We start from the raw sequence: 71,830 nt of genomic DNA, 5'->3' as shown, positions 1-71,830 counted from the left end.
GGACTACAATTCCCAGAAGCCCCCTGCCAGCATTTGCTGGCAGGGGCTCCTGGGAATTGTGGTCCATGGACATCTGGGGGGCCGCAGTTTGACTACCCCTGGTCTTTGGTCCCTACTGGTGTTGAAAGAAGTCTGGAGGAACCTGTCCTATGAGAGAAATGGCATTGGGGAGACCGTTAAACCTTCTTTTGCTTCTTCTCCAGCCTCTAGCAATATCCTCTCCTCAAGCCCACCTGTTTCCGAGGTCCAAGTGAGACCGAGGCTGCAATCCTGGGAGAAAGCCCTATAGAATAAAATGAGAGTTACCTCCAGGCATGCTTGTTCAGACCAGTTCCTTGGAAGTTGCAGTGATTGAATGCCAGCACTGGGCATGGATTCATCCTCAAAACGAATGGCTTATGATGGGATGTAAATCCAACAGGTTTGTAAATTGCAGCCTTCCTACTCACCGGAGTCAAGTGAAAGCTGCTTCCGGATGAACAGAAAAAGGAGATTTTTGTTGTCTGATCCAGGCCATTGATCGGAGTGATCTGCATGCAGGTGGGCTGCATTTAGGTTTGTGGGCTGTTAACTTTTGTGGATCAGCGATGATGAAAAAAGTTTTTACATCATTAGGTAAATGGCTGCAGCTTTTGGTTCTAACCTTGAAAAAACACTCTAGAATTATGAAATTACAATATGGATTTGCAGACCGGTTTGATGGTTGTTTATCAACGAGCTAAATATATAATAACCATTTGTGGCAAGGTGCCCTTTACAGTTCTAATAAGAAATATATAATTGCCATTTTTCTCTACATTTTCTGCATGGCTGTCTTTAGCTCTTATAAAGTAGAAGGGGTTAGCCATAACAATTATAATATTAAAGTTAGCCCGAACTGAAGCAAAAGTGTGCACACTGACCAGAGCTGACAAATGCCATTAAAATGCCCCTAAATTTAGCAATAGGAAAGAGCAAGAATCTAGTAGCACCTTAAAGACTAACAAAAGTTGGGGCAGGGTCTGAGCTTGCATGAGTCATTGCTCACTTCTTCAAATATTCCTAACCTGCCCCCAAATTTTGCTCGTGCTTAAGGCGCTTCTGGACTCTTGTGGTTCTCTGCTGCTACAGACAGATTAACATGGCTGCCTATCTTGACCTAAATTTAGTGGGGACTTATATCAGACTAGACTCAAAGCCCGTTCATAAGAACGGGCTTTGAAAGTCCGCCCCCTTGTGGGGAGCACACCCAGCGGCCCAGGGAGGGAGCGGGTGTGTTCTGGGGCTGCGAGAAAGCCATCCCTGGCCCCCTCCCTGCCCAGCCCCCATCCCCCCTCCCCCTCCCCCCTCCCCCTCCCCCTCACCCCTCCCCCTCCCCCCCTCCCCGTGGCAGCCCAGCCTTCCTCCCAGGCAAGAAGCACACCTGCAGTCTCTTCGAGTTCCAGGGCCAGGGGGAAGGCCTCCTTTCCCCCCTTCCCCCCATGTCAGCCCGGCCTTTCCCTCAGCCCTGGAAGCACACCCATGGGTGTGCCTCTGGGGCTGGGTGCGCTTCTGGGGCCGGGTGGAAGGCCTTCTTTACTCACGGTGTCCCGCCACTTCCCTGCCGCTTTCTAGCCTGTCCTGGTGAGGGCCCAATCGGAAGGCGCTGCACACCTTCTGATTTGGCCCTCACCTGACTGGTTAGAACTCTTGTCCATCCAGGTGAGGGGCCCCACACCCAGACCAGCCCTGCCCACTCTCCTCCCACTTACTACTTAACGAAATATGATAGTGGAAAGATAAACGGCATAGCTAGATCAGCATGAATTGTCAGCGGTTCTATCAGTCTGTCTAGTATTCCATTCCATCCTTGTTGCAAGGAGCTGTGGGTTACAAACATAAGCACGCTTTCCTTAGAGTAAGCCCCATTGGGTAAAAAGGGAGTTTCTTCCAAGTAGATCTGTTTAGAATTGCTCTTCTGCACCGTGTATCTGTTTCTTCCCTCCTCAGTTCTAGACTCACAACAACCCTGTAAGGTATGTTAGGCCCAGAACATCTGTCTGGCCCAGGATCACCCAGAAAATCTAATGGTTGAGAAGGGATCCGTTCCACTGGAGGAAGTGGATGCTTTGGAGGCTGGAACCCCTCTTGAATTCATCCCCTGGAATTACATTTCAACTCTAAAATCAGAATCCAGTAGCAACTTTAAGACCAACAAAGATTTATTCAAGGCATGAGCTTTTGAGTACAAGCACTCTTCCTCAGAAGAAGTTTGTATTTGAAAGCTCACGCCTTGAAGAAATCTTTGTTGGTCTTAAAGGTACTAGTGCATTCTGATTTTATTGTGTTACTTCAGACAGCTACTCATTTGAATCTAATTTCTTACAGGGATCCAAAAAGAACTCTTGCAGTTGCAATTTTTTAAAAATCAATCTATTGGGTAAGTGATTAAAAACAACTACCTCCTGCTCAAGATAAATATATCAAAGAGCTTTTATTTTATAAAAGGAAAAGGAAAGGATAGCCTGTGGAAGTAAAACAACACAGGATTCCAGCGGACCAAATTTATTCTAGCCTACAGCTTTGAAAGCACTCACTTCATCAGAGGAGAGAAGCGAACTCTGGTGTAAGCTTAGGCTGAAATAAATCCCATTAGTCTCTAAATGTCATTTGACTGTTTATTAAGTTTAAATACCTTTTGAAGGGTAAAGCACCGCCTAGTCATATTAACTTCAATTAAATCTGGAGAAAACATACTGGGAATGAAGTCTTCTTTATCTGACTGGAATGCAGCTCTGACTTGGTTTGCTTAGGATTACCGCCTCAAAACCTAACCTGTGCTGGACACATAGGCCTGAAAAACAGCTGGGGCCTAGATCTGTGCCTGAAGTTACAGGAAGTTAGCCAACTCTGGGTTGGGAAATTCCTGCAGGTTTCGGGATGGAGGGCAGGATTTGGGGAGGGGAGGAGCCACAGGAGGAAAATTGCTTTGGCAGAGAAGGCGGTCTATAAATTCAAAGACATAAATAAAATACATAAGATGGTGCCATGGAGTCCAGCCCCCGAAGCAGCCATTTTCCCCAGGGGAACTGGCCTCTGCAATCTGGAGATCTCCAGATCCTATTTGGAGGCTGGCAGCTGGGGAATATATGGCCGAGAAGGAGAGTCTTCCCACCACCACAATACATGAATTGCACATAGCTGATGAAGAAAGATTTTAGCCCTAGCATCCATACTAGTGAGACTTTGGTCACTATACCTGATGTTAACCACAGAGTTGGAGTTACTTACAAAGCTGCTATAGGCTGATCCAGAATCTTGGTCTATTGACGTTAATGTTGTCTTTTCTGGCTGGTAGCTGCTCTCCAGGGTCCTCAGTGGAGATTTTCCACGTCACCCCCCAGCATTGAAGCAATTTGATGCTAAAGAGATGTTTAAAAGCACCAAGTCATATCTGACTTGGTGACGCCCTCTAGCGTTTTCATGGCATACTCAATACGGGGTGGTTTGCCAGTGCCTTCACCAGTCATTACCCTTTACCCCCCAGCAAGCTGGGTACTCATTTCACCGACCTCGGAAGGATGGAAGGCTGAGTCAACCTTGAGCCGGCTGCTGGGATCGAACTCCCAGCCTCATGAGCAGAGCTTTCAGATTGCATGTCTGCTGCCTTACCACTCTGTGCCACAAGAGGCTCTAAAGAGATGTTAAGGAGACCTATATTCAATTACCTGACCATTAAAATATAACTGTATCCAAATTCTAAAGTCGTTGTGTGGTTTCTTTTTTGGTAAGCCAGTCCAAGCCACACACAGAGGTATTAAGTGGTTGTGCAGATGGGATGCTAATTGGACGCTGAAACATCAGTAAACAGAGGTGTGATGGAATCTTGCAAAAATGAACATTGGCTTCCATCCAGAAACAAATCATTTCAATGAAACAAAGGCAGGAGAACAGAAAGGAAAAACCCCCCAGAGCTCAGTATTCAAATAAGGAATTAAGCTTTGAAGTCTGACCTCAGGCCTGCTTCTGACAAATTTTAACTAGGCAGCAATACTTTTGCTGTCCAATAGCCTCCATGCAATTAGTTGTGTTCAAAGCCAATAACGCAGATTAGAAGCTCTGCTTACTTTTGCCATTCACTGGAAGAATGGGGGAAAGAAAGCACACGCTTCTAGCAGGGACGCTTGATCCTCAAGAATGTTTTCCCCCCAAATGTTCAAAATGAATTAAAAAATATTCTAGACATGTCTGCTCATACCTGGTTTTCCCCATCCGTCTTCATTTTTTTGTGGAAAATTTATTTTTAAAGAAAGAGATGCTTCAGTCTTTCTGTGGGAGAGGCTTGCTTCTCTACGGCCTGTTTTGCTTTGGTCAGGATCATGAATATTCAAGCGCGTGTCGACCCCCGGCTGGGTCTAGTTGCACATGGTTTGCAATAGCTGTTTGCCTCCCGCATTTGTTTTGCCCACCACAGCTAACCATAGCAGCTCTGTCAACTTCATGGTGCGCATTTGGCAGGGAAACATGCGGTTTCCGACAGCTGTGACCACTTTGAATTGCCTCGTCTTGCTGCTGGCCAGCTGGGGGAACAGACAAAGTGTTTGCTACTGCATTGTGGCCACTTTTGCACTCATGTGGGAGGGGAAATCAATTCCCCAGCAGTGGGGAATATGGTGGAATCAGGTAATTAACTGATAACAGCTTCCATAAGGTTGTGTGAAAACTGGGATCTGCTAAATAATGCCAATTATTTTTAATTGTTATGGGGCAGCATTAGGGTCCACCGGCACCTGGAAGACCAAAGATTTATTCTGGGTACAAGCTTTCATATGCATGCACACTTCTTCAGGTGCTAAAGCTCAGTAGCAGAGCAGCTGTTCGGCATGCAGAAGGACCCAAGTTCCCTCCCTGGCATCTCCAGTTAAAAGGATCCGGTAATAGGTGATGGGAAGGACTTGAGACCAATTGCCAAGGAGGTTGTTTGAGAATTCACGTGCAGGATATGCTGCTGACTGCACTAGACTGTGAAATGCATGGGGAGTAAGTGTCAGGAACCAAGCAGTTGAGACCCAGCGAGCTCACACCAGAGATATCACTCTCAGGCTCCAGGTTGAAACTTTTAAATAAAAGTCTTTATTTAGAAAGTCAGCATCCAGTGTCTGCACTTTGCCTATGCTCACAGACAGAATCTTTGACAGGGGAGTGGGTGGCAAGACCTATATAGCTGTGGCATGGGAAATGGGGCAAGACCAGGGATTGGCATTGGATGAGCACTGGGCATTCACACAGGAAAGTAGGATCAGGGGGCTCTTTGAAATGGATAGTTGTACAAACAGTTCACACATCTGTTGTTTTGGGTAAATGGGAGAAGACAGCCTTGAAGGAAGAAGCAGGATGAGTGAGATGCAAGCGAGGAGCAAAGGGAGGGGTGATGCTCCTGAGCCCAGCCGAGATGCCAGAGCCGGGTGGGAGTTCCGGGAACGATTGGGGAAATAAACACACACATGTAGTAATTGGGGCAGGAACCAAGGTCTCATGACTGTAAACCGTCCAACAGACTTAAGCTGCTCATGAACCGCAGCCGAACAGCCTGATGAAAATTTGGAACCGTGCTTTCTGTGCACTTGCCTTCTGTGCACTTGCCCCAAAAAAATTGGGCAAGTGTACAGAAGGCAAACCACCAAATGTTGGAGCATGTCTACCCAACTAACATGATATAAGAACATGGATCCGGTCAATGTCCCACCCAGTCCAACACTCTGGGTCACACAGTGGCCAAAACTCAGGTGCCATCAGGAGGTCCACCTGCAGGCCAGAATGCCAGAAGGCCTCCTGATGTTGCCAAGCGCCAAGAATAGAGCATCACTGCCTCGGACAGAGCATTCCATCTATACCTTGTATCTCATGACCACTGATGGATCCCAGCACCATATGTTTATGTATAACTCTTATTAGTTTTTAACAATGAAAATCTTGGATGATCCTTTCAATAGATCACCCGTATCATGCCCTGTTGGACTTTGTTGTTGTTGTTGTTATGTGCGAAGTCATGTCCGACCCATCGCGACCCCATGGACAATGATCCTCCAGGCCTTCCTGTCCTCTACCATTCCCTGGAGTCCTTTTAAGTTTGCACCTACTGCTTCAGTTGCTGGATTTAAGCAGCATATTATGGCTACTTCTACATGGACGTGTTTCTTGTTTTCCTTAGCACAACGGTTTGGGGGAGCATCTACATGACATTGACTTCCTACTTCCATGCTTAACTGTGATCTTTCACATTCCCATTTTGGTGTGGTCTTTTGACAAAAGGCCTTTGCATGCCGCATGGATTTCTTGAAGCCCTCTGCTGAGACAGGGAGGGGAATCGTAGAATCATAGAATCATAGAGTTGGAAGGGGCCACACAGGCCATCTAGTCCAACCCCCTGCTCAACGCAGGATCAGCCCAAAGCATCCTGAAGGATCCAAGAAAAGTGTGTATCCAACCTTTGCTTGAAGACTGCCAGTGAGGGGGAGCTCACCACCTCCTTAGGCAGCCTATTCCACTGCTGAACTACTCTGACTGTGAAATTTTTTTTTCTGATATCTAGCCTATATCGTTGTACTTGAAGTTTAAACCCATTACTGCATGTCCTCTCCTCTGCAGCCAAATGATAGCTAGAAAAGTACTGAGAATCCATGGTGTGGGTGCAGGGCTGACATCAGCCGACCAAAACACACATTTGCCTTCTTTCTGTCTGCCTCATCCATAACGGATCTAAGACTGCAACCATAACCACACAGGAAAGCACACTTACCTTAGAGCAAGCTCTAGTGAACAGAGTAGGGGCTTTCTTCTGAGAAGGAATGCATAGAATTGGCCTAGAAGATGAGTGTCTTTCTGTTCCAGGCAGCTGGAAAAAAAATGTGTATTTAATATGACACACACTAGCACCTTTTTTATATTCCAAGATTCAGCTATGACTTCATGATGGGATTTAAGTTCCAATAAAAATGTAAAAGTGAATGCCGAGTTGATTTGTCAGGCGCACGTATTTTTGTTCCCCTTCATTTTTTTTTTTTAAAGGCTGATGACTGAGAAAATAATGCACAACCCTAAAACGGAGCCCGCATAAAATATTGAATTTCTTCCCCAAAGTCAAAACGATACGTTGAGCATATTAAGGGGAATGTTTCATCTTGCTATTTTTCAACAGCTTTCGGTGCGTGGAGCTGACATTCTGCCATGGTTTTCAGCTGCTACATTATAAATGTCGCTATTTAAGCATAATAATGCAGAATCGAAAACCTCCCCAAAAGTCTTTGAAGAAATCACTAGACTGTGACCTGATATCGAAAGTGATTCGAAACAAGGAACTGTCTTCTGTGCAAACATTTAGCTGGCTGCTTTAAGTATGAGAAAAATCAGTTTCTGCTGCCTTTTGCTTTCCTTCCAGTGCTTCCAGTGCATCTGGGTCTCCCCACATTTTTCTCCTCTTCTTAATAAACTCCCCAAATCCCCTTCCTATTTCTCTATAGCAGGGGTAGTCAAACCGCAGCCCTCCAGATGTCCATGGACTACAATTCCCATGAGCCCCTGCCAGCAAATGCTGGCAGGGGCTCATGGGAATTGTAGTCCATGGACATCTGGAGGGCCACAGTTGGCCTGCCCCTGCTCTATAGCATGCAAATATGGGCCTGAAACCCAGGACTATGCCTCTAGGCTTGCTGGCTCTGGGTTGGAAAATTTCTAGAGATATAAAGGTGGGGTCAGGGGAGGGTGGGGCTTGAAGGAAGGACGGGAAATTAGTGGGGCTCAATACCATATAGTTCATCCTCCAAGCCTTGACCTGGATGACTCAGGCTAGCTCAGTCTTGGCAGGTCTCAGAAGCTAAGTAGGGTCAGCCCTGGCTAGTCCTTGGGTGGGAGACCTCCTAAGATGTCCAGGGTTACTGTGCAGAGGGAGGCATTGGCAGACCACCTCCGAAGGTCTCTTGCCTTGAAAATCCTATGAGGTCTGTTGTGTTCGGAGTCCTGCTGAGGGCTAAGCTTGAGGTCTGTAAGCCTGCATGTTAATTGGCCAATCCCATCTGCTGGATCCAGTCAGTTTAAAGTGAAACTGACCAATAGCATGCACAGGCTGGAAGATCTATTGTGAGGCTTTTGTATTTACGTTGGGGTTGATTGTGGGTTTCTTTGGTTCAGTTGTGACTCTTGTGGGGTCACAATAAAGAGGTGATTGAGCTCCAAGTGTCCTGGCTTCCTTGAACCCATGGATCTAACAAGGTCACCATAAGAAGAAAAGCTGGTTCTTTGTACTCTACTTTTCACTACTCAAAGGAGTCTCAAGGCAGCTTACAATTGCCTTCCCTTCCTCTCCCCACAACAGATACCCTGTGAGGGAGGTGGGGCTGAGTGAGAAACTGTGACTGGCCCAAGGTTACCCAGATGGAGAAATGGAGAACCTGATAAGACTTTCCACCACCACCCCACAAGGCTGTTATTTTCTTCAGGGAAACTGATCTCTTTAGTTTGGAATTTAGTTGTAATTCTGGAAGATCTCCAGCCCCTACATGGGGCTGGCATCCCCAACCCATGTACTCCCTATGAGCTACCAATCTCTCACACCTGGCTTCCCTTCAGTATGCTGCCCATTGTGTGGGTGTAGGATCCAAGCTGCTTTAAACAGGAGATGCATAGGTTCAAAGTGTTTCATGATCATCACCTTGCTCCTCAGCACTCAGGAATGCTCCTCAGTGTTCAAACACACAAGAACCTAAGATGCCCAACAAAGGTGGGCTCCAAATGAGGAGCTTTGAGAACAGCATTCACATCCAGGGAAGATTGACTTAAGGCACAACTCAAAAGAGTTAGTTGAGGTAGAAACTGCTCTTGATTGGAACTAACCAGGCCAACCTGAGGAAATGACACCATCAGATCCTCTCCCATGACTCTCCACCATTGAGTTCTGGGGGAACCTGCAAATACTAAACACAAGGATTTTAATCATTATATATATATCTGGCTGCTGGAAGGCCAGTTTAGTTCCTCCTCAGCCTCCAAAATCAGGAGCCATTACTCCTCATAGCTGGGTGCACAAAGGACCCCTTATCTACCCAACCTGTTGCAGTTACAGAAAAGGTCCATAGGAAGAGACCTTCCTCCATTTTCTCTCATTGAGATCAGTTTCCAAGGCTACAGAAGCTGTCTGGAATAGATCTGGGAGGCAATTAAGGATGTTCATCAGGTTTACTGAGAAAGGCTGCACCAGGAGGTTGGAGTTGAAGGGGAGTACCAGATGCAGGGTGGGACATGTAATGCCCTTCATGGATTCCCCCCCTCCCATACCTGAAGAGTTTAGGAAGTACTCTCTCTTACTCCTCTTGAATTCCCATTTTACTCCAAAAGTTGCAGTTAGCTAAGCGCTCCATTTATTTAAATCTTGTCTCCTTCTACATTACCAATGTGCTTACACACATCGATAAAATGCTGCAAAAACCTATCATGGTATGATTGCAAATGATGGATTGCATCAGGATCCCTTTGTGCAGTGTTTACTGATCTGCGTGCAAACTGAATCTTAATGCAATTGTACACAAGGCCACATCATGACATACAGGGGGGCAGTTTTATAAATGCGCACATGTACATCAGTAAGGCTGAGGAATTTAAGATAGGAAAAACAGAATGCCTAGATTTTGAACAACTTGAGTCAGTGGAATCTCCAAATGCAGTGGTGCTTCTTTCCAAAAACTAGGGCCATTTCCGCCACTTGGTGGCTTGCTGTGATTGACAAGCCTAGGAGTGGAGGGAGAAGTTTGTGTTCCTTTCCCCTTGCAGCCTCGTCAGGAGGCAAAAAGCTGTGATGGGGCAGAGGGAAAACGCGAGAGGGGTCTCCCCGTGAGGAGGGCTGCAAACATGAGATTTACCATCCCACCACTTGTGTTTTACCTGTGCAGGAATGGCCTAGATAAATCGTAATTCCGAAATCCAAGGAGAAATTTGGAGAAGGCAAATTTTAGAAACATCCCTACTTAGAGACCAAAGATGTTAGCCAAACAGGTCTTTATGTCCAGCCCATAATGTGTATTCTTTTCCCCTTGGGGTGGGGGTCAAACAATTGGGCATATACCTGAGGTAGCAAGGAGGGGTGTGTGTGTGTGTGAGAGAGAGAAAGAGAGGGAGAGGGAGATTTACCCAACAAGATACAAGATTAGGAAGATACAATGCAAGGGAAAGCAAAACACTAAACAACCATGCAATGCAATAACACATTTCTGCCAATGGTACCTTTGTTTGTTGCTCAATTAGGGGTATAATGGACGAAAATAAAAGCCAAAAAAAAACATGTTGCCCTTGTCCTGCAGAGTTTGTGAGGCTGTGATCAGGTACAGGGAAGAAGGGAAACTGGCCTGGGACAAAGCGAAAATCTGCACTGCAACCATCAATGAAGTTGGGGGTCCAAAATGAGAGACCTGGTGATTCCACAAAAGGGCAAAGGTCTGGAGAGCCAACCAACCCCAAAATTGTGGAAGAAGGCTCAGGTACAAAACCAGCTACAGACCTGGCAATCCAAGGAAGGAATAAAGGCCCTGGAAGCCAAGCAGGTGGGGTCAGCAATTCAGCACAAAGGGGAAACCAACTGCAAAGCCAGGGCAGAAAGCTCTGGTGTAAACTCAACCACAATCCTGGAGGGGCTGTTAGTGGGATTTAAAGTTGCTACACTTCAACAGGGAATTCTGTGATATGCTCAGTTGGGTGCAGAGTTTAAGAACCACCGCAGGACTGGATTGAAGGTGCAGTGCCTGGTTTCCCACTGGCGTATGTGAAGCTTGAAAGCTGAACTTTGAAAGCTGAACCGAACACAAAATGGCGGTGTGCAGAAGTCCCAATAGGGCTATGCTGGCTGAAGCAATGGGAGACAGCAGGGTGACCTGTGTGGGATAATTGAGTTTCCAGATTGGCTGGTTGGCTGAGGCCTGCTTGATAACTGCTGATGAGTGGCCTGATGGTGGTTTCCTCAGGGCCAATGACTGAGCTATCAGGTAAGGCTGCTATGTGAGCGAGGCTCTCAGCTCTAAGGTTATTCTCCAGCGAACTTTGTGTCAATCATTCCTGGCCAGAGGTGTGCAGGAGCTCCAGAGGCTTCAGCCAAAATGCCATTAATCAACAAGCTCCATTGAGCATTCGAGCCATTCGGGTGGCTTCACGTGGGATCGCCCAAAGAAACTCCCTTCGGCTCAGGGACTTCATCTTCGGTCCTGAACGGGATCACTTTATCTTAGCCTCTGGCAGTCAAATCGTAAGATCTTTTGCATTGCACAAATATCGAGTCCCTACGGGGAGGGCAGCCTTGCTAGCTACGCGGAACGGCATCCATCATGAAGACAAAACAGGAAAGGGCTCGTAATATGAATCGAAAACGATATAGGCTGAACATTGAGTGGAACGTTTTGAATAATAGCATCGCCTTGGAAATGGCAAAACCTCCTTTTCAAGAACAGGTTAGACAAGCATCTGTTTGGATACACCGATTCAATCCCAAAGATGGACTAATGGGCCCTGGACCTTACCTGCCTCCGTCTGTGTGCATCCAGTTATTCAAGGCGTGACAACAAATGGCTCCAGAAGGGGATATGCATCCCAAGTCAGATCGCAAGCAATTTCCAGTCAGGTAGCTCAATAGGGCCCAAGGGAACCCCGCAGTGTAGATTGGGATCTCCAGCCAGATGTGCATTTGCATCAACACAAGCTGTGAAAGCTCAATCTAGCTTTGGCATATCGATCTGTTTTGCTAAATGGGAGCATATGTGCATAAGGGTGTCCATAAATGGACATGATTGTACATTGGAGGGAGGAGGAATGAGTTGGAAGGAACAGAATGGAGAGTTTTCCTCCCTACACAGGCAACAACATCTGCATACTACTAGTCAAGAACATCTTAGCACTTTACTCCCCCTTCCTCCCACTGCAGAGAAGGTAGGAGCTCCCTGCTTTTAAAATGTAAACTGCATTTTAATTTTTAAATGTTTTAACTTGGTTTTATGGTACTGACATGTTGTAAGCCTCCGAGTCTTTGAGGGGAACAGTCGCATAAAAATTTGAAAGTAAATATATATATATTAAAAATATGCCATTTTGCACTGACAGAGGTTGGTGCAATCAGCAGAACAATTATTCTGTTAATAATCAAAGTGAAATTCTCTCCCTCCACTTGGTTGTAGTGTCAGACTGGCTTGAGATGACGTAGGTGAGGTACATTTCAGACTAGGGAAGGAAGAGCATAAACTGAAGCTGTGGAAAGTCACCAGGAAAAAAAGAAAACTGGTATCTCAGAGTCTACTTTTTATTAATGGCACACAAATATGCCTCAAATAATTAAATACAGCCCCCAAAACATTAAAAATACACAAATTTATCAAAATATTTGTATTTCCAAAGATTATATACATATTTTACATTTTACAGTTGGATGTGTAAACAGGGACATCTTTCTCCCCCCACCCCAGATCAATTTTAATTATGGAAGTTAGAAAACCCAAAATAAACATCGATACACACAGTCCTATGAAACGGAACAATGTTTCAGTCCAGTGGCCCCTTTAAGACCAAAAAATAATCCTGGGCTTAAGCTTGCAGGTTCACGCAAGCTCATACCCGCAGTTATATTTTGTTTTTCACTGGAATCAAACCTTGTTTTATTGCCTCAGGCCAACATGGCTACCCAGCTGAATCTAGTCCTATGAAATGTTAAGGACAGCTTTTACATAGTAAACCGTATAAGAAATCATTTCTGAAAATCTACAAAACCAGAATCTCATCAGGCTATTACAAAATTAATTATACTACAGTCATATATATAAAGAATACTGAAGTAACAGAAATCTTCAGTTATGAATGACATGAGGCTTCTTAAAGGAGGCCGGGAGATGCTGTCCAACAGCTAGTAAGTCTTCACGGCTAAACTGTCTCCTCAGTTGGAATGAGTACATTTTTCTACCTGAGGGAGGAGAATTTTGTGCCCCTGAGGGCTGGAGGTTCCATGACTGGCTTGTACATACACAGTTCTCTAAATCAGTGGTCCTCAACCCCTGGTCCGGAGACCGGTACCGGTCCATGGATCAGTCGGCACCGGGCTGCGGCTCGTCCTCCTCCCCGGCTGCTGCCTCGGGGGCTGCCCTGCCACTCTGCCACTGGCTCACCTTTGGTGCTCTCCAGCAGCCGCCATGGCTGGGGCTCCCCCTCGGCATGGCACTGTGCAGCTGCTGCGGGCAGCGGGAAGTCAGGGGCGGCAGCGGGAAAGCAAGTGGAACAGGGGCTCAGGCGGCAACAGCGACGTTCCTCGGCAAAAGACTACCCCCCCCCCCGGGCCTCAGTAAAATTGTCAAGCATTGACTGGTCCCTGGTGATAAAAAGGTTGGGGACCACTGCTCTAAATGATACTGAACAGCCACAGGAATTCTAGACTTCCCCACCATTTTGGTAACCCCTTCTCACACAGATCTGTCTGCCTCAAAAGCTTTGTGTATTTGGCTGGTGAAATCTAATCCCTGCTGAAAATAGTTCTCAAATGCTTTCAAATTGCATACGGGTAAGTGTGTTGCACTTAGCAGCTCTCCTGCCCTTTTTCAGAATCAAAAATCATCTTTGGACAACGTACCTCTAACATTTCAAGGGACAGGGTGGTGAGGAAGAGGTAACAGGCGGCCATGGCTTGTCTGCAGATACAACCTCAGGACCAGCTGTAGATCTTGCCCAAGGGTGGACCCTTGAAGAGTCACACACAAAAATCACAGGCAGGATGCTGCTGAAAGCATGCCAAGACGCACATTACAGCATCCACAAGCATGAGACACAGCTGAGGACAATGGCCAGCCCACCAGTGGACACAATTTGGAACTCCACAACATAACAGAATGGGAAAGGGACTGAACGAATTAAACCAGGATCATGAAGGCCATAAGTTCCAGAGCTTTTCTGGAAGGGGCTTCCGGCACCTGATGCTACTGGCGGTAGCCCCTGTCTTTTCCTATCGTACCACATAATGCGCGAACATGGCCAGTATCCTGAGGCAACATATCAACTAGTGCCCTTCTGGTCACAATTATTCTTCTGGGAGAAATGATCACGGCCATGAAAGCACAGAGGGTGGAATTCTTTCACTCTGGCCCTTTCCAGTTTTTTCAACGAGGGCAGGAGAGGATGAAATCACAAAAAATCACAAGCAACAATTCCCAATTCCAGCAAGTCTGATTAACTTCAGGCTGTACCCGTTTGTAAACTAAGCGTGGGTTATCAAGTGCACTAAACTAGGGATAGAAACCACATACCTCCATGGTGGTTACAACACAGGGGCAGCATTCGGATCGTGGGTCTGCAACTTTCAAAGGAGCTCTGTAGAATTCAGCCAGAAATAGTGTCCATCACAAGGGAAACCGGACCTAACCTGGATAGCCCAGGCTGGCCCAGTCTCATCAGATTTCAGAAGTTAAGGAGGGTTGGCCCTGGTTAGTATTTGGGTAGGTGACCACCAAGGAAGTTGCTGCGCTGCGCCAGGTAACAGCAAAACACTTTTGCATGTCTTGTCTTAAAAATTCCAGGAGTTTGCTGCAAGCAACAACAGCTTTCACCCTTGTCAAAAGCACAACAAAAAAGTAGCCTGTGAGGAGGGTGAGTGGGAGTATTATGTCTGGGCTGGCCAGATTTCACACGCCAAGGGACCTCTGATGTATATTAAAAACACTGACCTGGACAAAGTAGGCAGAGCTGACAGGTTGCTACTACAACTTGCTTCTGTCGCTAAACAATAATACTAAAGCGGGTTTCAGGCAATCTCTTGTCACTGACTTCCATTCACAGTTGTCAGAAGAACTTTTCACATTGGTACACGTAGGAGAGGGCTCACGTGATGACCGCTCTTCTGTAAAAAGCTAGCGTGGCATGGTCGGAATAAAGCTACAGTACCCGTCCCTTGTATGCTCTTTTTCTGTATGCAGAGAATGTTTTCGTCTGGAGAAGCCTTGATTCGGGTGAGCTTTCAGTTGTAGCATGATGCAGCCCAGCCCAGAGACAATTAGACCATCTCCGTGAAAGCTCGATAAACTAAGATCTGGAACTTTTGGGATCTAAAATCGGAGGCCAATGTAGATACAAAGGAGAGGTATTTGTGAAACCAACTGGGAAACAATGGAAGGTTGATCTGGAAAACGGTGAACTCATGAAGCTGCCTTAAACCAAGGGTGGCCAAACTTAGGCTCTCCAGATGTCCATGGACTACAATTCCCATGAGGCCCTGCTAGCATGTTGGCAGGGGCTCATGGGAATTGTAGTCCATGGACATCTGGAGAGTCACAGTTTGGTCACCCCTGCCCTAAACCTTGATCAGAAAATCAGCGCTGCCCATCAAAATCAGCGCTGTCTATTCTCACTGGCAGCTGTTCTCCAAGGGCTCCAGCAGAATCTTCCACCACATCCTGATCCTTTTGACTGAAGATGCCGGGGACTGAACCTGGGGTCTTCTACCTGCCGAGCTGAGGCTCTCTGGCCATCATGGGTAAGGATATGTGGGAAGAGGGTTTTCCCCCCTTGAACCATTTCCCTGATGCAAACCGATTTTCAGAGTCAAATGATAGGACAGTATAAGCTAACTACTGAAGTGTAACGTTTATAAACATGCCAGATTGTGCTCTTTAAAACCTTTTGGATTGCATCCCTATATTTAAAAAATTAAGACACCATTAAGTAAGGTCTCAGCTTGGCACCCACTTTGGTGCAGCACGCAGCCTGAATGATAAATATGAAGAATTGGTTTTTATACCCCACTTTTCACTGCCCGAAGGAGTCTCAAGGCAGCTTAGAGTTGCCTTCCCTTCCTCTCTGCACAATAGACACCCTGTGAGGTAGGTGAGGTTGAGAGAGCTCTGATGGAGCTGCTGTGAGAACATCTTCTAAAAGGGCTGTGACAAGCCCAAGGTCACCCAGCTGGCTGCATGTGGAGGCACAGGGAATCAAACCCGGCTGGCCAGATTAGAAGGTACCACTCTCCGAACATACAAAAGCACCTTCTACTGAGTCAGGCCACTGGTCAGTTTAGCTCAGTACTGTCTACTCTGACTGACAGCAGCTCTCTAGGGTTCCAGGCAGAGAAAGGTCTTCCTCAACACCTGCAATTTACGATCCCTTCATTGGAGAAGCCATTTTGAATCCAGGGACTACACGCTTCTGTGACAGGTGTTGGGGGGTGGAGGGCAACCACACATGGCTGGGAACCCCACTGCTCAAATCTTCCCATTCACCCCTCCCACTAGAAGCCAGGGCAATGATTGTATGGGGGAAAAGACCCACATGACTGGTCCCATTCATGGCACTGCAGGGCTTGCACATATACTACTACCATGTTGGAACTCAGCAAGGAGGAGGCAGTTCCGAGGTAGCATTGAGTGTATGTGCAAAGGGCAGTGGATATTTGAAACACTGTCACTTCTGGCATGCTACCTCAGGGGCTACACCAAATGCCAGGTATAATTTAAATAGTTACTGCAGATAAGACTCTGGTCCAATTCCTATTAACTGGAGATTGCTGTCCACTAAGGCAGGGGTAGTCAACCTGTGGTCCTCCAGATGCCCATGGACTACAATTCCCATGAGCCCCTGCCAGCAAACGCTGGCAGTGGCTCATGGGAATTGTAGTCCATGGGCATCTGGAGGACAACAGGTTGACTACCCCTGAACTAAGGCACTACGCGGGCCAAGCCTGTCTAGCTGTGCGTGTGTGAAGGCTTTGACAGAGAGATGGGTGGAGTCCACCCCCAGCTTTTCAATAAGCGTAGGCACTAGGGTGGCCCCCCCACCCCCCACCCCATAACGCATCAGGAACAAAACATCAGGTGCTATTCGGACAATGCCAACGAATGTTGATTTAAAGACATGCCCAAACTTTTAAAAAATATTAGAAAACTGAAGGGGGGGGAATAAAAGAAAACCCTTTGTATATTGTTTCTTTTCACATACAAAACGATATAAAAGAAACGTTAATCTAACAAAATACTGCATTTATAGAAACGGCACAAGAACATCCGATTAAAAAAAACAAAACACTGAAAACATATATAAGAAGGTAAGTCCTATTTTTCTCCAGCACCTATATTTCCCCCCCTCCCAAGCAGATACCAATCTGTCCCGTGACTCTTTGCGGGGTCACCCAGCCTCACATCTCCCCTCGTCTGTGGGCTTTGTCTGCCTCCTCCTCCTCCTCCTCTTCTTCCTCCTCGTAGTTTTCATCGCGGCCTTCTTTGGGGTTGGCTTCTTCTTGAACGTCTTGATCCGCACCTTCGCTCATTTTCTCTTCAGCCTGAATGGGCAGGGTGGGAGAACCTCAGAACATTGCCAACCAATTATTCAGCATTTTGAAAAGGGGACAAAAATAGGCCTCTGGAGCTCCTGCGTCATCGACAGCAGGGGTGGCCAAACGGTGGCTCTCCAGATATCCGTGGACTACAACTCCCATGACTGCCTGCCAGCATAACATACAATACACATGAGGAAGCCAGAGGGCTGCAGCAGAGAACAAAGCAGAATCACGGCGTAAACGCAGATGCTCGAACGCAGGAAGTTGTGAACTTCAGAATCTCAACCCAGTTCTACTCTGCAGGAGTATATTTGCCACAGAGTTACAAGCCTAGGGCGGCGACAACATTCAACCTGCAGTGTCAAATGTGCCCAGCAACCAGTGCAGTGATAAGGGTCTGACTCTTATCAGAACAGCATCACAGTAAGTAGGGATGAGATTCAGGTCCTGATCCAACCTTCTCACCATGATGCCACGTCAGCCCTTCAATCTGACTAGGAGCTGGGACACCCTGGGGCCGGTCACACTCTCTCAGCTAAAATATCACAGAACTTTTTTGAGGATAAAATGGGGGAGGAAGGAACTATATAAGCATCGCTCAGCAACTTGAAGTAAAGGCGAGTCCTTGTGTCTTCTGGCTAGAATAATCTGGACTGAGATGTTGGGTCAGCTGACTACTCAAACAGTAGCAACTGAATGCCTATTATTGTTGTTGTTGTTATTATTATTCTAATGACTAGGGGCCAAGCCCGTTACCTTCAGGAATACAACAGGCGCTAGATTAGGGAGAAGGGTTGGAAGAACTCTGTGGATGGCCTCCCCCTCCCCTCAGGACTTGGAAAGGCTGCAGGCAGCTATTAGGGAACTCACCAGCAGGGGCAGCTCTCATGCAGCAGGGATCTGCAGCCGCCAAGCCTCAGAGGGAAGTGGAAGGAGGAGGGGGTGGTCAGGGGTGGGAGACAGAAGGTGATTGGCTGGTCCCTGGATGGACTGGCAAGCTGGCTTGAGGAGAAGGCACTCAGGGGTGGGACAGCCACCAGGAGTGGGTGGCTGAGTAGCACTTAAGCCATGAGACATGCTCCTCCTCCAAACCTTTACCAGAAATATATAGGGGAACAGATAACATCATCATCACTATCATCAACATCATTATCATCTAATTAAAATAACAGAATTGATTGGGGGCTTCATCCTTTGAAGTGTGTAGCTGCTGTTTGGCAGCAAACATCTCTGTTGATGCTGCATTTACTGAGACACATCTACTTATTGGTCAGTTTGCACTCCGGGGCACTGCAAAGGGTCACTTGGACAGTGGGGACCCAAAGCAGCTTGCAACTTAGTTCTCTTCCTCTCTCTTCTCAGAACAGCATCACAGTAAGTAGGGATGAGACCCAGGTCCTGATCCAACCTTCTCACCATGATGCCACGTCAGCCCTTCAATCCTTCTGAACCAGGCCTTCCTCCCGTAATAGTAACCCTTCTTCTTTGCCAAATCTCATTTCTCCACCACATTTATTAAACATTTTGTCTACCTACATTTTCATCATTTTCACCATAAGGTTCTTCACCGTTGTGTTCTAGATCCCTCTTCTTCTCTTCCGTCAGATCTCCCTGGGCCTGTGAGAAACACATACACTCAGCTGGGAAGAAAGCAAGAATCCCCTATATCAGTCGTCCCCAATCTTTTTGAGGCTGGGGACCAGCAGGGCAACTGCCCGCCCGTGCATGTCGCGCATGAGCGCCCATGCATCGTGCATGTGCGGCCGAAATTGCGCATGCACGAAAGTGCCACGCATGCACGATTTCGGCCGCGTATGGTGCATGTGCGCATGCACGGCCCGGCCGCACATGCGCAGTCCGCAAGCTTGCGGCCTGGGAAGTTTTTTACTGCAGGGGGGGGGCGGGGAGAGGGAGCCACGGCCCGGCACCGGGCAGCGGCCCGCGGGTTGGGGACCACTGCCCTATATGACACCTGCATCTTACATGCACCTTTAGAGAGATGCCTTCCCCAGGCAAGGCACAGGAGGAGAATTCTGACCTTTTGTGCTTTAATGAGGACCACGGAAAGGAATGGTAATTTTCTCCTGTTTATACATAATGTAACGTGGCTTCTACTGTTCTTGGACATGTGCTTCTGGTAGATAGACGGGCTCAACTTTTATTCCAAGAATGAAGACTCTCAAAAGGAGAGTACATGAATGGATTATGCATCATATCCAAAGGCTCATGCTACATGCAGACTCTATATGCAGACTCACTAGCAGTCTTCAAGCAGCTGGTGGACAGATATTTATCATGGATGCTTTAGGCTGATCCTGCCTTGAGCAGGGGGTTGGACTAGATGGTCCCTTCCAAAACTATGATATCCTCAGCCCTCAGTATGCCTCCCTGCCCCACGGTTTCTTACCTCTTCTTCTCCCTCCTCCTGGTACTGCTCGTCCACATTATCTTCTTCTTGATCAGGGTTCCCCACCATCTATAGACAATTGAAAGAATCGATTTCGGGCTTCATCATGTGAAGTCTGTAGCTGCTGCCTGTTTGGCAGTAAATATCATTGTTGGGGCCGTATTTACCAGGACGCATCTACTTATTGGTCAGTTTGCACTCCTGGTTACTGCAAATGACTGCTTTGGAATTCTAAGGCATGATACCCCACTGAAGTCCCTCACATCCCCAACCCACACCCCTTCAGGTTCTCCCTCCTAAATCTCCAGGTATTGTATTTTCCAGCCTGGACCTGGCAACCCCAAGTATCTAAAAGACTGTCCTGGCCCCTACCTGGTGGAATGAGCTCCCAGAAGAGCTGCGGGCCCTGTTGGAATTCTCTGGGTTCCGCAGAGCCTGCATGACAGAGCTCTGCCGCCAGGTGTTTGATTGAGGCTGGTGCAATGAGTACCGGGGATTAAAAGTCTGGCATCTCTCCCCCACCCACCCCGGACATAAGCCAAGGTATTAGACCAACTGTTTGTTCTACCCCTTCCTTTCTTTTCTCCTATCATTCCCAGTTTTCCAGCCCATACTGGTTACAGCTGCAGCAAAGGGATTTTGACTGCCATCTTGATTTTATTGGGTTCTTTTTTTTGGGGGGGGGGTCATTGTTTTATTGTGATGTTAGATGTTTTACATGGTTTTATGACTGAAGTTTTATTTTCTTATGTCGTGAACCACCACGAGCCTGCTTTTTCAGGGAGCAGCGGTATATAAATGTAATTGTAAATAAATAAGGAAGGTTTGCACTCCCTTGAGTAGTTGCAGAAGAGTGGATGGCTGCTTTTGAATACTACTATGTGGGAGCTGTGACGGTTCTTTCCCGAAGTTATCACTTCTTGTTGGAGCAACAAAGTAACAAACAGGGCTGGCTAAGGGCCTCCTCAGAGAGTTCTCTTTCTGCACACACTTACCACTAAATGTTCTTCCACCTCAGGATTCCCTTGTTTCTGGTCATGTGGCTTCAGGGGCTTATCCTCCTCGGGGAGTGTCTCCTCCCTCTCTTGCTCTGCCTCCTCAAACTCATCTTCTCCCTGATTGTTGGGATCATCAGCCGGGTTGACGTCATCCACAGCTGCCTTCCGCTGCTGGGGGAAAAAGCCAAAAATAATTTCAAATTCCTGCCTGTCCAGCGCATTTTAATCCCACACTTTCTCAAAGGAGCTCAGAGTGGTACACATAGTTCTCCTTTCTCTGTCCTCCAAAATCTGTGTCTTACTATAACTTTACTACTATTTTTGCTTTTATGGGTCAACTCAGATTTCAGGTTCAGAAAAAACTTTACTGGCATAAAATTACGTGTCAACTCAAAAGCCCCCTGCTTTAGAACAGGGCCCCCCAAACATTTTGAGCCTGTGGGCACTTCAGGAATTCTGACAGGGGTCATGAGCACAACCACAAAATGGCTGCCATGGGAGATGGAGTCAACAACACGCATTCTGAGGAAATTTAAAGCGCAGACAAGAAGTGGAGTAATTTTTAAAATACACTGGAAAAGAGAAGGGAGAGAAGAACGGCAACACTGTGAAAAGCAGAAAATGAATGCAGCAGAGCTAGAACCTCCTTCTCCCCCCGCTGTCTCCCATGCGGAATTTTTTTTTAAACTTGTATTTAGATATGTATGATTAATCTTTAAAAGGTGCCTTCCACTTGCAGCCGGAAGCATTACAGTCCATTCTTCCAGCTCAGTTCATTGCATGTCTATCCAGACCTAAGAAACTAAGCTGTGAACTTCCTGAATCAAATCAACTGCACATTCATAAGGTGGCCTTGGGCAAGCCACCCACCCATACCATAACAATACTGCCCTGCTTAATACGATAATCAAAGTTAAGTGCTTTGAACACACCGAAGTGCTAAATGTTATTACTGATGTTTCCTGACGGTCCTCGTTCCCTGCAGAAATAGCTATGACCTCGTTCCTTCACTAGTTCAGGAAACGTAAAATAATTTTTCTCCCTGTGTTTTTAATTTTTTTTAAATGAAATGCTTGCAGCAATTTACATACATCGATACATCTTTGTTTGTAACCACCTGTTGGGTACTTTGTGTCTCCTTCCTTTTCTCTCTGTTGTGCTGCCCATCCTTCCTTTCAGCCTGTGCCAGGATGTAAATCACTTTTAATATGGTGACTACTAGAAAGAATAATGACCCAGATAATGCCAGTTCGAGGTTCAAGTTGTGTATTTGCTAAATATTAAAAGTCTCTCCCTGCCCACCACCCAAAAAGCCAAAAACAAAACTCACTGTTTCTTTGCTCGGCTCGCTTTCTGCTTGGTGGTCCAGGTCCTGATCCCGCTGCTCATTGGCGTTGTTTGGATCTTCCTCCTCTGCATCTTGGGGATGCTGGTTGTGCCGCTCATAATCTGATAAGAACAATCCAAATCATTCATTCATTCATTCATCTGGCCTGTACTTCAACAACTCAACTGGCTTCCAATTGAATTTTGGATCAGGCTTAAGGTGTTGGTTCTTACCTTCAAGGCCATACACGGTCTGGGCCCAATATACCTTAGAGACCGTCTCTCTGCCTATACCCCTAAAAGAGCATTACGCTCCGCCACTGCCAACTGGCTAGTGATCCAAGGCCCCCAAAAAGCACGTTGGTCTTCAACAAGGGCCAGAACTTTTTCTGTCCTGGCCGTGTCCAAACTCCCAGAATTCCCTAGGGCAGTAGTCCCCAACCTGCGGGCCGCGGCCCGGTGCCGGGCCGCGAAGGCCATGGCGGCGGGCCGCGGCTCCCTCTCCCCGCCCCCCTGCAGTAAAAAACTTCCCAGGCCACAAGCTTGCGGCCCGGGAAGCTTCTTACTGCGGGAGGGCAGGGAGAGGGAATCAGGGTCGCGCCCACGCATGCGCAAATGCACCATGTGCGGCTGAAATCGCGCATACGCTGCACTTTCGCGCATGCGGCCACGCACGACGCATTTGGCCGCGCATGCCGCATTCGCGCATGCACGATGCGCGTGTGCGGCCCGCTGCCATGCCGGTCCCTAGCCTCAGAAAGGTTGGGGACCGCTGCCCTAGGGCCTGCAAAAGGGAGCTCCTCCACCAGGCATTTGCCTGAGACCATCAACAGGTCCCCCGTCAGACATCCCTCCATGGCCTGAACCAGTCTGTCCTCTCTGGGGGCCTTGGCTGGGTTCCGTTCCTGTTGTATTGTTTATGTCCACTGAAATTGTGTTATTGGATTGTTGTTGTTGTATTTGTTTATGTTATGTATTAATTCGTTCCATGTATCCCCCATGTTGCATAAAAACCGCCCTGAGCCATATGGAAGGGCAGTATAGAAATCAAATTAATCATCATCATTCATTCATTCATTCATTCATTCATTCATTCATTCATTCATTCATTCATTCATTCATTCATTCATTCATTCATTCATTCATTCATTCAAAAACACCATCATAAAACTGAGCACCAGATTTGTAAGCCACTAAAAAAGACAATAAGCCTACAGCTTGAATTCAATACATTTCCAAGAACAGCAAGAGTTCCACACACAGAACACCTCACCTTTCCCCTCCCACTGCAGCCCAACCTCCCTTCTCCCCCAATGCTGCTCCTGAATTGTATCCACTGCAAGATAGAGGATGTAAGCAAGCCATGCTCTGTGGAAGGACTAAGTCTGAAGGTGGGAACATTTCATTGGATCCAACACTGTGCCTGGATGCCAAGTGAAATCTAGGACCACCTGCACAGAATTAAAGATGCAAGTGGAATACAGGCAGAGCAAATAAATTGCCCCAAAACAGCCACTTCCACAGCATGGAGGCATGAAACCCACTTTCACGCCAAATGCAGCCCGTTACTTTGCAGAAGGAACAGCTGTTTTCTCTAGCCTGGCTATGATCCCCTTGCTGGAAAAAAAAAGTTATTTAAGCACTGGAAGTTGCATACAAGGAAATAAGTCGTGTGCCATAGGATCGCCATTGAAAGCTCCACCCCATGGAGTTTTCACGGCAAGAAATGAGCAGAGTGCTTGGCCATTGCCTTCCTCTGTATGGCAGCCCGACATCCAAGTACCCTCTGATGACATCAGGTTAGTCTGGACAATTAGAACTGCTACAAAGGAATGACCTGTCCCATTTTTGGAGAAATTCACACATTTGGTTATTAAAGAAACAGAAATGTGTCTTATTTGTTAAAAAGGGACATTGGTTATAGCATTGGGCACAAACTGGAAAATTCTGGTTCAGGATTCAAAGCCCCAAGGCCAAAGGATCCAGACGCCCTGAAATAGGCAGATTTGGGACAGTCTGTTTCACTCTCCTAACTGGAGGTAAGCGAAAGAGAGGCTTGGAAGCAGAAGGGAACAAAATCCATTCCTGAAATGGCTTGGAGCTGTGAGGCTGAAATGGCTGGCAGCCATTTAAAGCCTCCATTTGGAGGGGAGAGGGTTTAATGGAGGATTTAAATGACCCAACCCTCAAACTCAATTGGACAAAAGGTCTGGGAAACATTCTGAACCTGGGTTGTGGGGGGAACCAGCCAAATTCATAACGGATTTAAGGTTGTGAACCAATTTGTGACCATCCTTGAATGGTTACAAATTACTGGAACATGGATCATCATCATAATAATATTAGAATCTTCTGCGTACTTATATGACTGTTTGATTTTTTTAAAGGCTTTTAATTGATATTCAGTCAAAAGTTAGTGCTATTTAAAGATCATTCAGAGAACGAGAGAAAAGCAGTCTATAAATCTACAAAGCCAGGGGAGGGGGGAGACCACTCACTTTCATCTTCTTCCTGGGCTCCCTGCTCCTCTCCTTGCACGATATCCTGATCTAGATTGTCATAATGAGACTGTTGGCTGAAAAGATGACACAGACAGGTCAGTTCAAGTGGCTGAGTAGAAAGCGATAGACGGAGGGTAAGAGAAGATACAAGCTAATTATACCATTCTCTGAGGCTGACAGTGACTAGCAGGGGCTCATGATAATTGAAATCCATGGACAACTGGAGGGCCACTGTTTGGCCACCTCTGAACTAGACCTTAATTCAGGGGTAGTCAAAGTGTGGCCCTCCAGATGTCCATGGACTACAATTCCTCATGAGCCCCTGCCACCATTTGCTGGCAGGGGCTCATGGGAATTGTAGTCCATGGACATCTGGAGGGCCGTACTTTGACTACTGCTGCCTTAATTCCTCCACTGGTTCCAATTATATAAATAAAGGGGGAAAGAAAGGCCTTGCTCCTCCCCCCATCCCCATCCGTAAGTAGGCTGTCTGCTTCTACACAAGAAACCTGGCCCACACTCAACCAGTCACTCATTCCAAATTAATATTAAAAATACATTCTCACTTCACACAGCACGACAAGGAGGCCCATGAGGGCTTGCCCGCTCTCTGGGTGAACCTGTGTACTTCCTACAACACTCCCCCACTTTTGGGAATCTTCTGCAACTACGTAAAAATTAGACATGTTGAAGAGGGGGTCCAATTGTTTACTTCAGTTTAAGAGACAAGGATTAGGGGTTCAAATGACAGGAAAGGAGATTCCACTTCAATATTAGAAAGCATTTACTAATGGTGAGAGGTGTTTGCAGATGGAATATGTTGCCTCAGAGGGTTGTGGAGTCTCCTTCATTTGAAGCTTTTAGGAAGGGACTGGATGAGCACCTGATCAGGACTGTGTGTTTTCGAAGTCCCTTAGAAGATGGGGCGGCTGGACTGGTTTGCCCTTTGTGGTATCGTCCATCTCTGTGTGATTGTGATGACAAAGTGGCCAATTAATTAATGTGGAAAAGGTTCTTTGAAGGCAGAAATGGAATAACTACTGTGGTAGGGGCAGGCACTGAGAATACCTTTTTAACATGGTATTGTTATGAGAATTAGTGGGGTACAGCGTGTCATACTAGGATCTGAGAGACCTGGGTTCAAATCCCACAAAACTCACTGGGCAACCTTTCCCTCTGTCTGCCTAACCTACCTTACAGGACTCTGGTGGGGATAAAACAGAAAATGAAGAGCTGCACCAATCACAGGTATGGAAAAGCAAGGCCAATGGTGCAAACTAGGTAATATTATTTTTATTGCTTAAAAACCCATAACCCTACACTCATATATTTGCCAACCTTTTACTCTTTTTTTGTTGAATCGTTAGAAGACAAGCTGATCCCCCTGAAGAAGCCCTCTACGGCAAAACCCGTTGGAAATTCCTTTTAGTATTCTCGTTTAAAAACCTGAGTCATAAAGTAACTCGCCTCCATTGCCCTGAGGCCCCTGAAGAAAGGACAAAATCATATATATTTGCGCCAAACGAACCCAACAGGACTTCTTAGGTTTGGCTCATACATCCTGGCACCTGGCACCCATCACACGGAACATCCCCGGCCACACAGAGCAAAAATTCTAGGAACGGAAGGCATTTGGAAACACTCAACGCCCCTCTCCAGGGGATGGCAGGGACTGAAGTTCATTTGAAAAGATAACCTTAGGTGGTGTTTAAATTGCTCCTCATCCTGTTCGGCCTGTCTCCGGAAGGACAGCTCTTTCTCTTGGAGCTGCTGTTGCCGCAGCAACTGCTCCTGGAGTCTCCCCTGATGCAGGGACTCCTGATGCTCCCTCAGGCGACTGGCTTCTTCGGCTCTTTGGGCGGCCAACCGCTGCTGCTCCAGCTGCTCTTCGTAGGCCGATTTGTACCTTGTTATAGTCTTCGCTGTAGCTGGTTCCTGGCAGGAGACACCAAGTGACACGGATTTGAAGACTCAGACAGGGTACCAGATTCTGAACCGAACAGAGCTGCTGACTGCAAATGGCAGAGAAAGTCCAGGTGGGTGGTGGTCCCGGCACCAGGCTGCGGCTCCCTCTCCCCGCCCCCTCTCCCCTCTCCCCGCGGCCCGGCAAGCTTCTTACTGTGGGAGGGGGGAGAGAGGGAAGCAGGGTCGCACACGTGCAATGCGCCATGCGCGGCCGAAAACACGCATGCGCGGCACTTTCACCGGACAATCGTCCTCCCTGCTGCCGCTGGTCCCCAGCCTGTAAAAGGTTGGGGACCACTGCAGGTGGGCACTTAAAAAAAATTATATACTGCTTCTCTGGAAGACTGCTTGAGACAGATTGTAATGTAAAAATGATGCAGAAAAACCATAAAACGACATAAAACCCATCACGTAATAAAGAACGCATAAAACAGCCTAAAAAAATGTTCACAGAAGCCCTCAGGCTGGAAGAAAAAACAGAAAGACAGCTAAAAAACATGGAGCTCCCAAGTTTAAAGCCTGGGTAAAGAATGAGTATACACAACAAAGGAAATTTGAGGAGCTGTGGACCAAGGAACCTCAAGAAAGCAGGCAGGGGCTGAAGGGAGAAGAATTTCAAGAACCTTGAAAGGTCAACACAATGGAAATGAATTTAAGCCAATGCAGGGTGGAACACAATTCTTAAAAAAATATATATAATACCAGTATTTATTAATCAAGTTAACAACCCAAGGCTTTTCGCATACAGCCAGCTTGGTGTAAGGTTAAGAATACGGACTTCTAATCTGGCAAGCTGGGTTTGATTCTGCACTCCCCCACATGCAACCAGCTGAGTGATCTTGGTCTCTTCACAGCACTGATAAAGCTGTTCTGACCGAGCAAGAATCTCAGGGCTCTCTCAGCCTCACCCACCCCACAGGGTGTCTGTTGTGGGAAGAGGAAAGGGAAGGCGACTGTAAGCCACTTTGAGACTCCTTTGGGAAGAGAAAAGAGACATATAAGAATGAAACCATAGTCCAGCAGCACCTTTAAGACCAACAAAGATTTATTCAAGGCGTGAGCTTTCAAGTGCAAGCACTCTGATTTCATTGTGCTACTTCAGACCAACACAGCTACTCATTTGAATCTAAGAACCAACTCTTCTTCTTTTTCATAGCCTCAATAAAATCAATACCTATGTACATACTAATGCAGGGGTAGTCAAACTGCGGCCCTCCAGATGTCCATGGACTACAATTCCCAGGAGCCCCTGCCAGCATTTGCTGGCAGGGGCTCCTGGGAATTGTAGTCCATGGACATCTGGACGGCCGCAGTTTGACTACCCCTGTACTAATGCCTCCACTGACCAGATACATTTTGGCATTACTGTCTTTATCATTGGTCAGGCATCAAATAAAATCTGCATGACTAAAATTTACAAGAGTGTGCTCCGCATAATAAGACTGACTGGACACTGAGGGCCCGGTTTTGAAATATTAGAGGCCTCAAATAGTTTTATCCGGCTTTCTGGCCCACAGAATCGACGATAGGTCGATAGTGTTCTGAATGTATCTTTTTTCTGTAAAGGAGCCAACTGGCTATAATAATTATGGTATTTATTGTATATTTTTAGGTTCTTTACTTTTGTTTGGGTCAGAAGATTTCTCCCTTTTTGTTTCTGGGAAGAAGAATTTCACACATCACTTATAACAGCTGCCAGATCTCTGGGCACAGGTCACAAGCAAGATCTAACGGCGTCTGAAATATGGGAGGAATTTGTTAGCTGGATGAAGATAAGTGGGCAGCACTAGGCCAAAACCAAACAAGCAGTTTTGTGTCCCAGAGGCATGATTAAGAAGGCAGAGCTTCTGTTCCCAGATTCTATTTACTGTGAAAACTAAGCAGGCCCTCCTATATTTCTCTTTCTGCCTGGCCCTTGAGACTCCTCAGATCCTTGAGGCACATTTCGGAGGTAAAATGGCCTCTCAGGATGTTTGAACAGATCTCAATGAAGGGAAGGGAGCCCTCAAGTTACAAAAGTCTCTGACAGTGAGCCTCACTCCAAGAGCTGTGGAGTACCACACTGGCAAATTTCCCCCCACCAAGTCACAGCTGACATTTCTTATTTATTTATTACATTTATACCCCACCCTTCTGTAGAGGCTCGGGGAGGCTTACAAAGGATTAAAATAAAATACGTAAATATTAATGAAGAAGATTCTTATATTGATTCTTATATGCCACTTTTCTCTACCCGAAGGAGTCTCAAAGCGGCTTACAGTTGCCTTCCCTTTCCTCTCCCCACAACAGACACCCTGTGAGGTGAGTGAGGCTGAGAGAGCCCTGATATTCCTGCTCGGTCAGAACAGCTTCATCAGTGCTGTGAAGAGACCAAGATCACTCAGCTGGTTGCATGTGGGGGAGTGCAGAATCAAACGCAGCATGTCGGATTAGAAGTCCACACTCCTAGCCACTACACCAAGCTGGCTTGACCATCATCTGGGCATGGAATTGTGGTCACTGTGGGGGGCGCATGAGTTTCCTGAATTATGCAGGGGGTGGACTAAATGACCCTGGAGGTCCCTTCCAACTCTATGATTCTATGAAATATAAATTCACTAAGCCAGTTTCCCTCCGCCTGCTTCCTCAAATGAAAAGAGGGAGGAATAATACATTTGTTTAGATGACATTGAATTGGATGGGTTGTTAAGGGGTGGTTTGCCATTGCCTGCTCCTGTGTCCAAGTACTAGCCAGGGCTAACCCTGCTTAGGTTCCGAGACCTGACGGACTTAATCTTGCCTGGGCCATCCAGGTCGGTTTAAGAACAAAGTGCAAAATGAAGAAAGATTAAAAAAATGAAAGGAGGAAGAGATGCAAGGAGCCAAGGCAACAAGAGAGAAAAATAACTCCCAGGGGATTCCTTTTTGCTGCAGGGAATGACTGATTGGATCAAAACAACAAAAGTAGTATTAAAAGACCTATTCTACATTAATAAGCTGGGGTGCTTTCCCTTCTACGTATCAAAACAGGACGCCCAGAGATGCCGGTTTCTGCACCTACATGAGAACAACACCAGGTATACAGAAAAAAAAATATTTTTCTTAAAAAGCCTGTTTTAAAAGATCCACATGCATGCTCATTTTCGTCGCAACTAGGGACAGAAAGAAAGAAAGAAAGAAAGAAAGAAAGAAAGAAAGAAAGAAAGAAAGAAAGAAAGAAAGAAAGAAAGAAAGAAAGAAAGAAAGAAAGAAAGGCTCTCCCCAACTAATGACTGTAAGAGCAAACCACTCACCTCCAAGTGAGCATGTTCATGGAGCACGTTGTTTTCTTCTTCCTTCTCCTTCCACTCACGCTCCTCCGGTGCTTGGTCCAGATCCTCCGCTAAGTGTTCAGGCTGACCTGCCTGCTCCATTTCTTCTTCTTCAAGTTCCTTTTTGTGCTCCTCTTCCACCTGTTCCAGGTGCTGCTCCTCCTCTTCTCCCGCTTCTTGCTTCTGCTGAATGTTTAATTCCTGGCGAGCGTGGCCTTCCACCGCTTTCCCACCAGGATGAAATGCTACAGCTCTATGTCCTCTTCCTTCTGCATGGATGCCTTCTCCTTCTTGAGGATGTTCACCATCCACGGTCACCTGAAACCATACAAAATATTCGGTGTGGGCTGTTCGTTTCTAATGCTTAAGGGCCACAAGTCAATACACCAGTACAACACGGACCCATAACATTTACAAGTTGCTTAGGGATGATCACAGAATCATAGAGTAATAGAGTTGGAAGGGACCTCCTGGGTCATCTAGTCCAACCCCCTGCACTATGCAGGACACTCACAACCCTCTCGCTCACCCACTGTAACCTGCCACCCCCTTGAACCTTCACAGGATGAGCCTCTCCGTCAGATGGCTATCCAGCCTCTGCTTAAAAATCTCCAAAGATGAAGCCCCCCCCCCCCCCTTGGAAGCCTGTTCCACTGAGGAACCGCTTTTACTGTCAGGAACTTCTTCCAGATATTTAGAAAGAAGTTCTTTTGAATTAATTTCATCCCATTGGTTCTGGTCCGTCCCTCTGGGGCAAGAGAGAACAACTCTGCTCCATCCTCTACAAGGCAGCCTTTTAAATTCTTGAAGATGGTTATCTCCTCTTAGTCGTCGCCTCTCCAGGCTAAACAGACCAAGCTCCCCCAGCCTTTCCTCATACATCTTGGTCTCCAAACCCCTTACCATCTTTGTTGCCCTCCTCTGGACATGCTCCAATTTGTCTACATCCCTCTTCAACTGTTGTGCCCAAAAGTGAACGCAGTACTCCAAGTGAGGCCGAACCAGAGTAAAGCGGTACCATCACCTCCTATGATCTGAACATGATACTCCATTGGATACAGTCCAGACTGTCAGGCTGCAGTTCTACCAAGCATGAGGTACAATGGGATTCCAACTCGTCCCAGGATAACAGAAACCGTAACAGCTGGCAGCAATATAATTCAAGCACGGGAAGTAAGTTTCAATTCACAGATGCAAGTCTACGAGAGCTTACAGTCTATTATTATTAAACGGGCAAATACTATATCAATTAGGGAAGAATTGGGCCATTAAGCTGAAAGGCTAAGGGGCTCAAGACAAAAGCCAATACTCTGGTTTCTCTTAAGATGGTATAAATCTTTCGCCTTATATACAAGACAAAAGACGGAACATATTTCAACATGCTCCAAAATAAAAACGAAACTTTAAAAAGCAAAATAATATACACGGAAAGGGCATGAAGCCTAAAAAGCAACATTGAAAGTTAAACCAGCAGCTCGCAGCAGCCTGTACTTTGAAGGCAAATATCAGCATGACCTTACAGGCGGTTGTGATCTCAGTTCTACCTCTGAGTCCTCTTTCTTTCCTGTTTGATTTTTCAGCAAGAAAGTTGGAATCTTATTACTGCCACGTCCTTCTGTGCTGCCAGAGAGGTGCTGGATTGATGTTATGGTAGCCAGTGGCTGTTTGAAGGGGATAATGGTTTTGCTTCCTTAACTCCTCTCATCTTATACCTTCTTCTGATTTTTAAAAATCTTTTCTAATTACTTGGAATTCTTGCCTTGAAAACCTTACGGGGTCGCCTTAAGTCAGCCGTGCCCTGATGGCAAAACAAACAAACAAGCAAAAACTAAAATTCCTGATTTCCAGATGCTAGGACCAAACTGCATTTTGTGACCTGCGATTAACATCTCAACAGAGCCAGGGTCACCCCTGTCAGAAACCAATACAGTGCCTGAGACAGATCTCGATCTGATTCAATGAAACAATTTTTTCTCAAGTGCTGTTGAATACCTAAGAGCATGTCCATGCACCCTGGCTTGGGACCAGAACCTTGAATCTTATTCAGTCTCCTGTCTGGAGCCGTATGGGTACTAAATATGGATATGAAACTTGGTCAATGAGGAAAGCTAACAGAAAGAATGTTCACTTAATTGTAATGAGGTATTGGGCGAGAATTTGTTTGATACCATCTAACCACCAAAAGACAAATACAGTATTTGCTGGCATATAAGACTACTTTTTCCTCCTGAAAAACATGCCTCCAAGTGGGGGGTCGTCCTATATGCCGGGTGCACTTCAGTTGGGATAGACATAGCTGCCCATAGTACTGTAATGTAATGTAACAAACTCTATATTTTGAGTGGAAATGTTGGGGGGTCGTCTTATACGCCCAGTCATCTTATACGCCGGCAAATACGGGTAATTGGGTTCTAGATCAAACTGAGCTTGAATTCTCCCTGGAAGCTACAATGACTAATCCAAGCAGTTCATACTTTGGTCACATTAGAAGATAACAGTCTCTGGACAAGACAATGATGTTACAAAAAGTTGAAGGCAGATGGAAAAGGAGACAAAACATGAGACGGATTGACTCAGGACAGAAAACCATGACACCGCAAAAGTTGAATGCCGATTGCGTGTTCCACCGTGAATCCTAACAGGAAACAATCATTTCTGGGGCATCCATCCATATGAAAAATGTTTTAAAAGAGAGACGGAACAGCAAAAAGCTCATCTGCCTGTGCAAACTCTCTGTGTTTGAATTGTGCACAGCTCTCGCCGCAAACAAACTGCCTCCTGTCAGCCACATTTATGGAACTGTTTCCCTTCCAACCCACCAGCCACGTTTACTGCCAAAAGCTCGTTTGACAGATATGGGACAGCCTGTTGTTGAGCTTTATTCTTTCTGTATTTTATTCCTTTGTTACGGGGATAATCTGGGTTTTTTTTTAAGTTCTCCCTATGCAATCAAAAGTGGAATTGCCTAGGCAAATAAGACAACCCTGGGCTCTAAGTGACTTTCTGTTAGTTAACTACAGCCACATGATCTTTGGAAAGAACTGAAGGACCACTGGGACAAGCGTCCCCTGTTTCCGCAGCCATAGAATGTCAGTGTCCACACACCTAAGGCAGCAAGGTATATAATAAAACCTTTCCCTTCAGGTCCTCCAAGCCTGTGCAGAAACAAATGGAGCCAGCCTTAAAGCAGGTACTGGGGATGGCTGCCCTGGTTTTCTTGTTTTCTCCAGATAGACACTTAAAAAAAAATGGCATGTCAAAGGCCTCCCAAGCAGCCCCTCAAATGACACTCAGCTCCTTCCGATGCAGTTGTGAAGACAAAGCAGAATCGCTACAGGTCTGTTTAACTGCTGAGGCACTTGAAGGGGAGGGTGGACCAAGACGGGCAGCTGTGTTTGGAGTCCAGAAGCATATTTTGGTATTTGGAGCTGCTTGGTTATAGAATCATAGAATCATAGAATCATAGAGTTGGAAGGGGCCATACAGGCTATCTAGTCCAACCCCCTGCTCAACGCAGGATCAGCCCTAAGGTTGTGGAGAGGGAATGACTGTAAAGGGAAGGTAGACTGTTGATGTCTAGGAGGTGTTTCCATCAGCCAGCATGTGAAGTTTCTTGAAGTTTCCTGCATAGAGCAGGGGGTTGGACTAGATGGCCTGTATGACCCCCTTCCAACTCTATGATTCTGTGATTCTATGATTCTTAGGGGACCCAGTGGTGTCCTAAAGACTCAAGTCCGAGCTCAGCCAGTATTCTCTGATTCTCATTTCTCTTCTCCGCCCCTATTGTCTTTTTCGTAATGTATTTATTTACTCCATTTATAGGATTCCTTCCTATGGGGACCCAATGAGGATGACATAATTTCCCTGTCCTCCATTTTACCCTCACAACCACAACAGCCTTGTGAGGTAGGCCAGACCGAGAGAGTAAGTGGCCCAAGGTGACCAAGGGAACGTCCATGGCAGAGTGAGAATTCAAATCTGGGGTTCCTGGACCCTAGCCTGATTCTCCAGTCACTATACCACACTGATTGTGTGTCATTGTGAGTCTGGAAGTCTGTGGTAACATTGGCTGATTTCGAGCTCTGTTTGTGTCTAATCGGGCAAGTATGATTGGCTTTTATTATACAAAGGATGTATACACACACACACACACACACACACACACACAAATCCTTAATTCATGCTTTCTCAACCAGAGTGTTGTGAACCGCTGGTGTTTATTGACTGCCCTAGAAGGGTTTCCCAAAGGGGTGGGTTAATTAGTTTATATATATATATATTTAATTTGGTAAACATTTATTGGGTGATATAACCATCTGTGGTCCTGTTGACCCTCTTCCCCTCAGTGGCCAATGATGGGCCTGAAGGGGATGGGAAGGAACCCCCCTGGGCATGTATGCAGCTATGCTTCCAACCATATCCTGCATGATTGAGCCATTTCTGGGGTTTCTCGAAGCCTGAAGAATGTTTCAGGGGCATCTCAATGGTAAAACAAATTGAGAAAGGCCACCTTAATTGGTTATTTCTGGGAAATGTTGAGTAAAGTTTTGCTCTGTCAGCTTTTCTTCAGGCAGTGTAATGAAGACAACCTGAACACTTGTAGAATTGCCTTCCCGCATTGCCATCACAAATGTACAGCTTGAAGGGGAAAGGAGAGGCACTAATGGGGAACAGGAGAGGCACTAATCAGCAGTGTACGCACGTCATAGAATAACAGAGTTGGAAGGGACCTCCCTGGGTTATCCAGTCCAACCCCCTGCACTATGCAGGACACTCACAGCCCTATAGCTCATCCACTGTAACCCGCCACTCCCTTGGGCCAGCTTGGTGTAGTGGTAAGGAATGCGGACTTCTAATCTGGCGAGCCGGGTTTGAATCTGCGCTCCCCCACATGCAGCCAGCTGGGTGACCTTGGGCTTGCCATAGCACTAAGAAAACTGCTCTGACCGAGCAGGAATATCAGCACTCTCTCAGCCTCACCTACCTCACAGGGTGTCTGTTGTGGGGAGAGGAAAGGGAAGGTGACTATAAGCCGCTTTGAGACTCCTTCGGGTAGAGAAAAGCGGCATATAAGAACCAACCCCCCCTCCCCCTCCCCCTCCTCCTCCGGATGTTTAGGCAGAATTTCTTTTGAATTAATTTCATCCCTTTGGTTTGGTTCTGTTTAGACGGAATTTCTTCTGAATTAATTTCATCGCATTCGTTCTGGTCTGTCCCTCGGGGGCGAGAGAGAACAACTCTGCTTCATCCTCCATATGGCACCCTTTCAAATACTTCCAAAAATCAAAGTAGAATGAGAAGCAAAATTTTATCTTCAATACTAAAGTAAAAGACACACCAATCCTTGTTCGTGCCCTACCTTACCGGGTCACAGTCAACACATTTTCCAAGATCACCTGGGTGCATTTTGTCACATGCACACAGACAAAACCAATCTAAAATGTTCGTTATTATTGCTTAAAAGCGGGCTATTCCTACCTCCTGTTGCTGTTCAGCCATGTTTGAGTCATGCGCTTTGGGGTCCCTTGAGGAAGAAGGCGCTTGCGTCACTTGCACAACATGTGGCTGGTGGAAACTTTCAGGCTTCTGGAAACTCGGCATCCTTTTAAGGGTGTCCTTCAGCTGTCGGTATTCCTCCACCTGCGACTGGAATCCAAACAGAGCCCTTAGAAATCTCCGTCCAACAAGCTGCTTTTTAATAAAAACGGCAGTGAAAGCAGCAACTCTAATCCCACAAGTTTAAGGGAAAGCACCAAACAGCCCCCAAACGTGCATGTGCTACAGCTAGATGTCTGTAGGCCTCAGCATGTGCCAAATTAATACATTGCAGCGGACATGCAAAATGTAGCGTAAAATCCCCGCAGAAGAGGAACGGGGATTAGTATTTCATGCCACGCAGAAGAAGAACAGACAGTCAGGAGTGAATTATTACGTTTCCTTTCAACCTTTAAAAATACACACAGAGAGGCGACACCGTGGGTTCCTGAGATAACAACAAGAGGACAGAGTTAATCTCATGCACTCCTTCAAATGCTTGTAAGAAAACTGGTTTCCCTTCATTAATGCAACCGTTCCTCTTTGCAGCAGGTTATGAAATACAAATCGTCTACCAAAAGAACAGGAGCAGCACAGAAGACGCCCAGGCTCAGCCCAGGATGTAACATACACTGTGCAGGAGAGATGCCACGCCGATAATTTTCATCTCAGTTTGAAGGAATGTCTGACAAAGGCTCTCTGTCCAAAAGCTATTTGCACAATTCTACTCTCTCAGAAAACCTCGTTGCTCAAATGCAGGTGTCCCCAATCCTTCGAAAAGACTGAAAGGGGGTACATGAAGTGCATCTCAGGTAGGGAGGCCAGACAGCTGGTGGTCTTTCTAGGCCTCAAATGTAGAGCTGGTGGAACAGCTGTGCCTTACAGCAGTGGTCCCCAACCCCCGGTCCGGAGACCGGTACCAGCCCATGGATCATTTGGTACCGGGCCACGGCTCCTCGGCTGCTGCCTTGGGGGCTGCTCTGCTACTCTGCTGCCGGCTCACCTTTGGTGCTCTCCAGCGGCTGCCATGGCTGGGGCTCCCCCTCGGCGTGGCACTGCGCACTGGGGCTAGGGTGGCGGGAAGTCAGGGGCGTGGTGGGAAAGCAAGTGGAGCAGGGCCTCGGCAAAAGACTACTCTCCCCCCTCGGGCCTCAGTAAAATTGTCAAGCGTTGTCCAGTTCCCAATGATAAAAAGGTTGGGGACCACTGCCTTACAGGCCCCGTGGAACTGTCCAAGGTCCTGATCTCATTAGGCAGAGCATTCACCAGACCGGGGCCAGAGACAAAAAGGCCCTGGCCCTGGCTGAGACCAGTTGAACTTCTTTGGGGCTGGAGACAGCTGTCTAAGACAGTCTTACAGTTATAGTCCTGCCCTGAAGTATTGCATGAATACATGAAACTGCCTGCCACCAAATCAGGCCCCTAGTCCAGGGGTAGTCAAACTGTAGCCCTCCAGATGTCCATGGACTACAATTCCCAGGAACCCCTGCCAGCATTAGGCATAATGGCATAATGTGGATACTCTAAAAAACGCCACCCCAGTTTGGTCACGATCTCCAAGCAAAACTCCATCTGGAAGCAACCTGTGAATCTCATGTGTTCCATGTTGGGACTTAAGCACTCGCTTAGCAGAAAATTCCTCTCCTGGAATTCCCTCAAGCAATGGAAGACCAAAGTTAGAGAGAACTTGGAGAAAACCCACGGAAGGTTTAGACTGCAGCCTCTGAGACGTGAAAGAAAGATCCCTCTTTTATCCACACATTCATGCCAGCCCATAATAGAGTTGTCAAGAAACAAAAAGAATTCATGGCGCTATAATTTTGCCTTAGCAGAAATTTCTCCAGGCATGCATTCTCTCTCCCCAAGAGCACACACAGGTTGTTAACCGGAGATCCTTACGTGGAGAAGGTTTGCATGCATAAAAAGTCCCTGTCAGCAGAAATAAAGAGGGAGGAAATTTTAGGAAGAACTGCCATTCGTTCAAAGCAGAGTGAATGCACAAAAAAAAACCCCCATTCTCCTGGCTGACCTGTGCAGCTTCTAGCGCACTCTTGTGCTCTTCCAATGTCACTACAAGCTGGTCATGTTGGGACAGTAAATTCTTATGCTGCAGCTACATGAGAGAAACATAAACAAAAACTGGTGGCTGGTGTGCTTCCGTGGACACCGAGGCAAAGGCCTTTCCTTCTTTGAACCCCCCAAAAAATCTTTACAGCTGTCAGCTCACTAAAAACAGTCTGGTCTCTTGCCTCTTCATCAGTTAATTGAATCAAATTCAATATATTTATTTACATATTGACGACGTCTATCTTAAGGGCCTTTTTGTTGGCTTGCTAGGGCAGGGCTGGGCAAACTGTGGCCCTCCAGAGGTTCATAGGCTACAATTCCCATGAGCCCCTGCCAGCAAGTTCTGGCAGGGGCTCATGGGAATTGTAGTCCATGGACCTCTGGAGGGCCACAGTTTTCCCACCCCTGTTCTAGCGGTTGGTTGTGCTGACTCCCACAAGTCACTGGGTCTTCTCCACTTTTCCCGTCCCTTGGCAAAAGCTGATTTCTGGAGTCACAGAACCTCGTAGGAGGAATAAAAGCCAGGAGGGTCACGGGAACTGCAATTAACAGGGAGGAAGGGGATGAAACCCTTCTTTTCTTTTCTCCATTTCCATCAGTGCCGATCCACTGATCATGTCCCCTCTCAACCTCTTCTTCTCCAGGCTGAACATCCCCAAGTCCCTAAGCCTTTCCTCATAGGGCTTGATCCCCAGGCCCTGGATCATCTCCACCTCTCTCCCCTGCAGCCTCTCAATGATTTTCAGCTCTTTAGAATTGCGGTACTGTATGGTTTGATCCAAATTCATTACTAAACATTTATTGGTGGACAGCTAGTGGTTAATCTGGCTAGTTGTACTTTTGGAGATTTTGCCAAGAGAAACGGGATATGCGCCTGAAAATGTGTTGGGGGGGGGGGCTTGATTTTTTTTTTTAATGCTGTATTTTGATGTTCTGACTTCCAAAGGTTACCCTGGGCAACTCAGTAAAAGATTGGTATAGTGTCATCAATCACATAAAAAAGCAACTGACTAAAAAGTCTCGAAGACTGAACAAAGTATGCAAACTGTGCTGAGCAGAAGGGAGATCCCATAGATGCAGAAACCCCACAGGGACATCCCAGATGGTAAAGAAATCCCTGGACTGAGGGTTCTCAATCGACACCACCTTCCTCTATTCTTTCACAGCATGGAAGGGAGACTTAAGTCTTCCACCCAGGCTCCATCCAGATCGAATGCCCCCCCCCCCAGCCTGGGATTCATGTTTCTTCCAGTGCATACCTCCCAGTGCATACCTCCTAGACTGCCCCTGGGGCAGACCCAGGAAAGGGTCCAAGAATCATGTACCATGTACTTTGGGCCTTCAAATACAATTTTATTTTCCAGTTACTATTTTTCCTCCCAAATTCCCTTTTGCAAATGAGGAGGGATTTTCCTCCCTTCCTCACTTTGGAAGGTCGGAATCTTACCTTCACATCTTGAAGCTGCGTGTGAATATCCTGGTGGGCTTTTCTCAGCTGCCTGTTCTCTTCCCGCAGATTATACAGGGATTCTATTAAAAATCCAATACAAATACAGAAATTGATCCTACGGCCCTAAGGAGGGGGAGGGGAGAATGAGCTTCACGCTCCAGGGGAATTCTAATTATGTTCCTAAATACTTGCTCTCTGGCAGGGCTGAAAATTGGTTCTGTGCCATACAGGTGGGCAAGGTCAAGGAACCGGGCCGCCTCCCGCCTGCCCAATTGAATTAAGGAACACAACGTGATACCCTTCAGCTTGGAGAGCTCTTGCCCCTTCTCCTGCTGCATCTCCATGTATCTCTGCTTGTGATCATTAACTGCTCGGCTGAAGTCTTCGGCCTGTTTCCGGTGATCCTCCTCAAGGTCTGTGTGCAGCTTCTTGAGCTCTTCATGTTGGCTCTTGCAAAGGGGGATGGGGGGGGGAGAGAAAGGGATACACCATCACAAAGGAGTTCTGCACCTGATGCCCTGTTAGCTCTATGAACAAAGTTTGAGTCCCACGGCAACTTTAAGATCAACCAAGTTTTATTCAAGGCATAAGCTTGTGTGCGCCTGCAGACTTCTTCAGATGCCAGTGTGCAGGCACACGAAAGCTTATGCCTTGAATAAAACTTGGTTGGTCTTAAAGGTGCCACAGGACTCAGACTTCGTTCTGCTGGCTACCCACCTGAATCTATGTTAGCTGTATGCAGTTGGGCTTCCAGAACAAACTTGGTCCTTGGATCAATCTAGGCTGGACACAGGGATAAGAGATGACTTGGGCTACTTGCATGGAGACGCTTTGGTCTACCTTGTCTCCCTCTTTCTTGAGGGATGGTGTATTAGCACCACAGATGTTTTCCCCTGCTCCACTTTTTCCCAAACATCCTTGAGTATGCATTTGGGAAAGATGGCAGTCAAAGAGGGTTTGCCCATTATGGGGGAGGGAAGATGCAGATGTTCAGACCTCCCTGCCTGTATCACCACCATTTATGCACGGCATCCCCTTGAGCCTGTCGTTCTCCCTCCCCATCAACAATCTTTTCGGGGGATGGAATTAGCAGTTGATCCCGGTTCAAGTTTCCCATGGTAGGGAAGGGGAGAGGAGGGGAGGTGGGCCCATTTCAATGTTCTGTTCCTTGTTTCGGCCTCAACCATATGCCTAGCAGAAGAGCATCCTCTTGCAGGCCCTTTGGAACGTTGATTTGGGTCAATCTTTTAACACCATTTCAGAATGTGCTTTTAGTATGAAAACTATAATTTCAAGCTGCTCAGTGACCTGAGCAGGTTACAGTAGATGAGCGATTGGGATGTGAGTGTCCTGCATAGTGCAGGGGGTTGGACTAGATGACCCATGAGGTCCCTCCCAACTCTATGATTCTATGATCCATTTTTTAATGCTATGGCTGGAGATTTTTTAAAATTTTTCGGTTTTCATTAACAGCTTTTAATGATGTTGTATGTTTTTATTGCATTTTATTTGGTCAGCCACCTTTGGGAAGTTCTCTGGATTGGCAGCATAATTTTTTTCTAAGACAGACAAAGAAGGCAAGAAAATTTTGTACCAGAAAACATAGGAAAGAACTGGGGGTAGATGGGAGGGAGTAATTCATGTGATCACATCCTGCTTCCACTCTGTTGAACTAGGGTACAGCCAGCAATTCCACAGGGTAGCCATTTGTATAGGATAATTGTGAAAATTTTTTGCAGAATTAGGCTTTCTTCCCTGAAGTCAAAAACGGTATTCTAACTGCAAATCTTCAACAAATGTCAAATAAGAGTTAAAACTAAATGTCATCATCATTAAAGAATTTTTTTTTTTAATTTGAAGAGCTGGAACTTTTTACTACCCAAAGAAGTCACAGTTTACAATGACACGGCTTAAAATCTGGATTGGATTTTCACAAGAATTCATACTTACCTTCAGCATCTGGTGCTGCACATTCAGGGAGCTGTACCTGTTATTGGAATCTTGCTGTGAAACGGGAAAGAGAACAGTATATAGTTAGCTGACATTATTGGCAACTTCCCAAACAGCTGGTTTGAAAGATGGCCCCCATATCGCTTGTGATGCTTCTATCTTGCCACTGAGATTAACTTCCTTCTACTTTAGCAAGGACTCACTGGACCTCACAGTGAACCAGCACAAGAAGCAGGGCCACATCTAATTCCTCACAGTAACCAGACCCAAAAAGACATCCCAGGGAATCTCTGGCAAAAATCTAACCTCTTCCAGAGCTTGACGTTCAGACGCCGGGCACTTAATCAGCTAGGGGCACAAGTTGTTCCCGTGAGCGTTTCCTTTACCTAACACCGAATCCGGGCCCATGTTTGGTTGAGCCCCTGTTTTGTTCCACTGCCGGTTCACAGCTGAACCTCAAGAAGACAAAGAGACTACTGTGGAATTAGCTTTAAGGCTATTGATGAAGAAACTGAAATTGGTAAAAGATTTGGTATTGAAGAAGAAGAAGAAGAAGAAGAAGAAGAAGAAGAAGAAGAAGAAGAAGAAGAAGAAGAAGAAGAAGAAGAAGAAGAAGAAGAAGAAGAAGAAGTAGTTTTATTGTAGTGATTGTCCATTTTAGTGGGTTTTTAATGGGTTTTAGTTGGGCTTTTGTGAACCGCCACCAGCCTCATGGGAGTGGCAGTTAATAAATTTACAGTTGCCTTCTCTTTCCTCTCCCCACATCAGACATCCTGTGAGGGAGGTGAGGCTGAGAGAGCCCTGATATTATTGAAGAAGAAGAAGAAGAGTTGGTTCTTATATGCCACTTTTCTCTACCCGAAGGAGGCTCAAAGCAGCTTACAGTCACTTTGCCTTTCCTCTCCCCACAACGGACACACTGTGAGGTGGGTGAGGCTGAGAGAGCCCTGATATCACTGCTCGGTCAGAACAGCTTTATCAATGCCGTGGTGAGCCCAAGGTCACCCAGCTGGCTGCATGTGGAAGAGTGCAGAAAGACAGTTGATTGTTACAGATTTTCACCATCAAAAAGAAAGGCCACAATCCAGAAATGAGAAGGCAATTAAGACTGGGAAGGGCAGCCAAGAAGGAGCTAGAAAAGATCCTTAAGGGTAAGAATGTATCAGTGGCGAGTAATTCATGTCTTAGCATTCCCCACTATTTATTTATGTATTAATTAGTTAAACTTTTATTCTTCCGTCTCTCAGTAGACACGCGGCGGATCACAGCATAATTAAAATTACATACAATTCGAAAATACCATTAAAACTCCAATTCAGATTAACATTTTCAGCATAAATCAAGCTCTAATACTGCCCATAAAATTATTACAATTGAATCTGGGGGTGGGGGTGGGGGGTGGAGGCTCAACCATGGGTCTGACAGAATAGCTCTGTCTTGCAAGGCCTGTGGAACTGTCTAAGGTCCTGCAGGGCTCTGGTTTCATTTGGCAGAGCATTCCACCATGCTGAAGCCAGGGCTGAAAAGGTGGAATGCTCTGGTTAAGGCCAATCTGATCTCTTTAGGGCCAGGGATCCTTAGATTTTGGTAACTAGACCTTAATGCCCTTGGTGGGGAGGTCATAACAGAAGAGGTGGTCCTGAAGATATGAGGGTCTCAGGCCATTTAGGGGTTTGAAAGTAAGAACCAGAACCTTGAATCTGATTCAGTCTCCTACCCAGAGCCAGTATGGGTACTAAATTGGTCAATCAGGAAAGCTAACAGAAAGAATGTTCACTTAATTGTAATGAGGTATTGGGGGAGAATTTGTTTGATACCATCTAACCCCTAAAAGACAAATAATTGGGTTCTAGATCAAACTGAGCTTGAATTCTCCCTGGAAGCTACAATGACTAAACCAAGCAGTTCATATTTTGGTCACATTAGAAGATAACAGTCACTGGAAAAGAAAATGATGTTACAAAAAGTTGAAAGCAGACGGAAAAGAAGGAGACACAACATGAGGTGGATTGACTCAAGACAGAAAACCATGGCCCTCAATTTGCAAGGTCTGAGCAAGTTTGTTAGCAATAGGATATCTTGGAGGTCATTATTCCATGGGGACACCATAAGTTGTAAATGACAGCATTTCACACACACACACACACACACTGAGTTTTGCTTCCCACCTTTGAATGAATTACCCAGCAGTATCAATCTGCACAGTATGAAATGTCCACCAAACTCTTGGCTAAAGCTGACCCAGAACAGAGTCCCTCCTTCCCTGGAACCCTCTTACCTGGAATTGCTCCACAACCCGAGAGCCACTCTCCCTCATCCCCTCATGATACGTACAACTGACCCTCCCCCTTGCTCCCCTCCCTGCTTCACAGGCCATGAGAACAAAAAGAGTCTCACCTCAACCTGTCCTATAACAGGTGACAAAACTGCTCACCAAAGTGTTCTTTTAACTGGCTCCAAACTCCACATTTGTGCGCCTGCAGAGTTCCCATACATAAGGACACACAATCCTGTTTATTTCCCCCATTTGGATTACTTCATGCCCAGATGTCTGGACCTGTGCCTCAATGCTGGATTCCAAGCATTTCAAGATTATCTCACTGTTATCATCTCACTGATCATTCTGGCTTCCCAGCCTGTGTGGAGTAACTTGCTAGTAGGAACCTTTCTAAGCTCTTACTAACTGTGTTTGCTCACTTACCCTTCCTTTATTTAGCGTCTCTTGTGCTTCCAGTTTATAAACAAGAAAATCTGAAAAATAAAAGGGGTTGGAGAGTAGAGGTTTTTTTTTTTTAAGTGGCATATTTACCTCCAAACAGAGGATGCTACAATTTGTGGAAGAAGTTTGAATGCAAACAAAATGTTGGCTATAATCTATTTTTCTGTTGTAGCTGTTATAAACTGCCTTGAGCTGCCGGGGAAGAGTGGCATATAAACCAGATTATAAATACACTTTAAAAATCAATTTACAGCCACGAGGTATTCGGCCATAAGTTTCTACACCCATCTCAATAACTTTACCATTGCGACACATCTGGGAATTGGTAGTGGAGTCTGTGAACCAGCCTCACCCTTGATTCTGAGGTGATGGGAGGAATTTTGAACATTCGGTGATGGCCCATGCCTGCACACTTCATGTGGCGGTTAACAAGCAATGTACACATATGCATGTGAGCTGGTCATCAGGGTCCGCTTCAGTGAGAGATGCACAGTGGAACAAGACTGGATGGAGAACGGTATACTGCCTTTGATAGACTAGGGGGTCTGCTTTGGTCAAAGGCGGCTTCTAAGAAAGCACATACGCCCATCCCAAATTGACTGGGAAAAGGGGTTATAAGAATAGATCAGAAAATATGGGTCTTTTAGAGCAGGGGTAGTCAACCTGTGGTCCTCCGGATGTCCATGGACTACAATTCCCATGAGCCCCTGCCAGCGTTTGCTGGCAGGGGCTCATGGGAATTGTAGTCCATGGACATCCGGAGGACCACAGGTTGACTACCCCTGTTTTAGAGTACAAGAGTAAAAATGTGTCTTCAATTTAGTACACACCATGGTAGACAATATGAAGTTTATTGTGTACACCACTAGATGGCACCACAAAACCATTAAACTGCCTAAGAAAATTCATCTACTCCCTGGAGTAAAAGTGTTTGAAACAGATAACTTTTTTGTTTTAGCACCATAAGTGGTTTTGGGTTGAAAATTAAAACCCTACTTAACACTTGCTGTAAGAACTATGGGAAATTGTTCTCTATGCAAAGTGCTCACTAAATTCCAGGAAGCTCTGAATTCTATAAGCGATAGAAGTTAACAGATATGCAAAGCATCTACTGCATCCATATTTAACCAAGCAAAAAGCCTTGAAAAGCCAACTAAAATTTAAGACATTACCTTCTTTTGCTTTCTTGTGTTCAAGCCTCTCCTTTTGTAGAGACTTTTCTAATCTTGACCGATGCTCGTATACAACTGAAAAGTCAGAAAATACAAATTGTCAATGCAATATATCGCTATTGCAAATTGTGGATACTTAAATCCAGAGATTGAGGCAACAGACAAAACAGATCTTTCTACACACTGAGACTTTTCTCAAGTTTGCTGAAAAATCTGAAATAAAAAATACACTGATGAGTTAATCCCCTGCAACAATAAAAGCAACACATGTAGCTTTAAGAAATGAATGTTCTTAGTGACTGTTGCCAGGCTAACACATTACTGCCAGCCTGCAAGCCTTTGTTTCTATCAATAAAAAAGAAGGGGGAGGGGAAACATTGTTTTGATCTCTCATTGGGGTCAGGTCTGGCAGCAACGCTGGACAACTTACTACTACATGATTTGCATGATCTTCTCAGGCTCAGCTGCTCACTATTGTTCAACAGCAAATATCCCACAAAAGCTAGTGAACTGTATTGGTGAGATCTTTGACCTAGGATCTGGAAAACCCAGGTTTGGATTCTCAATCTGCTATGAAAGCTGGGTGTACATGGGCTACTCTAACATATCTCACAGGGTTATTGTCATAATGATAGTGTCAGAGATGGAGGTTGGGTAGAACCATGCCAGGAAGAAAAGAAATGTTAACAAAATAGCCAGAATTTTGCTTTGTAACAGTGATGGGGGGAGGGAACTAACTCTCGAAATACTATTTCACAATTAGATAGATCTACGAGCAGATTAACAAGCAACCTCTCCAAGATGCAGTTCCTGTGGCTGGGTAGGAAGGAGACAGGACAGGAAGCACATTTGCCCATTCTGGCCAGGACGCAACTGACCACAAAGTCCCGAGCCAGAAATCTGGGGGTGACTCTGGATGTCTCAATGTCCATGGAAGCGCAAGTCACAAAGGTAGCCCACCAGGCATTTTATCATCTTTGTCAGGCGAGGCTACTAGTGCTCTACCTGTCCCCGTAAAACCTGACCACAGCGATCCATGCAATGGTCACCTCCAGAATTGACTGCTGTAACTCGCTCTATGAGGGCCTGCCCTTGTCCCTGATCCTGAAATTGCGGCTGGTCCTCTCCAGAACATCTTGGAGGGCCCATATCTACCCAATGCTGAGGCAGCTGCATTGGTTGCCAGTTGCGGCCTGGATCTGATTCAAGGTTTTGGTTTTAAACTTTAAGGCCCTTCATGTTCTGGGATCCACACATCTGAGGGACAACCTATCATTCTATGCCCCCCGCAGGGTTTTACGCTCTGTAGGTAGTAACTTGCTGGTGATTCCTGGCCCCAGGGAAGTTTGTTTGGCCTCAACCAGGGTCAGGGCCTTTTTGTTCCTGACGCAGACCTGGTGGAATGAGCCCCTGGAAGAGCTGAGGGCCCTGCGGGAGATTCCAGAATTCCGCAGGGCTTGAAAGACGGAGCTCTTCCGCCAGGTCTATGGTTGAGGCCAGATCTGGAAGACCTGACGGTCCCCCTGACAGATGGGCAAATGAAAAGACCAGCCAACTATCACTGTGTGCAGTGAACCGGCACTCAGAGCCCTCCTGGCACCTGGATAAGAGCTAGTTTTCTCACTGCCATTTGGGGGGGGGGGTTAATTGTTCTTTAATGGGATAACTAATTGTATGTTTTATTGGGGGTTTTATATGCAACCCGCCGCGAGACAGCTTGTTGAGAGAGGCAGGATATAAATTAAATAAATAATAATAATAATTATGATTGTATAGTTTCAAAAACTAACCATAACAGTTCAAGGTGGCTGTCCCCCCCCTCCCCCAAATTGCAAGCCAATGCAATCTTTTAAAGGAACTTTATGGGGTCTTTATTCTGAATGAATAAAATCTAACTATTGGAAGCCCCCCCCCCAATAAATGTACATAACACAAGGTAAAACAGCCACAGACGTATAAAGTATAAACAGGCAAACTGGTTCACAAGACTACAGCTGTGACCCAAAGGGACAATAAACTTTGACAGACATCCCAAACCAGTCAATATGCGCCAAGTGAAATAGTAATACATCAAGAAGTGTCAGAAATATTTGCAATCTCATTACTCTATTTTTTCTTGCTATCATTGATTGGGATTTGAGGGGAAGGGGAGTGACCACAGCAGAACAGAATATTAAAATCATTTGCATTCTTTCTCTCCTATATAAAAATGTCTTAGGCGGGTCTACAGACGACCATGTGACAAGCACAATTCACACTGTCACTGTAGGAAATTCATGCCATAACCAATATGAGAAGAGCATCACTGTGAATTTGTATACCGTGTACAGTTGCCAGGTCTGAGTTAGAAAATACTTGGAGACTTTGGGGGTGGAGCCAGGAGTGGGCAGGACCTCAGTGGAGTATAATGCTATGGAGTCCACCCTCCAGGGCTGCCATCTTCTCCAGGGGAACTGATGTCGGTTGTCTGGAGATGAGCTGTAATTCCAGGGGATCCACAGGTCCCACCTAGGGACTGGCATCCCTATACCATGGACCACCAAAATACAAATGGGGATCCTAGAGCAAATCAGGCCTAAACTCTCCCCAGAAGCTAAAATGGCCAACTGAGGCTATTGTAATTTGGTCACATTATGAGAATACAAGAGTCACTGGAAAAGACAATGACACTAGGAAAAGCTGAAGGCAGTAGGTAGCGAGGAAGACTTAGAATCATAGAATAATAGAGTTGGAAGGGACCTCATGGGTCATCTAGTTCAACCCCCTGGACTATGCAGGACACTCACATCCCAATCGCTCATCTACTGTAACCTGCCACCCGTTTGCCTTCACAGAATCAGCCTCTCTGTCAGATGGCTATCTAGCCTCTGTTTAAAAACCTTCAAAGATGGAGAACCCACCACCTCCCGAGGAAGCCTGTTCCACTGAGAAACCGCTCTGTCAGGAACATCTTCCAGATATGTAGATGGAATTTCTTTTGCATTAATTTCATTCCATTGGTTCTGGTCCGTCTCTCTGGGGCAAGAGAGAACAATTCTGCTCCATCCTCCCTATGGCACCCTTTAAAATACTTGAACAAGACTATTGCCAACAGGACATTTTGGAGGTCATTCATGCAGATGGACACTATGATTCAGAAGCTACTAAATGGCACTTTGCACACACAAAGAGACCTTATGATTTGGCATAAAGGGTGCCAAAATCTCACAGGAATGCTCTACAGACTTTTCAGAACTAAATAGGAGGGTAGAGCTTAATCTACAGAAGAAGTGGAAGCCACAGTTTGGAGATTTAGCCAACCCCGGCTCCCTTTGGAAAAGAAAGGAGCATGTGGTCCATAGATCTTTCAGACTTGTTCACAGAGCAGCAAACTAACATTTCTGGCTGAAGCCAATGCCGTCAATGGAATTTAAGCCATTTATCTGTTGGCAAATTCTCATCCACCATGCCATAAAAACCCCTCCTTAATGAAGGCGATTAATTTCACAGATGATTCCTCTCTAATCCAGACAGCTGCTCAGCTTGTCCTGAGCCCACAAATCATTTCTATCTTTGCCAGCATAAATGAGGATTGAAATGATCCGATGACCCTTCATGAAGCAATCATCAGACATTCAATGTTCATTCAAGAGCCGCTGTCCTGCACCAGAACATGCAATCTGGCCCAGTGTTATGTCCCATGGAAGCAGCTTCCAAGATCCCACGTAGAAATTCACAAATAAAGCATGCCGACAGTAGCTGTAGTTGTAAGGAAACAATGTGCTCAGAGAATTGACAGGAAGATACCTCTGGTGCTTGTAAGCTGCTTTGGGACTCCTTTGAGTAGTGCAAAGTGGGATATAAAAAAGCAGCACTTCTTGTAAATAAAAAGGTGAACAATATTTTTGAACTTCTCTTTTGCTTTGGAACTTGCGGTTGTTTCTCCCATGTTTTTCATGGTCCTATTATGAAACTAATAATGATTTACTCATCTGAATACAGGGCTACATGCCTGGGGGGGGGGGGGAGATCTGATTTCACCAACAGCAGGTTTGGTGTTTGTGATATGCCACTGATATGCCAATTTTTTGCTGCTAAACTTCACAGCAAATTCTTCTTTGGGTTTTTACCCCAAAAATGGCAAGGGGGAATTAAACCCCTAGAAATTATTATCTGGATTAGAAATTAATTTTTCCAGTTTAGAGACATCAGTACATAGTGTTGACTGGGTGTTGGTAAGCAGCCCATAAACAACCTGGAATAAGCAGTATCTCTGTTCTCCCAAAATTTTCCACTTGGCATCTGAAGCCCTTGAAAACCAAGAGCTTATTCATCCCTTCTGCATTCTTCCTTTTTCATTCAAGAAGGGGTAGCCAAGTGGCTCAGCCCAGAGGACACTGGAGTGTTTTAGCTTTATGTAATTAAATGTCATTTCTATATCAAATAACAAACTACGGTGGGAAGACAGACATATTGATTTATTTAAAACATTTATGAGCTGCCTTTCGACCTTACAGGAACTCACGGCAGCTTACAGTATAAATAATAACATCAATAATAATAATAATATCATGACAAATCTGCATGAATTTTAAAATTGTGGAAGAAAGATATCTTGACAGCTGGAAGATTAGCTTGGAGGAATTTATTCTAAGGCAGCATATCTGCCCAGTATGAAGACAAACAAGTACTTCTTTGCACAATGTATAATTAACTTGTGGAATTCACTGAGCCAAGATGCAGTTATCATGATTTAAAAGGTGATCTCAAAATGTATAGAGGATCAATCCATCGATGGCTATTAGCTATGATGGATCAATGGAACCTCCATAGTCACAGGCAGTATATCTCAGAATATCAATTGCTGAGACAACGTTCGCCTCAGCCCCCTTGTTTGTGGACCTTCTAGGCAGTGGTCCCCAACCTTTTTATCACTGGGGACTGGTCAATTCTACTGAGGCCCGGGGGGGGGTAGTCTTTTGCCGAGGGACGTTGCCGCTGCCGCCTGAGCCCCTGATCCATTTGCTTTCCCGCCGGCGCCCCTGACTTCCCCCCGCCCGCTGGGGGGCGCTGCCAGCAGCAGCTGTGCAGTGCCACGTCGAGGGGGAGCCCCAGCCATGGCGGCCGCTGGAGAACACCAAAGGTGAGTTGGCGGCAGAGTAGCAGGGCAGCCACCAAGGCAGCAGCCAGGGAGGAGGACGAGGAGGAGCTGCGGCCCGGTACCGGTCCCCAGACCGGGGGTTGGGGGCCACTGTTCTAGGGCACTGGTTCCCAAAGTAGGTGGTACCACCCCCTGGCGGCAGAGGGATTACCTAGAAGAAACAAGGAGGCAAAGGGGAAGCAGGGGGGCTATAGAGGTGGGTCTCTTCAACCACACTGTTCCATTATTACAATTGCCCAGGCTATGGTACCATGCTGGCAAATCATACACCACATTTCCGCCTCTGCATAGTGCTGAAATCTAGTGGAAATAGCTGGAATTTTAAGTAAACAGGCCGCCAGAGCTTTTGTGAGACCAGTATACCATGTTCGGAGCAACTGTTATCACTGCATGTGTTTTTGTTCCTTTTGTCATTTTTCAAGTTTGTGCTTTTTCAAGCCCCCACAGCACATGTATGCAGACGTGTCAACACCTATTACTGAATTATGCCTGATTTCCCTGGTGAAGATCTGTATCAGTATAAAAAGGAACACTGTTTAACCAAGGCAAGCCTTGTTTGTAAAGATACTTTTCTGAACAATTTGATTCAAGTGACTTCTTCCCTTGACATAGCACCAATACTGCTTCCCTTAAAGCAGTGGTCCCCAACCTTTTTATCACTGGGGACTGGTCAACGCTTGACAATTTTACTGAGGCCTGGGGGGGGGTAGTCTTTTGCCGATGGATGTCGCCACTGCCTGAGCTCCTGCTCCGCTTGCTTTCCACCAGCACCCCTGAATTCCCGCCACCCTCTGGGGGGGAGCTGCCAGCAGCAGCTGCACAGTGCCATACCGAGGGGGGGGCCCAGCCATGGCGGCCGCTGGAGAGCACCAAAGGTGAGCTGGCAGCAGAGTGGCAGGGCAGCCCCCAGGGCAGCAGCCAGGGAAGAGGATGAGGAGGAGCCGTGGCTCGGTACCGACTGATCTATGGACCGGTCCCAGTCCCTGGACTGGGGGTTGGGGACCACTGACTTAAGATATAAGGAAATTACTTAATCCGAACATTCAACATGCAATTATTAAATGGTCTCGGATTGCACCTATTTTTCTTGCCTCTTCTGTTTTCTCCAACAGTCAAAGAGCAAACCTCAAACGGAGCTGTGGTTAGTATGGTCTCAAAACTGTTAAACCACTTCTCCAAAGTTCTACAGTTCTACAATTGGAAGTGGGGGGGGGGGGAGAGAAATCGTTTAAACCAGTTTATCCAGGCTGTTGAGTTGGTTTTTATACTCCACTTTTCACGACCTGAAGTAGTCTCAAAGCACCTTACAATCTCCTTCCTCTCCCCACAACAGACACCCTGTGAGGTAGGTGGGGCTGAGAAAGCTCTGACAGGAGTGCTCTGTGAGAACAGCACTATCAGGACTGTGACCTAGCTGGCTGCCAAGCCTGAAGAGCCTGAGAACAAATTAAAATTCTGAAGCTTCAGAATGAGTCCAGATTCCCAATAACCCTAATGATGTGAGGCAGGGGTAGTCAAACTGCAGCCCTCCAGATGTCCATGGACTACAATTCCCAGAAGTCCCTGCCAGCGAATGCTGGCAGGGGGCTTCTGGGAATTGCAGTCCATGGACATCTGGAGGGCTGCAGTTTGACTACCCGTGATGTGAGGTTTCTGGTTACTCCAGTGCAGCATCCCCCCTCCAAAAAAAAAACAGAAGTCATGCAATAGGACTCCAAGTTGCAACAAATGGTTCTCCAGCCTGCATTATGTAATTCTCCCGCAGGACTCTCAAAAGCCACCCTTCCCTTCACATCATATCCTCCACACTCAGATTAAAACTACCAGTCTCTGAATTATTGCACTGTTAATTGCTGGCACGTACATTAATAGAGCAGTCCTTAAGAGGAGAGTTTCTTTCCCATACAGCCATTCCAAGCAAAATATGAATGACATAAAACCGATATAGCCCCTTTCTATCTTCTACGAATGACACAAGTCAGATGAGTCTTCATTTCCAGAACTGGAAAAGGGAGATGGATGAGAACAGCAGATGATGATGAGGTCAGTAAATAAATGAAGACATTATTGATGGCTCTCCAGGAACAGCTATCTAAGTTCTTTGAGCCTCCCATGAGATGCCCAAAGTTCCATATCTGAAGCCATACACTCCTTCATGCAATCTATTTCTTGTCAAGAATATATGATGTAATGCAAGAAAATAAACATGATAGGCGCTGGGTAATATGTTTATTTAATTGTCAAATTTATAGTTTGTTCGGAGAGGCTACCAGCATTTCAAATAAACCAAAACAATACAGAGTTACCATAATAATCTTTAAAATATAAACGATTAAACATCTATCCCCATTAAAACCTATCCATTATCAAGCAGGGACGGATGCATGGATTGTGAAGACACAACTGAAGCATACCAGCTGCCTGGTGGATCACAATCACCGAGAGGCCTTGCAGAACCTTAGGGAGGATCCATGAGGCTTCCACCTTTTCAGCCAGGTGGTTCCATAGGGTGGGGGCTACTACTGAGAAGGCCCTTGTTGACACAAGGTAGGCAGCTTGTAGACTGGGGACCTTCAATAAATTCTGAGATGAAGATCAGAAAAGACAGTGAGGATCACGTCAGGAGAAGTGGTCCCAAAGGTATGAGGATCCCAGGCCACTTAGGGCTGTGCAGGTAAATTATGCTTTTGTCTTTTTGTTCTCAGAGAATGTGCTTGTCTGATCACTTCAAGTGGGGAGTCCTGTTGGTATGAAGCAGTAGAACAGATTTTGTGGGTCTTAAAGGTTCCCCTCTCTTGTGGCGCAGAGTGGTAAGGCAGCCAACATGCTGCCTGAAGCTGTCTGCCCTTGAGGTTGGGAGTTCGATCCCAGCAGCCGGTTCAAGGTTGACTCAGCCTTCCATCCTTCCGAGGTCGGTAAAATGAATACCCAGCTTGCTTGCTGGGGGGTAAATGGTAATGACTGGGGAAGGCCCTGGCAAACCACCCCGTATTGAGTCTGCCATGAAAACGCTGGAGGGCATCACCCCAAGGGTCAGATATGACCCGGTGCTTGCACAGGGGATACCTTCACCTTCAAAAGTGCCCCTGGATTCAAAATTTGTTAGTCTGATCACGTAGATGCACCTCTGTACCTCTTCCACTCTTCGGACTGTAGAAGTATCAGCTTTTCTACAGTGCTTGGCATGAAAAAGTGTACTGTTTTGTTAAGGGTTTTTTCTCTCATTAGTTTTGCATGTACTGTACAAGTATTAAGGGATCAAGGAGTACCCAAGGGTATAATTCTCTTAATAGTTATATTTACATTAAACCAAAGAGTCTTACACGTGCGTGTAATCACCATTGTTAGAAAACCACCTTTATCTTATTTGCATTCCCATCATAAAGCACTGCAATTACCTGTAATTCTATGTAATCTTGGAAGTGTTATATACAATGGGGTCACAACCTCCTAACGGTTCTCGTTCAATTTGATACAAACACAAAAAGTTTATCACCGGAGAGCTTCATTTCTGAACAGCCATACTCCTCGACCCTTGAGCTCTCCTGCAATAAATCCAGGGCAGAAGGAAAGGCGTCCTTTTCCTACACAACTTCTAAACACTTGCGTCGTTTCAAAGATAGGGAGGACACCCTCCGGAGAAGTTCCTCTCCATCGAGGCCTGTTCTTAAAAAAAACACGCAGCAAAAAAAAACACAAAACCAACAACTGGGGCGGGAGAGTAGTGTAGGCTACAGTGCCGAAAATTATTCAGAGCCACGTCACTAAACTAGGGCACCTAATTCACAGTATTAGTCAAACATTGACAATTGCCTGCCCAGGGAGCTACATCACATTGCAAGTTCTGTCTAATAATTAGGGTGTTAATTGGCTTCTTGCAGAGTTGGGAGTGAACTGCTAGAAACCAGGAACCAATCTTGTTTGCATTTAATCAGAGACACTACTGAAGGTCAGGAAAACTGCCTTGTTGAACTAACAGGAGAGAAATAATTAGCGTGCTCTTCTTCCACTGCAGAATGACTGGAGCCACTGAGAAACTTATTGGTTGTTTTGCCACAGCAACCAAACAAAAACATCCACAACCACACACTGTCCTATTACAAGTCAGGCTGTTGGCTTTAGCAAGGTAGGTAAACTTCAACAAAAACGACAGACCCCGTGGCTCAAAACACCTCAGGATGTCTTATTATACCAGGGTTGGTCACCTCAGGATAACCTCTGACGGCATAAATTAAAGTAAGAAATCTAGCAGGGAGTTCCCTTAGAAAAACAGCCTTCCGGAAGGTTACCGTTTTCACTCTTTGCCACAAGTGGACAAGTGTGTTGGTTTTTCCATTTTCTGTACAGAGGATGGAACTGAGGAGGGGGTCTTGTCCCGCCATCCCAGAACCTGCTCTTGGGAGAGAGGAAACGATGTCCTCATCTCTCATTCTATCACATTCTTCACTCTCAGCCCAAAACCTCCAGGTGAGCTTCTGACTCCCAGGGCCTGTGAAGAACCAATATTAGCCCTAAAACCTCAGAGAACCAGGAAGAAGAGTGTGGGGTTTGAACACAGGCCAACCTGATCTGTTGCCACTGATAACAGGAAGTAATCCTACATTCTCAAGGAACCTTTCTGCCACGTCTAATAAATCATTATTCAGTGCCAACACTGAGTCAGGTGCTGTACAGGGAGCTTAACACGTTAATTCCTGCAGGCATTTTTAGAATTCTGGCACAGTGTGGTGGCACATCCACAAAATGGCTACTGAAGGAGGCGGAGCCACAGACAAACTAGAGGAAGTCCAAGTGCAGGAGGGAAGGGTCATTTATTTTATTTATTTATTTGATTTCTATACCACCCTTCCAATACACGAGCCAGAAAATAACACCAAGACTGTGATGGCTGCTGCCATCGAAGCAACATTATTTTAATAGGCACAGCCAATCAGATCTCTGAAGGCCAATCAGAAATGGCCCCACCCACTCGCAAAAAAGTACTCGCTGGACACCATGCTGGGGACCCCTGCACACGAGTCCAAATCACAAAACTTTGTGCCACCCCAATACGCACTATAGTACAAATGCAGAGTACAATGCCTTGAAGAAGTTTTGCCTATAGTTCCCTAACAGGCAAAAGTTCATTAAGACATTCATTTCCTAAAAGGTAAAGGTATCCCCTGTGCAAGCACCGGGTCATGTCTGACCCTTGGGGTGACGCCCTCCAGCGTTTTCATGGCAGACTCAATACAGGGTGGTTTGCCAGTGCCTTCCCCAGTCATTACCGTTTACCCCCCAGCAAGCTGGGTACTCATTTTACCGACCTCGGAAGGATGGAAGGCGGAGTCAACCTTTAGCCGGCTGCTGGGATCGAACTCCCAGCCTCATGGGCAGAGCTTTCAGACTGCATATCTGCTGCCTTACCACTCTGCGCTACAAGAGGCTCTATATTCATTTCCTAAGACCCCTTTAATATGCTTTTTTTCCTAGGGTTCTCAGCTCATGAAAGTGAAACAGATGATTACAAGGGCCAGGGCCTTTTCTAGGTTGGCACCATGTATCTGGAGCACCCTGCTCCAAGAAGCACTCCTGGCTCTTTTATCACTGACATTCAGGTGCCAGTTAAAGACTTTCCCATTTCATCTCGCTTTTGGTTATCGGTTCTGGAAGCAACACAGTGATTTTTGGCTCCTTTTATTCTGTTGCTTTGATTTCTAATCATGTTTTGCTGGCTGCCATTTTAAAATATGTGGCTTTCTTTGGTACGCACTAAGCCAACTGGCCCTGTTCATCCATGCTATAAATTAAGGGGCAGGTCTTTGTAATGTTAGAATCATTAACCCTGGAAACCATTGCTTGAAGCTGTAAAGGAAACATTCTTTACAAAGACTCTGGTGCTGAAGAAGACTCTTGCAAGTCCCTTGGACTGCAAGGTGAACAAACAGATCAGTCTTAGAGGAGATCAGCCCTGACTGCTCCTTAGAAGGCCAGATCCTGAAGATGAAACTCAGATACTTTGGCCACCTTATGAGAAGGAAAGACTCCCTGGAGAAGAGCCTAGTGCTGGGAGCGATTGAGGGCAAAAGAACAAGGGGACGACAGAGAATGAGGTGGCTGGATGGAGTCACTGAAGCAGTCGTTGCGAGCTTAAATGGACTCCGGGGAATGGTAGAGGACAGGAAGGCCTGGAGGAGCATTGTCCATGGGGTCACAATGGGTCGGACACGACTTCGTAACAACAACACGGTGCAATAAGAACCTAAGAGACCTGTGGGATCAGACCAGTAGTCCATCTAGCCCTGCTTCACACAACCAGCTGCCTTGAAGGGCCAACAAACAGAAGAGAGGTCAACCTTCTTTGAGGTTGCTCCCTAGAGCCAGGTTTCAGAGGTTTTATGGCCCCTAAATATGCAGCTTCCCTTTTCAATCTGCATCCCTTCTAAATCCACGGTCTTAAAGAGCAGCCAAACTCCGTTTAGGCTTGTACAGATTGTGCACTAAACATTTTCCAGGGCTCTCCACTGGTTTTATTCTTGGATGCTTCCTTAATCCTGCTTCATCCTCCACTCCCCGGCTTTTATTGAGAAGATGATGCAGGCCCTGTCTAGACTCTCCCAACTATCACATTTCCTGGAGCTAGTAGGGGCGTGCATGTTTTTAATTCTTCCTCAAGACTACAGAGTCGTTCCTATTTAAAGCATTTCAGGCCGCTGAGCTGAAACATTCCTGCCTTTCCAAAATTACATCAGTATCCGTTTCACAAAAGAACAACTGGCTGATCCAAAGTCACTAAGGGAGAAAGTCCAGATACCTATTTATAGATTTTTGCTACAACCTTGCACCCAGTTACACAGACTTAAGCTTACTGGCTTCAGTGGGATTAATTTCTGCATAACTGATCTTGGCACGATGTCCTTTATCCTCTTCAAACATGGGCAAACCTCTGTTTAGAACACACTGGAAGAAACGTCATATAAAAGTTGCTTCTCTAGAAACATCCCAGACGGCTACATCATTTGAGGGAGTACATAAACATGCTGTTTAAGAAGGGTGGAGGAAATTTCACTTTTTTGTAAACAGATTTACATCTGCTCTAGGGCAGGCTTTCAAAAAAATGTTTGTGCAGGTTTTTGAACTTGGAACAGTGGAACTTGATTGAGAAAATCCATCTGTAGACAGCTTAAAGAGAGAACTGGATAAATATATCCAGAGGCCCATCAGCATAGAAGAAGGAGAAGGAGGAGAAGGAGAAATTCTTATATGCCGCTTTTCTCTACCCAAAAGAGTCTCAAAGCGGCTTACAGTCGCCTTCCCTTGCTTCTCCCCACAACAGACATGCTGTGAGGGAGGTGAGGCTGAGAGAGCCCTGATATCACTGCTCAGTCAGAACAGCTTTATCAGCAAGCCCAAGGTCACCCATCTGGCTGCATGTGGGGGAGTAGGGAATCAAACCCAGCTCAACAGATTAGTGGTCCGCACTTCTAACCACTACACCAAGCTGCTAAATGTGGGGTGGGTGGGAGGAGGGCTAACCAACCAGGGCTTTAGAAGTGTTCACCTTGAAACCACTCTATTTAACAAAGTGGGCCAGGTGCATTCTGTGATGAACTTATCTACCCTCAAGTGACAACAATACATTTGTTACTGACAAAAAAGAAAGAGAGCCAGTTTGGTGTTGTGGTTAGGAGTGCAGACTTCTAATCTGGCATGCCAGGTTCGATTCTGCGTTCCCCCACATGCAACCAGCTGGGTGACCTTGGGCTCGCCACGGCACTGATAAAACTGTTCTGACCGAGCAGTGATATCAGGGCTCTCTCAGCCTCACCCACCCCACAGGGTGTCTGTTGTGGGGAGAGGAATGGGAAGGCGACTGTAAGCCGCTTTGAGCCTCCTTCGGGTAGGGAAAAGCGGCATATAAGAACCAACTCTTCTTCTTCTTCTTGTTGCTAAAAGGTGTCTTTTTGCTGTTCTAAATAAACTGCTTGAAAAAGCAGAGCAACACTCAACTGGTCTGTCAGCCTAAGCTTTTCGACCAGTCAAATAGCAGTCCTAATTATACCCACTTATATTTGTGCTTTGTACCTGTTGCTGAGATGTTCCAACCCTCAAGCAGACCCCTGAAAATTGCAATAACAGCATTTGTAAATATTAGTAGACCACTGTTTGAAGAGCAGGTACCTCCCACATTACAATTTTTTTAACAAAAGGAAAGATCAAAGTACAACTCGTAGAAAGGGGAACTGCAATGTAATTCTGGAGCAATATGTGGATGGCTTCCTGTTTTCCTCCAGCTTTGGTTGGAAAGAAAACACCTGTAATATCGGTAGTGGCAGAAATCGCTATCAAGTCACAACTTATGGCGAACCCATGATGTTTTCAAGACAGGTGGTCTACCATTGCCTGTCTCTGCTTAGTGACCTTGGTAGTCCTTGGTCATCTCCCATCCTAATACTGAAGGGGATCAACCCTGCTTAGTAACTTCCAAGATCTGACAAGATCTGGGTCATTGAGGTCAGAATTATTGGACCTCAGGTAAAGTACAGGAGGATATTTAGGTAAATTGTAGGCTGCAATCCTATGATACCTTCCTGGCAGGAAGGCTGATTGAACAACATGAGACTTATTGCCCAGTAGACCAGCATTCCCATCCCTCATCCCCCAGCTCATTCTTATTTGCTGGTGTTTTCTTGGGCTTTTTATTTTACATCCTGTGCAGGTGCTGAGTACTCTCATGATTAAGCTCCCTCTAGACCTCTAAGGAAGAGGAGGTAAGGGTTAAAATACTAGTTAATTAGATTGGGGTAGAATTTGGATTCTACATACCTATCCAAATAAAGAAACCAAACATAAAAGCTGCATATTTGTTGGATATCGTCATGATGCTGTTTACAAACTGACTGCTATTTCACTGCCTCCTTATATCTCTACTCTGGTTATTCCCATTTCACTGTCCGAGGACGTGTGCATGCACACAAAAGCTCACATCCTTATCCATGGTTCCTCTATATATTTGTGAAACAGCCTGGGGGGTGGAACATGTCCGGCTGTCTGAGTTGGAATAGGACCAATCAGGATGCAGCCAGTGTTGCTGGCTGCACCCTGATTGGCCCTGCCCCTACAGCTCCCGCCCTCCTACCCTGGATGCTAGCCACACTCCGCTCAGCCATGCCAGAGACAGAAGGAGACACAGAGCCCTGCCAGACTGAACATGATCCTTCATTCGCTCCTATCACTCCTGCTGTGATGGAGACAGAGAAAGACACAGAGAGAGCTGCCCCAATCTGCTGACCAGCCCGGTTTCCCTCCTAAGAACGAGCCCTAATCACCTTCTATGCCTCCTGCTGCGTGGCACACAGAGAGAGACGCAGCGAGAGGGAGAGACACAGAGAGAGATCTGCACCTCCTGGTGTCCCCTGGGTCCTAGCGCCCATTGCATTCCTGGTTGCAATGGGCTTTCTTGCTCGTCTAGAATAAAACTTTATTGGTCCTAAAGGTGCCATTGGACTCAAATGTTCTGCTACTACAGACCAACATGGCTCCACACCTGAATCTAGGGTAAAGTATGTGTGCTAACACAGCTAGAAAGGCCAGCCTCCAGATGGGGCATGAAGAACCTCCAGAAACAGCTCATCTCTTGACCACAGAGCTCAGTCCCTTTGGAGAAAATGAAAGCAATGGAGAGTCCATCCCCAAATCTCTAGAGGTTTCCCATCCTGGATCCAGCAACCCTACCCCTTCATCCTGCACCCATAGCCAGAGGGCACCAGCTAGCCCAAGGACACACGTGTGATCGCACACATTTATTTATTAGATTTTTTATTAGATTTTGATACCGCCCCCCTGTATGGCTCAGGGTGGTTCATGTAAAATATTGCAGAGGTAACACAGAACAGTCTAACAAATAACACAATCATAAATAACATATCAACAATCTAACAGTGGCTTCAAGTAAACAATAAGACAAGCCCCCAGGAAGGTCAGGCTGGTTCAGGTCATGGAGGGGTTGTCTGAGGGGGGACCAGCAGATGTTATTGGTCCGGTCAGACTCAAGCAAATGCCTGGTGGAGGAATCATAGAATCATAGAGTTGAAAGGGGCCATACAGGCCATCTAGTCCAACCCCCTGCTCAACGCAGGATCAGCCCAAAGCATCCTAAAGCATCCAAGAAAAGTGTGTATCCGACCTTTGCTTGAAGGCTGCCAGTGAGGGGGAACTCACCACCTCCTTAGGCAGCCTATTCCACTGCTGAACTACTCTGACTGTGAAAAACGTTTTCCTGATATCTAGCCTATATCGTTGTACTTGAAGTTTAAACCCATTACTGCGTGTCCTCTCCTCTGCAGCGAGCAGAAATAGCATTCTGCCTTCCTCCAAGTGACAACCTTTCAAATACTTAAAGAGGGCTATCATGTCCCCTCTCAGCCTCCTTTTCTCCAGGCTGAACATTCCCAAGTCCCTCAACCTATTTTCATAGGGCTTGGTCCCTTGGCCCCAGATCATCCTCATCGCTCTCCTCTGTACCCTTTCAATTTTATCTACGTCCTTCTTGAAGCTCCCTTCTGCAGGCCCTGCGGACTTGTGGGAGTTCAGGCAGAGCCCTGATCTCTTCAGGGAGCTCGTTCCACCAGGTGGGGGCCAGGACAGAAAACGCTATGGACCGACGTGCCTCCTTAGGGCCAGGGATCACCAGCCGGTAGTTGGTGGTGGAGCATAGTGCTCTTTTGGGGTCGTATGCAGAGAGACATGTTCTCAGAAACACAGTTCTAAGTACTGGAAGCACTCGCAACTACAAGTGAGTCTGTTTCAGTATGAGATTTTGTTCCCTCGCTGATCTTTTAAGCACAGGTAAGAAGGAAGAATACTCCCTTGGTATTTGTTCAGCCAGGCAGGACAGACGCTCCCGGATCAGACATTCCTGCCGCCTTCTCTCCTTTGCCTGCCCGCTTAGTGCTCAAGAACTGATACTGAGTGAGAGAGAAGCAGGGGAGAGGAGCCAAGGAGACTCTCTTCCGCAAGGCAATGTAAATTCATGAATAGCAAGGGAGTGAGTCGAACGGTGCAGATGGGCTCCAGCGGAACAGGAGTCAGTTTGCACAGTGCAATCGATACGGTGTTCACCCTGATCCCCCTTGTCTCAATGCCTTTCAACAGAACACACTCCGAAACACAGCAAAAGTGAGACAAATCCGAGCCTCGTTCAAACCCTGCAAAACCAAATATTACCCATGCGTGAGTCAACCTTCATTTGCAAAAACAAGCCATGTAATGCAGAGCAGAGGCTTCTTTCCACACCTTAATGAGGCTGGAAAGGAAATCTCTCTTTCCTGCATTTCAGCCACCTCTGCACAAACCATAGGTCCTGCCAGAAGACGATGAGTGTTTAATTAAACTGTAGCAAACTGTCTTGGGAACGCCGCCGCCTCCTCCTCGGATAAATTGCTCTGTCATCCATGATCTGTTAGTCTTCTGACTGACTGCTTTAAAGCCCTGGCCTTTCATCTGGCTGCTTATTTTCATAACAAAACATCCAACCAAAATGTGCAGCAGAGAGCCAGGGACTAAAAGGTCCACCAACAACAACAACAACACCCCCACACATACACCCCTGCATTTTTCAGGATCCAGGCCCTGTTCTTTCCCAGTGTGGCGGGAGAAGACACAAACTTGTTGAATTTTAACTCCACAAAAAAGGACAGGATGTGCGCTTCCAGCAACTGCTCTTAAAATCTGCCAGCCTTTCTAGCAGCTTGCCATGTTGCCAACTCCTACCTAAAAATGTTTTCCCTGCCTTTTGACATTATTATTATTATTATTATTATTATTATTATTATTTAGATTTATTTCCCGCCACTCCCAAATGGCTCGTGGCGGGTTACAGTGTCTTAAAAACCCCATTAAAACTCCCATTAAAAGACTTTAAAATGTCACAACATGGCGGCACAATAATAAGATCCCCTTCCTACCCCCATTCCTAAAAAAGGGGGGGTGGAGGAGAAGGAGGTCAACGATGTTCAAGAAGAAGCCCGCGGGAGAGCAGTCGATGTACCCCTGCAGCCCCAGCCTCAACCATAGACCTGGCGGAAGAGCTCCGTCTTGCAGGCCCTGCGGAACGTTGAAGGGTCCCGCAGGGCCCGCAGCTCTCCCGGGAGCTCATTCCACCAGGTGGGGGCCAGGACCGAAAAGGCCCTGGCCCTGGTCGAGGCTAGGCGTGCTTCCCTAGGGCCGGGAAAGACCAGAAGATTCTCACTCACAGAGTGCAGTGTTGCTTTTGCTTTCCACAATACTAAAGTGGAATGAGTGTCATTTCCAAAGCAGGATGGATTTGGTCGACCAGTTGCTAATCCATGTACACGATTGCTAGTTCGTGTGAATAGCACAATACATGGGTTTTCCCATGTACTTATGGCATCAGTATACATGAACATGTATCCCCAAAAATCCAGTGCTTGATGCAGCCTAGAGTAGATGACGTTATTGCACTACTGTACGACTGTGTATTATTTTTTTATCTTTGTTTTTCAAATCTTTTTATATGAAGCTTTAACATTTTTAGTCTGAATTTATTTTAATTATTGTTTGTAAACACACTTGTTTTAATTGTTTCACTTTTGTTGTGATGGCTGTTATGGCATAAGGCTGCAACAATAAACTTATTTACTTCCTTACAGTCCTTGCATATCAATATGCATATTGCTCTATTAATACAAAATCAGTTTTTTAATTAACGGCTTCAGGGATGGGGGACAGGATTATACTGCCAATCTTGTTTTATCCTCTTTTATCCATGTTTTGTTGTTTTGTTATGAGATGGGGTTTTATCATGTTTTGTGTGTGTGGGGGGGTGTTATATTGTACCCTGCCACAAGTCCTCAGAGAGAGGCAGGCTAAAAATCTAAGGAATGAATGAATTAATATAAAATGGGGCACGCTGAAGAATTAGTTTTTTGTACCCAAAGTTTACTACCTGAAGGAGTCTCAAAGCGGTTTACAATCTCCTTCCTCTTTCCACAACAAATAGCCTGCAGGTAGGAAATGCTGAAAGAGCTCTAAGAGAACTGTGACTGGCCCAAGGGCACCTAGCTGGCTGCACGTGGAGGAATGGGAAATGACAACCAATTCTCCAGGCTAGAGGCCACCACCATTAACGACTACACTGAGCTGTTAGGACTGCAAGGAGCACACCCTCCCTACGCATGATTGAAATGCCAGGACTGAACATCTATAAAGGGCTCAGCCTTTCCAATAATAGGGAAAGAGGCTACACATAAAGAGTTTGCATGCATGTAAGCACTGTGCTCACACAAGGAGTACCAGGGAAGAGGCCATCAGCAGGCGTAATGATAAGCAAGGCCAATTCACTTGTAACCACTCACCCCCTGCATGGATCAGCCTTCCCTATGTGTGGATTAGTCCTCTCTATGACCGTTTATGCACTGGGAACTTCTCTGCCCCAGCTCCCGTGCAGGAACACAAATGGGGGGCAGATGAGGTGCACTGGGCTAAATGCTTCCCTGTGTGGGGCAACCTGCCACGACTAAAACTCCAGTGTGCAGCCTGGCATGAAACCTCCAGTGCATAAACAGTCTATGTGTATGCCCTGCAGATGAGAATACTTCTCATTGCTTGACAGCTTCCAGCAGAATCTGTGACAAGACTCTACTGAAAAATACAGGGTTAGAGATGATGACATGATACAAATGTTTGATTTTTGATAGCTGGTCGCTCCACACATTGCCAAATGTTGTGTTAAATAATAACTCACCTCCTATTGGATTTATTTGCTGCCTTTGACACAATGTCATTTTGTTGGGGTGTTGGAGGCAGAAACAGAAATCAGGGATTGGGGGTTGGGAGTGGTTCAAATCATTACATGTGGACCAAACTAAAAGAATTGCCACTAAAGACCAGTTATCATTGTGGGACCTATCCTCCTATCCCCCAATCTCTACATAAAATCATTTGTAGTTCTGGGTTTAGCGGATATCAATATGCAGATGATATACTGCTATCTACTTCCTTATCCAGATCTCCTGGTGATGCAGTAGAGGTCCTATAAATGGCTAAGAGGGAAGAAACTGAAACTAAATCCTGGGAAGAAAGAAGCAATACTGGTTAGGAAAGTGGAGATCTTGAAGGACATTGTACTCCTCACTTCTGATAGGGTTCAGATGACCCAATTAAAAGCCATGGGGTTATACTGGACTCAATGTTATTTCCGGAGAAGCAAGTTAATGCAGTTGCACAAAAGACTTGCTTCCAACTCAACTGCCAGACTTCTGTCAAATTCCCAATAGGCAGACTAGCTGGTTGAGAGAAATCTCTTTATTGAGTAAAATAACAGAGGGCAAGGCATTTCCTTGCTAAAACTAAAGAGCAAATTTACAAGCATACATCTATGTTTCCCCTGCAAGCCCTACCCCCAGTTCAAATGCTGGCATGCCAAACAACATACCAAGCACAAAACTTTCCCAGGCAGGTTTTCTCAAGCAAAGCGCATGCCGGGCCTAAACGATACCAAGCATTCTTACCCTTTGCATCTACAAGGTCAAATAAATAAAAACAAGCTTTGGGAAGAGAAGAGGCTTCAAGTCTTTGGTTTGTGAAAAATTACTGGAACCAGAAAACAGGGAGAATGAATACGGAAAGCATGGCATGATTCATGACAAGACCATGGGAACGGGTGAACAAATAACACGTGGACATGATCTTGCCAAAATAGCCCCTACAGCTGAACTGGCCACCTGGATCTGTGCACCATGTCACTGAGATTAGACTATTGTAATACACTGCACATTGTATTCCCTTCAAAATCAATCCAGAAACTCTAGTTGCTTGGCTATTTTGGGTAGTCAGATGAAGCACGCATATTACTCTCATTCTACAGTGACCCCATTGCCTGCCCATCAGTTACCAGCCTTCATTTAAAGACTGATGATCATATACAGAGTGTTGCATGGCCTTGGACCATATGTGTGGGACCATCTCTCCTCTATGCCCATCACAGCAGGGGTTACCTGCAAACGGGCAAAATCAAGGAGTGCTTGTAGACAGGCCTTCTCCGTTGTGGCCCCCACCTTGTGGGATGGTCTGCCTGAATGGATCAGGAAGGCTTCCACTCTCCTGGCTTCCTGCAGACTGAATTATTCAAGACAGCATTTCTATGCAGGTACTAGGGTAGCACTGTACACAATGATGCACACAGTAACTTAGACAAATTATTAAGGACCATGCCCTATACTACTGTGTAGTCTGCTGTAAATTAGATCCTACTATGTAATTTTGCATTATTTAATGTGCCATGTTAACACTTAGGCTTTGCTTCAGTTCTTTTGTTTTTGTTTTTAATTTATGGTTGGTTCTACAACTCAGATCCTCTCAATACAATCCTGTTGATTGTATTGAATCACTCTGCATAATCCCCCTGGAGTCCAAGTGAGAAAGGCAGACTATAAAAAGCAGAAATAAATAAGTGCGGAAAAAACAACATCTATTGTCAGATGCCACAAATTCATCAGGGGTTATCAGCATTCATGCATGAATGTCAACGTCTACCACGTGTTGAATATTCCTTTTAGAAGATATAAACTAAGAGCGGCCTTCTACCTGGGGAATGATAGGCACGGATTGTCAAGGCACAAGGCCCCTGTAGGTGAAATCAACAGAGCCAAAACACATAACAGAAAAAGAGCAAAGCATTTCTCCTGCTGCGTCAGAAGACCAGCATGGGTTTCTGAAGACCTCTTCTGATACTGCAATATGTAGGTCAGACTTTCTCAACTGTTTTCCCATTGAGAAACCCGTGAAACATTTTTCAGGCTTTGAGAAACCCCAGAAGTGGCGCAATCATGCAGAATATGAACGGGAAGCATAGCTGTGGACACACCCACTCAGGGCCCCTCCCTTTCCCGCCCCCTCTAGGCCCATCACTGATCATTTGGGAGGAAGGGGCAACATCACCACATATGGTAATATCACCCAATAAATGTTTAACAATTCTTTTAAAATATATTAAAATTAATTAATTAACATCCATCCATTTGGGAAACCCTTCCAGGGCTGTCAAGAAACTCCAGGGTTTCATGAAACCCTGGTGGATGTAGCTGGACATGCAAAATAACAAGCCACTACATAGATTGTACAAAATGGGCTTCAGAAATACCTCCTGCTGGGGCATTTGCAACAGGAATGCCCACACTCTGTACATTTGGGGTCCATACTATACCCCAGAGAGCCTCACTGGTCTGCAGACATGGAATGTACTTTGTCACACTAATGATCCCTTCACAGATAGATGTCCAGCAAAAATGCAGTTACTTGCAAAATCTAATGGATATAGAATAGGTAACCTGGAGTTGTTTGGTATGCGGAGTAGTTTTTTACAAAGGGGTTGAAGGTACTTTTATGGTTGAAGGTAGCACCAGCCAATGTCTTATCTGGTGAAAAAAATGAAAAAGGAATCTCTATGGCAATTATGGGGAATGTGCAGACAAAAAAATGAGGATGGAGTAAGGAAGGGAACTAGGAATATTGTCCTTAAAAGCAGGCTAGTTCCAGATTTGTATCTTTGAAAAAATTAATTCTGTAATCCACCTTGAGTTTCAGCAAGAAAGGAGGACTATAAAGGAAGTAAATATCACATCTGTTCCTTATGGCTTCAGAAATCAGTTTCCCTTCCTTTTGAGTGAAAGAGAAGAGAACTTTTTTTACAACTTGGTTAACATCTGCTAGGGCAGACATGGGGCCAGAAATAACAGCTTCATGGACTGCCAGCTCGTCATCCCTGACTGGCTGAGATTGCATCAGAGAACGGACCCAATGCTTGGAATGCACTTCAGCACGATCATTAAGATTGTTCTGTTGATTAATGCTCCGGACCAACTAACCGTAGCTGAATTATTAGCACCGAGAAAATAAATAAATGTGCATATTCCAAGACAATCACTTCCAGAAGATGCAAGGTCACAGATTTCATGCATTATGTTAATAATGAACAGATTCTAAATACCGTACTTTATTCTTAACTACATTCCTCTTCTTGGTGTCACTTCACGGAACATTAATTTTCACAAACTCACCACGGGAGAGCAATCTCCACCATCCCATCAGCATACAAATGGCATCAATCATATCCAAGAAGAGGGTTAGAAGTCGGCAGGTCTGGGAAACCTGGGTTCATATCGGATTTCCGTTTTTAACGCTTATGGATAGACATTTGAATATTTCATGACATGCAAGTGCCATTTATTTCAATATCTATCCCCAATCTATCCTGAAGGGGGGAGGAGAGTATGCATTAATTTCAAGCTATGGACACCATTATTTTTTCTTCTTTTTCCAAAGCAGAATGGCTTGGCACAGCCTACGATGCACCAAATCAAACCCAGCCCAACAGTCTTACCAGGTCCCTCGCTAGCAGCTCTACAAACCTCCTGTTTTGCATGACATCTTAACCAAGACGAACACATGGTGGGATAGGGAAGAGAGTGACAGCTGTCAGAGCGCCACTGAATGCAAAAGGGATGTAATGTCAAAAGGCTGCATGCACTATGTCCATACTGAACAGAGATTCCAAATAATCGTGTTTTGACGTGGTCTGAATGGGACATGGCAGGTTTTGTGCCAGCCACAGCTCTGAACCCTTAAAATACTTCTTCGGAGTACTTTTTCAATAGTTTATATCTACTTTGAGTAACCCAGGAGGCCACGGAGCTGATTTAACTATCTTTATTGCTGATAGATCCTTAAGACGAACTAGTCTATTCAAACCACTTTGGTAATAATCTATGGAGCCACACCACTGATACATTTAGTTAAACACTGCCTATTTTGATAGGCAGTAGCTTTCCGGCAGATAAGGTTTCTTTCTAGCACTAGATCCCCAAGGGCCTTGAAATGGAGACCGTGGGAACTTTGCTAGGGTCCTCTGGCATGTAAGGTCAATATTCTACCTCTGAGATAGAGGCCATTGTGAATGTCTTTAATAATCTTGGCTTTAAGCCACCCAGGCACCCGGATTTTGGAGGTCTTCTGTGTCTTTTTTGTATTATCGTAAGCATCAGATGCAGTCAACTGTGGCTTTTGTTTTGTGTTTAAGCAGAGGAGGTGGCACTTGAGCCTCTAGAGCAGACTTTCTCAACTTTTTTACTGGAGAGAAACACCTGGAACATTCTTCAGGCTTTGAGAAATCCCAAAAATGGCGCAACTGTGCAGAATATGGTTGGGAAGCAGAGCTGCATACATGCCCCTCCCCTTCCCACCCCTTCCTTGGCCATTTTGGGAGTGACGAGTGGGTTGACATGACCATCTATATATATCAAATACATAAATTATCTCCCACCCATTTGGGAAACCCTTCCAGGACTGTCAAGAAATCCCAGGGTTTCACAAAACCCTGGTTGAGAAAGCCTGGTCTAGAGTACAATTTAGGGCTTTATTTATTCATTAAATTTGTATGCCGCTGCCCCTGGCTTGCCGTCCCGTGGTGGCTAACAACTATAAAATATAAAAATACAAAACACAACTTATAAACCCCCAGAATTCTAGTCCCCATCCTATAACCAGCCCCACCAGACAGTACCAAGTCCCAAACTCAAATCTTCAGGGGTGATGTCACAGTGAGAATCCCAGAGGAGGGGCAAGATCTTTCTTCAGCCTGACCTCAACCAAAGGCCTGGCAGAAGAGCTCCATCTTGCAAGCCCTTCAGGATGTGTGTCAAGGGCCAAAGTTTCCTCCAAAAATGCCAAGAGCTGATCCGCTGCGGTCCATTCTGTCACCTTTCCCAGAAACACCAGATGGGAAACTGGGCAATAATTAGCCGCTCATTCTTTAGTAACGGATGAACCACTGCCCAGTTTTATGGCCCAAACCACCAATTCCCAGGCCCCAGAAAACAATTGGTGCCATCCAACAGAGCTTCAGGGTTATGAAACATGCAAATACAGTATCCTAAACAAGTATGCAGAGATGCAAAAATCCAAGCACAAGATGTAACTGAACTTTACAGCATGGAATCTCTCAGTTTCTTACCACTTTGAAACTTTTCTCTGTATCTTTCTGTGTCAAACTGTGGCACCCCTCGCTGAAACGTTACCTGGGCTTCCAAAAGTAAGCTAGATCCTCAGAAATAAATTCCAGACCCTTGAGGTTATTTATTTAGTGTCCTTTTAGAGCCAGCTTGGTGTAGTGGTTAAGAGCTGAGGCTTCTAATCTGGCAAGCCAGGTTTGATTATCTGTTCCCTCACATGCAGCCTGAAATAATCTGAATCCATAGCAAGAATATAGTCATCTGTTCAACTCCTTCAAAATTATGAATTCTAAAAGCAACAAAAAGGGATCAAGAGGCGGAGGGATCTCTCGGTCAAGGAAAGCTAAACCTGGGAGTCTTTGTTTAGAAAAGAAATTAAGGAGAGGAAGGAGTAGCATAAAATATGAATGGCATGACAGTACTGGCCAGAAGGAAGTTTTGCTCCCTCTCTGGTTACTTGGATAACCCCCAAACTCTGTGAAGTTGCATTCAGGACTTACCAAATGGATGGATGTCTTCCATACTGAATTTATGGAATATGCTGTCATAGACTGTAGCTTCAAAAGCCCGAAAGGGGGACCAGGTAGGATAGGTCTAACAACAGACACTAGCTATGACTACTAATTGGAGCCTCCAAGACACTGTACCTCAAAATACCATATGATGACGAAGAAGAACAAGAGATGATCATCTTTTTAGATCTTAAAGGGAAAAATGCTGAACTAAGCAGACCTGGATTTGACCTGAGCAACATACTCAAAAATGCTCTTCCTAATTTAGAAGCCCTGGCATACATCTGCTGAATTTGAATGTATAAAAAGGTTTGATGACTGCATTCACCCAGGCTTGCATGAAGGCCAGGAATTCCTCAGTAGAAAAAGAAGAGTTGATATTTATACACAGGCCCCTTTTCACTACCTGATGTTGACTCAAAGAGCCTTTCTATTACGTTCCCTTTCTCTCCTGTGAGATAGATGGGGCTGAAAGAGCTCTGATAGAACTGTGATTGATCACCCAGCATGTGGAGGAATGGGTAAACAATCTTGGTTCTCTGAATCAGAGCCTCCCACTCTTAACCGTTACAGCACACTGGTGTCAACACAGCACAGTTAAACTAGTGGGGGTTGGACTAGATGACCCATGAGGCCCCTTCCAACTCTATGATTCTATGATTCTAAGATAGAACGGTGAAGTCCAATCTCATCCCGTCCTGGAAGCTAGATCCTTGGATGGGAGGCCACCAAGAAAGACTCTGTAGAGGAAGGCAACAGCAAACCATCTCTGCTTCTCACTTGCCTTGAAAGCTCCTTGTTAGAGGACGTCGTAAATCGGCTGCCACTTGGCACCACTTGACCCACACAAGCTATGGAAGCTGCATGATCAACCACTTTCACGTGGGCACATCCACAGCACATCTGAATTTCATATAACTACTGAAACTCTGAACTTCTTTGCTTTTCGTGGTCTTTTGACCCTGCTTATTTATAACCTGCTTTGCTATACCATATGTGCGAGTGTGTGTGCACAGCCTTCCAACAAAAGAGCCCCCCCACACATCCGAGAAGTGGCTATCCTGGAATAAAAGTGAGTTAAACAGTCCCACCAGGCTCGCATCTGTCAACGTCAAGGGGCTTTGCATGCACAGCTGTGCGCCAGAGCGACAGCCCGGCAGCGCTCTTGGCGACAGGCATCCCATTCCGCCAGCGAGACGGGCCTCACATGCCAAGCGCATTGATCAGGCCCCCAAAGGGAGTGGGGCGGCGGAGAGCCCCTTTCTCTTTACCTTGCAGCTGAGCCGAGAGGGACTCCTGGTGCTGCTGGTACTTGAGGGCCACGGCCTCCGCCTTGCGCAGCTGGCCCTGCACCTCGTAGTAGACCATGGCCCCGTAGATGAAGCCGAAGGCCACGGTGAGGAGCACCAGGGTCTGCAGGATCCGCTTCTGCCTTCGCGAGCACATCCCGTTGCCCATCGTCCCTCCGTCGGCCGGGGGAACCGCCGCCGCCGCCGCGCGTCCTCGAAGCTCCGCTCGGAGCAAGCCCGCCGTCAGCGCCGACGGGGCGAGGGGCTGCGCCTTAGCTGGGCCAGGCGTCGAGGGGCATGCTGCCGCCCGGGCGGAGAGGAGCGCCGGAGACGGCCTTTCCCCGGGGCGAAGGCGGGGCAGCCGTGCCCTTTGCCCGCCTGGCTGGCTGGCCGCCCGCTCACCTCGCCCGCCGCGGCTCAGAGGCAGCGGCCGGGCATCGCCACGGGTCCGTCCCGTCGGCGGCCGCGCCGCTGGGCGAGAGCGCTCCTGAGCGGCTCCGGAGCCCTCCTTCCTCGCCTGCGAGAACTTGCTCGAGGGTCCCCCGGCGAAGCGCTCCCGCCGCGCGCCTCCCGCGGCTTCGGAGGAGCCCGGCGAGCCTGAGCGAGGCGCCCCGTCGGAGCTCTCCCGGGATCCGCCTCCCCGCGGGGGCTGAAGTTTCCCGCGGCGAAAGCGACGGAGCGAAACTTCCTTGCCGCCGCCTCGCCTTGGCCGCCGTCCAGTCCGGCTCCGACGTGTCACCTCCACTCTCGGGTCGCTCGCTCCAGCGGGATCCCCGAAGGAAGTCCCGCTCCGGGCCCGGCCTCATTGGGCACCGCCTCGGGATTCTCCCCTCCCGTCGGGGCGGGGACCGGGCGCCCATTGGCCGCGCGACGCGTCAGTCTCCCGCTCGCTCCCCGCCCGCCCGCCGCTGGGTCTCAGTCTGGAGCGCGGCGGAGAGTGGAGGGAGTGGGCGGGGCTGCGAAAGGGGCGGGGTTTGCGGGAGGCGGGGCGGGAGCGCTGTCCCGCTATGTAGCCTCTCCGCATCCTTTTGTGTGCGGATTTGATTGCATGAGTGCGTTTTGCGTTCCGGCTCTGCCAAGCGCTGTGCGCGGGTGTGCCGAACACGCCTTTCCATTGTGGAAGTGCAGTGAGAGGAACTCTCGGACCGTGGCTGGGACTGACTTTTGGGGCACCAGGAGGAGAGGGATCGTCTGCGAAGAGGCGCTCCCTCACTT

The 71,830-nt window shown here is 46.3% G+C and overlaps 1 protein-coding gene across 7 annotated transcripts; it reads right to left on the bottom strand.

The window, feature by feature from the left end:
- Positions 1-12,272: 12,272 nt before the first annotated feature.
- Positions 12,273-71,413, bottom strand: GOLIM4 (golgi integral membrane protein 4). 7 transcript variants are annotated; one of them, XR_013233427.1, is made up of 17 exons: positions 70,598-71,406; positions 44,668-44,742; positions 43,478-43,527; positions 40,777-40,830; positions 39,125-39,275; positions 38,824-38,906; positions 37,339-37,422; positions 35,253-35,420; positions 29,757-30,092; positions 26,216-26,454; positions 24,517-24,593; positions 22,023-22,141; positions 20,690-20,863; positions 19,695-19,763; positions 18,824-18,904; positions 16,664-17,290; positions 12,273-16,554 (listed from the first exon to the last, which is right to left on the bottom strand). XR_013233427.1 is itself a non-coding variant. In XM_077348489.1 (16 exons), exons 1-16 carry the CDS (start codon positions 70,782-70,784, stop codon positions 17,147-17,149), a joined length of 2,091 nt encoding a protein of 696 aa, XP_077204604.1. In that variant the 5' UTR covers positions 70,785-71,413; the 3' UTR covers positions 12,273-17,146. The 7 variants fall into 7 exon arrangements, 4 of the variants coding, with proteins under 4 accessions (XP_077204604.1, XP_077204603.1, XP_077204606.1 ...); XR_013233426.1 differs by having other exon boundaries at positions 12,273-16,546; XR_013233428.1 differs by having other exon boundaries at positions 16,672-17,290.
- Between the last annotated feature and the right edge of the window lie 417 nt (positions 71,414-71,830).

The sequence above is a fragment of the Paroedura picta genome, chromosome 8 (assembly GCF_049243985.1).
Source record: "Paroedura picta isolate Pp20150507F chromosome 8, Ppicta_v3.0, whole genome shotgun sequence".
Classification (NCBI taxonomy): Eukaryota; Metazoa; Chordata; class Lepidosauria; order Squamata; family Gekkonidae; genus Paroedura; species Paroedura picta.
The sequence above is the reverse complement of the archived record's forward strand: the minus strand, read 5'-3'. Positions and strand labels throughout refer to the sequence as shown.

What these genes read in the sequence shown, in the direction of transcription:
- GOLIM4 (XM_077348489.1), bottom strand. Translation starts at nt 70,784, where the DNA reads ATGGGCAACGGGATGTGCTCGCGAAGGCAGAAGCGGATCCTGCAGACC. An exon ending in AGGTGGAAGAACATTTAGTG is followed by an intron (nt 19,764 to 20,689) that starts GTAAGTGTGTGC and finishes AATTGTCTATAG; the next exon opens with ATGGTGGGGAACCCTGATCA. An exon ending in ATGGTGAAAATGATGAAAAT is followed by an intron (nt 17,291 to 18,823) that starts GTAGGTAGACAA and finishes CTGCCCATTCAG; the next exon opens with GCTGAAGAGAAAATGAGCGA.